The 72,089-nt window shown below is 45.6% G+C and overlaps 1 long non-coding RNA gene across 1 annotated transcript; it reads left to right on the plus strand.

The window, feature by feature from the left end:
• The first annotated feature begins 30,409 nt into the window (after nucleotides 1-30,409).
• Nucleotides 30,410-37,648, plus strand: LOC142578032 (uncharacterized). Its single transcript, XR_012827140.1, has 3 exons — nucleotides 30,410-30,693; nucleotides 32,196-32,332; nucleotides 37,447-37,648. It is a non-coding gene; the product is annotated as an uncharacterized LOC142578032 (long non-coding RNA).
• The last annotated feature ends 34,441 nt before the right edge of the window (nucleotides 37,649-72,089 follow it).

The following is a 72,089-nucleotide window of genomic DNA, read 5'->3' on the forward strand; positions in this document are numbered from 1 at the left end:
CAGACCACCGCCTACTCTGCCACTACTGCGGAGAAGCGGGTCACGTCTACCGCTGGTGCCTATACCGTGTCTTGGCACTGCGAGGCTTCCACGGCTTGGCCGCATTCGCCAAGCCGCATCCACGGCTTCGCGAACGGCCTTGGTATATCGCCGACTACATCGCCGCAACACAGTGGAGACCCCGACGTTCTTCGTGTTCACCGTCACGAGAACGCTATCTTTCGCCGCAGCGCCGACCGTACGCAGGACCAGTTCGTGGCTGGTACGTAAGCCCATACGCAGAAAACTAAAAGCAGCAACGATGGACGTGTGGTTGTTGTGCGTTGAAATACCGAAGCTCCTCCGCCACGGAACACGACGCTTCAAGATATATCTCGATGACGTAGAAGCGACCGGCCGTCATCCCAAAGAAGTCTCGAAGCCAAGGATATGCCGACAAAAGAAGACCTGACGGCGTGACGCACCTACTAAAGAACAACGGGATGCAGCCGTGATGGGACAACACGACCTAATTGCAATGCAAGACGAAGCACCACAGACCTCGACGTGCTTCTCGGCGGCCACAGCGCCACCGCTCCAGTAGAAACAGGAGGCAATAATGCGTGATAAGTGCACCCTTCGCCGCCAAGCTGAAGAAAGTCAGGACTACATGGGTCGGCATTCATATCAGGACAGCTGGAGGACGCCTTATAACGCCCACTGGTGTCTGCGCAGCAGAAGTTACAGTGCATAGCCGGACTTAGTGTGACCTTCGTTATCCTACAAGAGTGCTCACGCGACCTCATTCACGGCATGAACTTTCTGAATGAACACGGCGCTGTCCACAGGCCAAACGATATCGCCGGAAAGAACTTCCAGTCAGCGTCCGTTAGGAGTACTTGAAAACCAAGTCAGCATCCCGCCTCGTTCCAGCATTGCCATTTCCGTTGGCACCGAAGCATCTAGAGATGTAGAAGGCGTCATCGCGGGCAATCAGCGTCTACTGCTCGACTATAAAATTTGCGTCGCAAGATGGATCACTCGACCGCACAGAGTAAAAACGGAAGTGATGCTGGCGAACCTCAGCAGGGACTTCAAGCACACCAACAAGAGAACGGCGATCGCATACAGTGAAGAGATTGCGTGAGTCAGCAATGCATTTGTCCTATCCGATTCTGACGAATATACCTCGACGACCATAATTCCCAAACCAGACACTTCGACATAAACCCAAGTCTCCCCATGAGTAAACAGCAATATCTTATAAGTCTTCTACGACGATATAGAGAGTGCTTTTCGACTTGATCTAAGCTTAAACAAAGACCAGTTGCAAAGCATCGCGTACTAACCGAAGCATATGGAGTTTTTCTCTACACGTACCCACTAGCGCCGCAAACGGCCATGGCACGTAGCTAGCGCGTTTTCATTAGAGCAAGCGGAGTTTTCGCAAACAATTAAAGCTGCAAGTCGACTATCGAAAAAGGCAGGAGACAGGCATCTTCTAGAAAACAATCCAGTGACGAATGCGGTGATCAAATGCAGTGCAAATGCAGTGACACAAATGCAGTGATCAAGCTGTGGAAAGAAGAGCTAGGATTTTGTTCCCATAGCGGTTAAGGATTCAGCAATGGAAGCCTATGGAAACGACGAAAATTTGCACTAGATTTTTTAGACAAAATTGGCAGCTGTTATAAAACTGCGGCAGCTGTCGTAATATCCGCAGCCGCATATGCAGCCCGGAGACTCGTCTTTCAATTGATGCCTATCTCGACTCTCTCCGCATGGGGTAACACTGTTTCAAAAAGCGATAATTGAAACACAATTAACCGTGAAAAGTCACGCGGTATCTGTAAAAACCCGAGCTTATCAGTTGCAGAATCGCGGAAAGCCATATTGGCCGAGTCGTTTAATCCCAGGGGTGCATCTCCGCATGACTGCCATTGGCTGTTTTAGAGCAGACGCTCTTTCCACGCTAGCGCCAAGGTCCCCTACAGTTACGGCCCTAGCATGAGGGCGATACTTTGACAAAATCTCAGCGCGCACCACTGTTTACGTCATGGAGGAAGGAAACTCAGGAGAGGTCCTGACGTCACTCTTTGTGAAGCTAAAGTGAAGACGGAAGTTGGCGTTGCTTCGCCTATCGGGCCAACTCTCCTCTCTTGTTTACATTTCTCGCGAAACTACGCCCCGCTGTGCGCAAAGGGGCTGCTCGGACGCACGCGCTCCGCAGCAATACTAAACAATCACGATGTCTCATAGCATTACCTTTGCCGAAGTCGTGTTCAAAGAAGTTCACAGTAAACTTCACAATTTGTCCCCGACGTCGAATCGGACGCTTTTACCGGCTTTTATTAAAATAATCATGCCCTATAAGGCTTGTCAACTGAACTGTTTTCCTGAACCGCAGGTACCGGCCGCTGCTCAGTTCTAGCGTGTTTTTAAAAGACGGTCACCTTTATTGCTGCCTTTTACTTGCTTTTCTCTGCTTGGGCTTCCTGGGGCTCTCAGACGGACTTGCGAGCTAGACGTCTGGCGATGTGCAAAAAATGTACGCATTCTCACTGCACTGCAAGAACGCACTGGAGACACGTACGATACACCGACCCATTTGGGATCCATTTGGAGTTTATGATCACAAACACATTCTCGCTTGAGGAATCGTCGTGCTTTATTGAACAAAATTCGGGTGGCCGCGCATCACTACGACAGCCAGCCGGCGAGGACGCAGAATGTCGTTTCTGACTACGCGTTAATTAAATTTAGATAGACTGACTGCGGCCTGAGGTGCCTTCTTACCACGGTAATTGAAGCATCACGGGACCAAAGTTTTTCGATAGCGGGTGCACGGTGCAGAACAGTACGTGCGTAGAACCGGCCTACATGCGACCATGGAACAGCCGTTTGATGTGTTCGCAGGCGTAAGTTCTGTGGAGCCTTGCTCACTCTTGCAGCGCATCCGCTAACCTTCACTTCCCTGCGCTGCTCGCGTGCACATATAAGATACGCCTGCGGTAGGGAGGATTCGTTCCTCAAGTCAAAGGAGCCGCGTCTTTCCTATCTTCCAGGACGAAGCGTCGGCTGGAAGGCGCACGGTGCCGAGGGCAGCAAAATGCATATATTCTGCGTAACGCTCTATCAGCACGTGTATTGAGGTACACCTGTGCAGGTATGCATGAACCTCGAACGCGCTCTGCTTAAAAGAACTCGTGCTCTTGCGAGTGTTGCAAGGCACAAGCAAAAGTTAAGCAAGGTGTGTTTTAATATGCACAAAAGGAAGTTGTTACTGAACACAAAATATGAATTGAAACTATGCACTCTATGCGCTGTCAAAAGCAGGAATCACTGACCTGCAAGGCGTTCATTGTACAGATTCTGAAACGCATGTGCGGCGGCACATTAGCATGATTCCGCCAAAGAGGGCAAAATTTCCCGCGGATATTCCTTCGTCCGTTGCAATTGCCGTGGCGAAGTACACTGCGTACAGCATTGCATGCGCGTTCATTTCACGAACTTTAGTTCCTCCTGTCCCACATGGCGACAGCAACATCCGGGAGAGCACGGTCCAGAAAACACACCGCAACAAAATAGGCAGACCAACGCGCAAAGGCAGAGTTCGGACTGGTGTGGTTTAAGTCTGTTGCCAGCTTTGCGGGTCAATGTTGCCAGACTGCCTGCCAAATTTGACGGGGAGAAACACCGTCAAATGTAGCGAATACAACGACGCCGTTTCCGAAGCGGACGGAGTTGCCAGATCAGACGCGTGTAGGCTCCCAGCTCCCGACAGTACCGGAAAGTTGCTGCATAACCTGCGCACTTTCGAATCGCTTGCTTGTTGTGGGCCCTGTTCTCCGACGGTACGAAGCGCTTTCTTCACTGCACACGCTGTGGCTGGTCCGCGCGGGACGAGGCTTTCGCTTGATCTGAAACTGAGACGCGTCGCATAACACACGGGGCGCGATGCTCTCGCTACAACGGTAGAAAAGGGTTGCATCGCCTTGCTTTGCACAGTCTCCTGAAGATTACGCTGCTCGCAATACACTTTTCCGAAACTGACACGCGTCGCATAACACTCAGGGCGCTTTATATCGATGCGCTCTCTCGCTACAACGTTAGAAAAGGGTTGCATCGCCTTGCTTTTCACAGACAGTCTCCTGAGGATTACGCTGCTCGCAATACACTTTTCCGAAGCTGACACGCGTCGCATAACACTCGGGGCGCTTTATATCGATGCGCTCTCTCGCTACAACGTTAGAAAAGGGTTGGATCACCTTGATTTGCACAGGCAGTCTCCTGGGGCTTGCGCTGCTCGCAATACACATTTCGGACACTGAGACGCGTCGCATAACCCTCGGGCCGCGATATATGGCTGCGCTCTGTCACTGCAGCGGTAGAAAATGGTCGCATTGCCTTGATTTGCACAGGCAGTCTCCTGGGGATTACGCCGCTCGCTATCATACACTTTTCTGAAACTGAGATGCGTCACATAACACTCGGGGCGCTTTAATTCGCTGCGCGCGATCGCTGCAATGGGGCAAAGTGTTTGCTTTGCTTATATCTGCGTAAAGAATTTTTCTGACACGCGACGAGCTCTAAACGCGCCTCGTGCAGGCGTCTCGTGCAGGCGTCTCGTGCAGGCGTACGTGATAAGCCGCATAACGTATGTTGCCCCCTACCTTAAGTGGATAGGGTGTGAAAAAAACAAGGTCGAATGCATGATACGAAACGGTTTTAAGAGGGCGGTCGCCGTTCTACTCAACGCGTGCACCGAAAAGTTTCTGGATCTCGGGCTTCACAACTCACTTGACGAGTTAATCGAGGCGCATGCCATTGCGCCAATACGAACGATTATCTAATTCAAAGACAGGTCGATGCAGCCTCGCATCACTCGGCGTAGCGTACAACACTCAGCATAGAGAAAAGATGGCGGTTCAGGCCTCGGACCGCGAACGCCTGATCTTCCCGCCGCTTCCCCGAAACATGCATCCGACGCACCACCCCGCGAGACGCAACAAACGAGCAAGACCCTGAGAAGAAGTTTGTCAACAGCAGCGAGGCGGTGTACGCAGACGCTACGCTATATGAAGGAGAGAGAAGCGCACACGCGATCGCGGTTGTAGACCGCAGGGATAAGTGCCTCGCAAATAACGATGTCATCACCACTCACTGGCCGCACAGCCATTGTCTAAGAATGCCAATTCCTTTAGTGATAAGGCAAGGGACGGCGTACGTATGCATTGGCATAGTTGGCGTGCCATGCTAGCCGATTCAGCGATGATGCGCGTTCGATCGACCGACCAGTGAGCGGTGATGGCATCTTTATTTTTAATCTTTATTTTTTATGCCCTATTTAATTTTCATGTCATTTTCCTTCTGTTATTTTTTCCTATATAACAACTCGTATCAGACAATAAAATTTCAATTGGCTGTAAGCCCTTGTCGTGGGGTTTTCTCCTACGCCCCGTGTCCCGCTTCTCGCTGCACCACAGTCTCGTGCACATTCCCTTTCTACACAAGAATCTCTCCACTTGCTTTCAGTTTAACTCATTATAAAATTCTTCATTCTCGTACATAAGACGTCTTTAAGTAAATCACGGACACAACGTCAGCATTATCGTCATATCTTTGAGGACATTGTTAGGAAATTAATATTTCGCATGCTTTTCGCACTAAGCGATATCTGGCTCATTTTATGGGAATGGTCTTTGTTGTAAACATCAGCATGGTGTCCATTTTCAAATGTACCTGATTCTGAAATTTTCCTGCTTAGGAATATTATCACAGTTATGAGATTTATTGTCATTCAGCATCAAGTGCGTCATTGCATTTTCGTTGCGCGCATAATTCGTTATATCAGCTGATTGTCCAATTTAGCAAAGCAACCACGTAAAAATTTACCACTCCTTTATGTAGGCGGTATTATGGAAGGCGTACAGCGTATTAGCGGCTCTGCGGGGACAAGTTACGTTGAATGCTTGTTTTTATTTTGGTACGTCATAATAGGTGGAAGGGTTGGTGCTTCTGATTTAGCGCTCCATTGCATCGCAGTCTACAACAAAAGTCTTTGCGTTGAGCTCAGGAATATTTTGACCACATGGGGTACATCCACCTGAACCTCGACATGAGTACACATGCGTCTCGTGCATTCCGCTGCTATCGGAGCACTAACCTTTTTAACACCTGTTGCCCAAAAAGCGTCTGCATTTTGTGAGCAAAGAGCTCGCGTCGAGAGGCAATCTTTCGTTTTGTCGTAAAAGCATTTGTAAGTGACTTATGGCCACCATGCCTTATATAAAGACCTCACCATATAATAATTACTGACGCTCCTCCTGAAAACCAGCTATCTGATGAAAATTTCTTTTAGCAAATCAACATTCTCATCGGGAAGTTCTTTACACGTTAACGGATGTCATAAAAAAACCCGCGTATTTGTATTTTACTCCGAACTACTCACACATAGAGAAGTTTCAACCAAACGTTGATGCGAAAGAATACAAAGACGATACACGTGCTCGCGCAATGAGTTCGATTATTACAAGATACGGCTCCATTCTGTCTCTTTCTCAGGTTTATTAGTAACTTATCTTGCATCCCATTCGTATGGCATATGACGTGCCAATAAGTTGTCCCCCATCTGGTCCTCATAGCAGTCTTGCAAAGCATTGCATTCTTCAGAAGTTGCGCCAGCTACGCATCTGTGTTGGTCGACTCTGTTCGACTACGTGACCTCGTCACGCTGTTCAGATTCCCGCTTCTCCAGGCGGGCGTGGGACAAGTCACCAACTTCGGCGAGACTTGGCATAGGGAGCTTTGGCCGTCTCAGCATTGTGGGAAACTCCGTGGTCTTGGCTTACACGGCACCTGCTGTGGCGGTCACGAGCTTGCAGCCCTCACCCGCGCTTGAGAGACAACGCCGCTACACGGCCTCTAGAACAGCGTCAATGCCGGTGCGCCGCTTTCCATTCCAAGCATGCGCAAGGACTGCATTGCAGATGCACACTTATTAGACGCTCTTCTCCGACGCTGCTCTCGCGAGTGCCGCGGTACCAGAACAATGAGCTACCTCTACGCGTGCGCCCTCCCACCACGCGCCGTGGCGTGAGCTCATCGTGGCCCCCTGACGAACTCGGGCACACCGCACCAGCTGGTGGAGGGCGCGCCGTAAACATGATGGCGGAACGGCAAAGGACGACATTGATCGAGGCCCATATGCCACCCCGCTTACAGCTAATTACACTCCTCTATGTTGCGATAGCAATTACATGGACACTCGTGGAGGATTTCCCCCATCGTCTTCGCCGTCGCCGCGGTACTCCCTGTAAAGTGCGATAACGTCGCATTTGGACTTAGATGCGAGCGAAGGCGTGCAAAGGTGGTCGGAGAGGGGTGGGGGTGCGATCTCGCGCGTGCAAGGGTTGAAGGCGAGGGGTGAGAGCGCCCTGTGAAAGCACGTGAAAATGCTTAGCTAGATTTCAATGTTTCTGACAATCTTACAATAAATTGCAATCAATCTTACAGTAAAGATCCACTATCTCTGCAAGCACCTTTTTAACAAACTCCGTTTTCATATATTGAAGGTAAAATATTACTAGACCACCAATGCGTTTCATGACACTTATTCGGAAGGCATTTCTTGAAACACGTGTCAACGGCAGAAGTCGATCAAAGTGCATAAGACATTGAATGTTGCCGGTTACAACTCGTAAATTGCAGTAGGTGCGGTAAACTAATTCATTTAAGAGGTAAATTTAAAGGAAATCGTTTTACTTAGTCAGATATTTATTGTAATTTTTGGCGTAAATATTGTTCGCCGTCGAAAGTAATCCAGCTCGTGAAATAGAATTGTGCTATATGTCATGACTGATACTACAAAAATTCTGGTAATGATAAAAAAACGCCGTAAATTAGGTATGAGGGTAGGCTTGCCGGAACGACGCTACTAACACGCAGTTCTAGCATTGCGTGCTGGGTTAACTTTAGCAGAGTTCTCTAGCAGAGAACAGCATACGTGCTACCGACCGCACTGGGAGGTCACCTGGAGGGTAGGGATTCAATCGCGTCCGCAGTGTCCGCATTTCAAGGGGGGGCGGAGGACAATATGCGAAACTCCCGTCTGCTGTGCATTCAGTCCACTTTAGAGAGCCCACGTGGTCAAAATTATTTCAGGGGCCCCCACTGCGGCGTATCTCAATAGGGTATGGTGGTTTTTGCACGTGAAACCGCAGGATTTAACCATTTGAAGTATGAGGTCGCCTAATGTTTCGTTATTTTCAGTCGGCGAAATATAGCAGATTTAGATTGCTGACTTTTCTGTACGAAGGGCGATGCGAATAAACGTAGTCTAACAACGTTAAAGGCCAACTGCTACGTCCTGGAGCTCATTCGAGCTGAATTGGCTATAAGGATTAGCATATGCTAGCAATGTCATCTTAGCAAAGCCGCCGTGCTGGTGACTGTCTAATTTTCTATCAGCGTTTACATAGGGCCTAAGAAGGCTATGCGTGAACATGTCTGGAAACAACAGTGATTCGGTCGCAGTGAAAATCGCGGGACCGTAGACGACTGCCGACCTCTACGTTGCGCCTCAGTGTTCAGGTGCATCGCTCGCTCAACATTTGCAAGTTGATGGGCGTGTCTCTCGGCGGGCATTTTTTTGCACATATTATTTGTGTAGTTGCTAGGATTAGACATTTGCACGGGCCCGGGCCGTCCGGAGAGTTTTGTGGGGGCTTGGGCCGAGCTCGGGCTTGAAGCCACGGGCTCGCGCCGGACTCGGGCCCGCTCAATAAAGGGCCTAGGTTGAGCCTTAGAGCAAACGCCAGCGTTATGCATTAAATCGTCCAAGGCATTCTCTGCCAAGCTGAAGGGACACGTGCAAGGAGCTGGCTCTTAGCATACCTTAGCAACGAAAATAGAAAAACTGATGTTCTAATTTATTTCCTTTCCTCGAAAAGTAAGATTCTTTCCACCTACGTAAAAATCAACTATCCTAAACCTGCTCTTTGAGCCATTTCCCTGTTACCGCTTTTGCAGTTCTGCACTGAGAACTCTGCACGAGCATTGCAAAACTGCCATTTTCCTATAAACCTTGATGCAGATCGGTCCACCAGTCGAAACAGTTATAATACCTGTTCTGTTTACCTTGTAGCATCGCACAAGTTCTTTACATTTGAAAGGTAGCCTGAAAAATTTATCTTTAGCTATAAGGTAGCTGACGTTATAGGACTTAATCCTGTGTTCAATGCAAATGCATATGCACCAACGGAAAAATAACATTATACCTAGGCAATAGGCCAGAGCACTTATGTTCCCATTCCAGGAACAAACAGTTCGGTCTGCATTGCTTATACATTGCAGCTCATTGATAAGGCCCAGGGAAGATGAGGCGATATATATATATATATATATGTGTGTGTGTTGTGCGAGTGACGGCTTGAGTGATGGCAGGCGTAAGAACTTATGAGGCGACGACATAGGTTAGCGCTCAATATGGAAACTTGGGCTCCAGTATCACTAATGGCCGCCAACGGAACACCATCTACGTCTACTTCAATTAGGTTCGTGTTGGTGAGGAGCGTCAACGGCAGATTTGGACAGGTCGAACGTGGTGCAGCACTACTTCCAAGAGCCGCATGGCGTAGTTTTCCGTCCGTCGGGTTGGCGAGCAAAATCTGCGAGGTTGGGGTGACGGGGAGTGACGGCGTTGTGGCGACGGCAATCGCAAGGAGGAACGGCTGTGAGGGGCATCAGAAGTAGGCTACAGACGGTGAAGTGAATAACGGCGATCTTCGGCGCATGGGCGAGGAGCAGTGAATGAGCTTCTCTACGGCGGTATATAGGTTGTCCGGCAGTGGCGGGCTACATGACTAACGTGGTGGCAGCGGAAACAGATCGGTTTGTCATCTGGGGTTCGCCATGGAGCAGGATGCGTTGTCTGGGCGCGAAAAAAATGGTCATTACAGGTTGCGGCCATGGGAATACGTGCCCAATCAGGTCGGGAGACACAGCTGGTGGTAGGGATGCCAAGGTTTGCAATTTCTTGCCGAAGAACTGCTTTAATAAGGGAAGCAGTGGGGGGCCGCTGGGTGGAAGGTACCGTCAAGGGGTCATGGATGAAGGGGGGCCGGACTCGCCGCTTCAAAAATCACAGCGAACGATACGTGTGACGTTCTCTTGAAATGGTCGTGTGGCGGTAAAAGCCGAACAAGAGGACGTGGCAGGGGCGTTTGGAAGCCAGGAAAACTGTGGGGCAACGTGCCGCCTTTTGGCTACTTCGAAGCGGCGGCATTCTTTGACGATGGCGTCAACGGTAGAAACGTCGTTATAGACCAGCAAGTTGAAGGCGTGGTCGGTGATGCCTTTTAGGGTATGGCCCACCTTGTCAACCTCGGTCATGTGCTCTTCGAGTTTCCGGCAGAGCGCGAGGACTTCCGGTATGTAGGAGACATACGATTCGGTCGACAACCGGACGCGGGCGGCAAGCTCTTTTCGCGCTGCCTGTTGGCGACCTGACGGGTTGCCAAATAGGTCGCGAATCATCTCTTTGAAAATGTCCCAGCTGGAGAGTTCGACCTTATGGGTGTGAAACCAGACACGCGGTATCCAGTCCAGATAAAAAAAATAACGCTGGCAAGCATGATGGCAAGATCTAAGTCGTGGCTTTGGCTAACACGGGCCCATACATGCTGAGCCAGTCGTCGACGTCAACGCCATTTTGGGCGGAGAATGTCCCAGGATCACGGAGGCTAGGAACCGTAGCATGTTGCCGCGGCGACTGTAGGTTGCGAGGGAGGCAGTGATGTCAGTAGCCTTTCATATGTATACAAACGGGCATAGCAAATGATTTCACTGTTGTTCTAGCACCAGTTTGGGCAGGCAACACATGGGGCTCCGGAGGGCCAGCGTTTATACCTGAACCGGCTAAGGGAAAACGCGATCCATGGTTGCATGCTGCCGCTGGTCATATTGCGATGGAATTGCAGCCCAGGGGAAGTCAGAACATCAACAATCTCCTGTGGCTGAATAACGCGCTGCAGGAGGAATTCAGCAATAAGGCATTGCATTTCTGAAGCAATGCAATGCTTCAATGCAGTTCAACCCAATGCATTGCAATGAAGCAAGCTTAGATGTTGTAGAGGTGGTTTTCAGCAGCTAGGCTGGAAATGCATTTTCGCACGGCTGTAAGGGCTAGTATCTTTTTTTTTCATTCTGAATGCGCGCTCAGTGCGTATGCGTGGAAATATACTCGCGACTTTGAAATAAAATTTTGTTGAATGTTTGTGCTTCTCCGATTCTGTGCATTGTTGTGTTCGTTTGTTATTTGCGCAGTATCTTTTCCTAGGGAAAGATTCCGTACCTTTATTATATTGAATGTCGATCGTATCTCTTCTGGCGTTACATCTTCCCTTTATTTCTGCAGAATATTTCACCTGACACTGCGCGAAGGATGCAACCCTTCCTCGGATATGTCTGTCCTGTTGGCTGGTGTAGCGGCAGCACCTGCTTGCCAAATGGCCTGTCTTTGGAATGTTGGAATGTGAACTCTAATAGTTCACGTCGCAATAACTAACGTGCAATGACCTGCAAAGTCAAGCAGTTCGCGCTTAAAAACAGCATTGTTACCTAGTTGGCAATTTTCGTAAATATATTTATTTATTTATTTATTTATTAGATACTGCCAACTGCCTCTTGGCAGTCCAGGCAGGAGTGAGTGTATACAAAGTCGGCACTATAATTCAAAATAACAAAAACATGGGTTACAAGTAACCATAAAAAAAATGCCTAAATATACAGACTATTGCATCGGGAAAGGCAGCATGTACAAAATTTACATAAATAGGAAAATGGTGATTCTAAAACGAACACGCTTCATTGCAAAGATTGTACGGCAGACACAAATGATTCAACCGAGGACATACAAGCGACTTCTTGCGGTAGAGCATTCCACTCTGCTATAGTTCGAGGAAAAAACGAGAAGCGATAAGCAGTAGTTTTAGTCGGTGGCATCACAATCGTTTTGCTGTGCTTGCGTCTGGTTTCTCTTGTTTTATTAAAATTGATGTATATGTCGGGATCCATTTTTGTTTGTTTATTAACGATATTAAACAAAGTTTGTAGGCGATGCAGTCTACGCCGAAATTCTAGCGATGGGAGGCCAGACCGTGTTCTGAGATCAGTGATCGAGACTCGTCTATTATAAATATTATAAATAAATCTAAGGGCTTTCTTTTGCACACTTTCAATGTTGTTGACACCGGTCTTTGTGTGGGGATCCCAGACAGCATCGGCATATTCAAGCAGTGGTCTAATGAGTGTCGTGTAGGCAGCGAGTTTAGTCCTACTAGTGCAATGTTTGAGCCGGTGTTTAATTAGCCATAGCTTCCTTAGCGACGCTGAAACTACGTATTGGACATGAGCGTTCCAGGTTAACTTCGAGTCAATAACTACACCTAGATACTTAAATTTGTCAACCGTCCTAATTGCTACATTATTGATATTATATGTACAAATTGATGGTGCTTTCTTTCTTGTAATCATCATTTGAGTGCATTTTGAGGCATTTAAGTTCATACGCCAGGATTGACACCAATTATCGATTGCATTAAGGTAATCCTGTATAGCAGTCTGATCATGGGGTGATTGAATGTTGTGGTACACAATACAATCATCAGCGAAGAACCGGCATCGTACCGGGGAATCAAAGGACAAGTCATTCAGATAAATCAAAAAGAGAAGAGGTCCAAGTACTGAACCTTGCGGTACACCGGAAAGTACGGGAGCAGGTGAAAGAAAATGAATATGTACCTTCCATTTGCGGGCATTTGTTTAAAAGTATACTACAACTAACACTGCCTTTCCTATTACAGAAAATTGGCAATTCTTTGTGCCACAAGTTAGCTAAATATTAGTGACAGAAAATTTGCCTTCCGCGTTCCAGCTTTGCTTCATAGCCTTTTGTCGCGCTTGAATTAGAGACACAACCATTAGAGGAGCACGGGGTCCAGAACACCCCGAATAAACAAAATATAAGAAGCGCATATCAAGCACGCACAGGGTAACGAAGAAGGCACTGAGTCATCACCGCACCCCAGCACGCACATGACGGACAGCGTGTCAAAGACTACACACAAGCTCTACACACAAGCATTTTTTGGGCAAGCGCACTCGCTTACTTGAACAGGTATATATAATGCGTACCTTTTTGGACAAGATGACGGAGGTTTCAGGTTTGCGCTGTCCACCCAAGTGTCGGGAATAGTGGGGGATTAGGTACATTTACAACCGTTTATTGCGCGACTTTACCCCTGGGCACGACCCATCGCTGCTCCTTTCCGGAGACCGGATTCAAGTCCCTATTTTCGCTCCACTTCGTAGGCCTCAGTAAAATTCCTCCACGACAACATGATACCCGACAAAATTTATTTATGTGTTATACCTCAAAAGTCTCTGAACAGGACATTACATGAGGACATTACAAGTATTTCTCTGACCCTTCCCATGTTTGCTGTAATTATGCATCAGTGCTTAGTGGTTTATTATAAATAAACCATAACTTTTATTTGCCTGTCTATTCTCTCGCACTAATATTGTTGTCCAGACTCAGCTGTGCTACTTGCCCAACGGGTAACTTGTGCAAAATACATGAAAAAATTTGGAAAGAGATTCAGGACAGAGCGCTCTCCTGCTTCTATATAGTATCGTAGAACAGAGATAACGTATTTCTGCTACTTGTCCACATGGCAATCATTCCTCATAGATTCTTTATAGCACGAACCGCTTTTGGCGAGGATCTTTTATATGTCTGCTATGGTCATAAAATATCGTTTCAATTTCATATAGGTCGGCGACTGCTGTTTGGCGAGCCTTATTGAGCGAGAAGGCATCTAGCGTCAGCGGCTGCCTGAGGCAGTCATTCCGTTTTTTGTCGTTCTGGCGGTCTCCGCTACGTTGCACTCAAAAGTTCCTGCCCCTCTTGCTTCAGTTTGATGCAATACTGTCGTAACAGTTTATATGCCAACTTGAATATTAATGCGTGCCTTCTACTTAAGACACGCTGCTGGAAAGAAATGAATAATGACTGCCGGATTTTTCCGTCAACAGACGCTGTGCGTAATGCCTATCACTGCGAAACCTTTTCTTACTTAAAGAGCCTTTCCTAAGACTTGCAAGACGAGTTACACGCTGTGCGCTGTAAACGGAATGAAACATCAGCGGCGTAAACACTAATGAGGAATAATCGTCAGACACTGATATTTTCCGGAGTCTTCGATTCCTCTACAGTCCTTGAAGCAATGAAGCACTCTAATCGCATGTAGCCGAGACTTTCCTAGAGCGTCAATTTTCCCTTGCTGTTTTCAGCCGAGAAGGGGAACATTGACAGGTAGCAGTAATAAATTATGTGATTTTGCAGACTTGGAAAAACTGTAACTCCGACATTTTCTGCGTATGGCCTGAATTATTCGGCTCTGTGAGGCCATTTTTCCACTTGCCATTTTTCTTTCGAGCGCGCGCGAGAGAGAAGACATAAGAGAAAGGTAGGGAGGCTAAGTAGGATGAGCCTGGTGGGCTACTCGGTTATTCGGAAAGGGGACTTAAATATGATAACGAGGATAAAAGTTCGCACTTTGAATTGTTACGACGACAATTGAGGACTCATCGCTGAGTTCATGAGAAGCGGGCATATAGGCAGATGCTTTTCAAGAAACCTAGCAGTGCTTTGCGACTTCCTACATAGCAGACCCGCGAGGACATAGTCTCAAGGTCTTCTGTTCTGTTAAAGGACTGCCATCTAAGTGTCTTAAGGCAGTCTGAGGGATAATCCTCTCATCCATGTATGTTCGGCAATCGCACAAGTGATGTTTGATTCTTTCTCCTACACCACTTGTGCCGCAGTAACAACTTCGTCATTCCATTTAGTAATAAGTCGGTGAACGTGAAAGAAACTCGAAGTCGCAGGCGGCAAGGTAATATACAGTTTTAGTAACGCGTACGTACACAATAAACATTTTAAAACCCTTAAGGTCGTAAATCAGTTTGTCGCCAGACGAACACCCTAAGGGTGCTGTTGTCTACACCCTACAGTTGGGGTGCAAATATAGCGCCCTGGAGGAAGGGCTGCCAGCAAAATAAATTTAGGGTGTAAGAGTGCTAGTCCACATTACCTCCCATCTATGTGGGTGTGGGAAGGGTGTACACCCTTTTATTTCTGGTGTGCATGGAAGGCAGGTTCGGCAGTACACGCCTTCATTTACTACTATGTAAAGCGATCTACGCGTAACCCTTGCGTGTGCAGAAGTTTCAAGTTCGGCTACCAAACGCATCGTCCAACAGCCGGCCTTGAAGCGTCGATGGGCATACACAACACTTATACGTGTGGATCACATTACATATTAGTAATTCATGGTGTATATAGGAAAACCTGTCTTCGCTGCACAAGTACAACCTAGCAATTTGACCTATCCACCTAGCAACTTTTGAGCATGTATATCAACACCAACGGTTATCACGATTTCCAGATCCACATAACATGCAACATAGACTGGTAAGATATATGCTGCATTTTGAAGAAAAATGTAAATATATTGATTGCATGCTACAATACAGAGTACAAGATATACAGAAATCACATGATATCTTAGCATGCACAATCACCAAGCACATCGGTAAATACAAGAACATGTACATTACCCACAAAGGTATCTAAAATAAATGTACTGATAAAATATCTTCTTATTAGAGCAGAAACTAGCTATAGCGGCACTCAAAAAGCCTGAGTTGCCTCGCAGTGTTTTGGGCAACACACAGGAATATATTTTCAGTAATATGCTCCAATGAACCAAAATTCAAGTTTTTGTGCCTTGAAAAAAAAAGGCGGGGGGGATATTGCAAAGGTGAATTAGGGAAGTAAATGAAATGCAGAGCAAACGCACAAGAAGGACACCTGTTATTTTGTACACTAATGTATACGCCAAGCATTATGAAAAGTTGGCAAATTCCAGTCGGTGTAAAGCATAACTAGCCAACATTTTTCAGACTGAAACAATACTTTCCAAGCATAAACGTGCTTTAAGTAAGGTTTAAGCCAGTAACATTATTGCTAATTTTGTCTTTCCAATAACATTACTTGAGCACGAAAAATATATAATTTTTTAGTGCCTACATAGTTTTTCCTCTTTTGTGAAACGAGAGTTCTCTGGGCTAAAGGTGCTGTGTAGCAGATTTTCTAACTACAATTCCAGTTCCTATATATTGTTGTTTTGTAACCCAAAGGGTTACAAAACAAAAATTGGTCTTTTATACAACATGTGGTTTGAAAATAGATTTTTATAATTCAAAAGACTGAATATTCCACAATTACTACTGTTTGAGTGACAAGTGCAGGAGGAGGCCTAATAAAAACAAACCACTGTTGATTAAAAGATTTTGCTGAGCACAAAAGGTGGACAGTGTTTTAAAATACATACTAAATTACAAAATTATTTTCACTTAGATGTGGTAATACAAGATTAGGGCTTGCTGTAGCATGTGAGTAGGCAAATTAGCAAATATGGTTTGTTAAATTGGCCATAATCTGGTTATAAGCATACTGAACAAGGGTGGTTTCTTGGGAGAGTTGGCAATTCATGATAAAAAGTGACGTAAAGCGCGAAGGACAAGGACTGCGAGAGACGACAGACCCTGCGCTGACTTCCAACAATATTTTATTGCGTAGCCGCATCGTGTATATATATATATATATATATATATATATATATATATATATATATATATATATATATATATATATATATATATATATATATATATATATATATATATATATATATATATATATATATATATATATCCACAAGAGCGGGCATGCTCAGTAAATGAAACGGAGTCACAGGGGTTGTCTAGCAGCAAGTCATTGTACTAAGAACACGGTCACTTGAAAAAAAAGAACATGATTTCTATCTGTTGAGATACAAGACTTCACTAGGGGTCAGCGCAATAGAGGGAGCACTAACACACACACTACCCAGTTTTCTGGTGAAATCAGCTTCTATAATTTCCCGGATGAACTGTATCTCGCTAAAACTTCCCTGTCTTCAAAGAGGGACACGCTGCCACAGTCCCGGCAATGGATGCCCAAGTGGCCTTGAACAGTGTTATGGACGTTGTTATAGTGCTCTCTTAAACGATCGTTTAGGCACCTGCCTGTCTGTCCAACATATTTACTGCCGCAAAGCGGGGGAATTTGGTAAACCACATTGTTTGCTCACGTCGCAAATCATTTTTTGTGCCCGACCGAGCAACAACTCGGATGAGATTTAGGCGCGTTTACGCGCTTACACAGCCTTGCCTGCTTTTCCGTGGTTGAGACAACGACTGTGATTCGTGCATGTTTCCCAATCTTTTTCAGCCTATGGGAGACATGCGCACTGAGCGGGCTCATCACGTTTTGTTCACCTCAGAAGCTGTTCCGCTATGGCTGGAATTATGGCCAAAGAGTAGCCAGCCAAAGAACGGCGATCAACCTGTGCAGCAAGACTATGTTGCCTCTCATGTGAGCAAGATTCATTGATGCTGTTGACGGGGCAACACTTTACAATACCTCATTTAACGAGCTTTGAATGTACAGAGAGAAATGGCAAGAGTGACTTCTTACTTCTCGGTTCGAAGTACTAGCAGACATGTTTGTTTGCAAGGCACAGCCTGATATCTAGAAAGCACAAGGTATTATCAAAGGGACCTCATGTGTTAGTTCTAGAGGCGGCATCTATTTCTTAAAGACCTCCAAGATTCCCGAAGCCGCAGGCTCAAAAGCGTGATCAGTGCAATCAATAAATACCAGGTAGTCATCTACAAACCTGTACATTTTGACAACAGGAGACGCATCTGGGTGACGAATATTGCAATCATGAGATAGATAAATATCAGTTAAAGTCCTAAGTTTCCTAGGATTGTGTTCCTATTTTCGGCGATTTTTCATGAACTTCTCCGAAATCGCTCCTCCTCTCACATACTCCTTTAAAAGGACACCACTTTTTGTAGGGAACCGATCAGGCTGCACCAATTTCAACGCTTATCAGTCGCCTTATCAATCCCACCATGTTTGGTCAATTTGATCTGCATGCCTACACATAAATGTCCACTGATGCCAGCGACCACGGCATTGGCGCTATCTTGTCCCAATGACACCGCAACACCAATCGCGTGATCGCGTTTGCTAGCCTCTTCTCTCAGAAACAGAGCCCCAACTAGTCCGTAACAGAACGGGAATGCTTGGCCCTTGTTTGGCCCACTGCTATGTTCCGCCCTTAGTTGTTAGATCGCCATTTCGCCGACGAGACAAATCATCATGCCTTATGTTGGCTATCCTCACTCAGAGACCCTGCAGGCCGTCTTGGCTGCTGGGCTTTACGCCTTTAAGTATACCTTTACCATGTCCTGCAAATCTGGGCGGCTACATAAGGACGCCGACTGCCTCTCCCGCTATGCTGTGGACCCTCCCGCTAGCACCGATATTGATACAGATGCCACAGATACCTTCATTTTGTCGAGCTCCGACTTCTCACGCATCGCCAACCAGCAGTGTTGTCACCCACATTCGCAATCCATCGTCGAACACGTTAGCTCGGAGCAACAGGACGTTTCTTTCCGTATGTTTGTTCTCCAGGACGGGATCTTATACCGATGCAATATGAATCCACATAGTGCTGAGCTACTTCTCGTCGTTCCCCATCATCTGCGCTCGACAGTCCTCTCGCAGTTACACGATGTGCCACCGCTGGCCATTTGGGTGTCTGCTGTACTACAACCGTGTGCGCAGGCGATTTTCATGGCCTGAGCTACCTCGCTCTTTTCGACGTTACGTCGCTGCCTGCGAACTTTGCCAATGCCGTGAGAAGCCTACATTGTCTCCCGCCTATAGATATACCCTGTGAGCCATTTTACCGAGGCGGCCTGGAGCTCCTTGGCCCGTTTCCAACTTCATTTTCGGGCAGCAGGTGGGTGACCGTTACGACGGACTATACCACGCGTTATGCCATAACGTGGGCGCTCCCTACGAGCTGCGCAACTGATGTGGCTGATTTTCTCCTTCATGAAGGGATCCTACGCCATGGTGCCGCACGTCAGCTACTCACTTATAGAGGCCGCTGTTTTCTTTCTAAGGCTGTTCACGACCTTCTTCGCTCTTGTTCCACGTCCAACAAGTTTACGATGGCTTACCCCGCACAGACAAACGGACTAACCGAGCGTCTGAACTGTACACTCAGGGACAGGCTCTCCATGTACGTTTGTGACGATCACCGGGTTTGGGACTGCACCTTACGCTTCGTGACGTTTGCATACTATTTGTCGCGTGACGATATTACTGGATATTCTCCGTTCTATCTGTTACATGGCCGTGAGCCGCTCCTGCCTCTTGACTCGCTGCTCCCTTCGGATGCCGCAACTACCACATTCTATGCTCACGACGCCATTGTTTGCACGGGCACAGCACGTCGCATTGACCGTGACAACCTTGTGGCGCATCAGACTATCCAAAAATACCGTTACGACAGCCGTCGTCGGGTCTTTCATTTCAGCCCTGGGTCACTTGACCTGCTGTCAAGGGCCCCAGAGTTGAACTACTGCCGCGATACGTCGGGGCATACCAAGTTCTTCGGCAAGTCACCAGGCTCACATATCAGATATCACCAATGCCTTCGACGTCTCCTAATGCACCAAGAACTGATATAATGCACGTTTCCCGAGTAAAGCCCTATAACGGATTTATAGATTTCATCAGACCCTCACACAGGCACCCATGCTAACATTCAAGTGGAACACGCTTAATATATATGTATATATATATATATATATATATATATATATATATATATATATATATATATATATATATATATATATGTATATATATATATATATATATATATATATATATATATATATATATATAGCTTCTAAAGGAGGCTTATTACCTGACGGATCGGGCGTACTCCTGGGTAGCGTATCATACTGCTGCCGAGTTGTAGCGACGCCTGCCTATCGAAGCTCTACCGACGTTACTATTAGGTAGCGTGGCGTTGTCGGAGGGCTGCAGGCATCCGGTAGACCATGGCGGCCGGGCAAGGACGAGGCGATTTCTAGTGCGAAACTTGCGCGGTTTATTCAAAGGTTGATGAAACATGATGACAAGAGAATGAAGTGATCAAAAGTACATTTCATCATCATCAGCAGCAGCAGCAGCGGCAGCCTGGTTACGCCCACTGCAGGGCAAAGGCCTCTCCCATACTTCTCCAACAACCCCGGTCACGTACTAACTGTGACCATGTCGTCCCTGCAAACTTCTTAATCTCATACGCCCAACTAATTTTCTGCCGCCCCCTGCTATGCTTCCCTTCTCTTGGAATCCAGTCAGTAACCCTTAATGACCATCGGTTATCTTCCCTCCTCATTACATGTCCTGCCCATGCCCATTTGTTTTTTTTTATTTCAAGTAAGATGTCATTAACTCGCGTTTCTTCCCTCACCCAATCTGCTCTTTGCTTATCCCTTAACGTTACACCCATCATTCTTCTTTCCATAGCTCGTTGCGTCGTCCTCAATTTAAGTAGAACCCCTTTCGTAAGCCTCCAGGTTTCTGCCAAGTAGGTGAGAACTGGTAAGACGCAGCTATTACGCACTTTTCTCTTGAGGGATACTGGCAACCTGCTGTTCATGATCTGAGAATGCCTGCCAAACGCACCCCAGCTCATTCTTATTCTGATTATTTCCGTCGCATGATCCGGATCCGCTGTCACTACCTGCCCTAAGTAAATCTATTCCCTTACCATTTCCAGTGCCTCCCTATCTATCGTAAACTGCTGTTCTCTTCAGACTGTTAAGCATTACTTTAGTTTTCTGCAGATTACTTTTTAGACCCACTCTTCCGCTTTGCCTCTCCAGGTAGGTGGATTGCAGAATGGATTGCAATTGGTCCCCTGAGTTACTAAGCAATGCAATATCATCAGCGAATCGCAAGTTACTAAGGTATTCTCCATTAACTTTTATCCCCAATTCTTCCCAATCAGGGTCTCTGAATACCTCCTGTAATCACGCTGTGAATAGCATTGGAGAGATCGTATCGCCCTGCCTGACGCCTTTCTTTATTGGGATTTTGTTGCTTTCTTAATGGAGGACTACGGTGGCTGTGGAGCCGCTATATGTAACTTTCAGTATTTTTACACACGGCTCGTCTAAACCCTGATTCCGTAATGCCTCTATGACTGCTGACGTTTCGACGGAATCAAACGCTTTCTCGTAATGAATGAAAGCTATCTATAAGGGTTCGTTATATTCCGCATATTTCTCTATCACCTGATTGATAGTGTGATTATGGTCTATTGTTGAGTAGCCTTTACGGAATCCTGCCTGATCCTTTGGTTGACAGAAGTCTAAGGTGTTCCTGATTCTATTTGCGATTACCTTAGTAAATACTTTGTAGGCAACTGACAGTAAGCTGATCGGTCTATAATTTTTGAAGTCTTTGGCGTCGTCTTTCTTATGGATTAGAATCATGTTAGCGTTCTTCCAAGATTCCGGTACGCTCGAGGTCATGAGGCATTGCGTATACAGAGTGGCCAGTTTCTCTAGAACAATTTGCCCACCATCGTTCAACAAATCTGCTGTTATCTGATCCTCCCCAGCTGCCTTCCCCTTTGCATAGCTCCCATGGCTTTCTTTACTTCTTCCGGCGTTTCCTGTGGGATTCGTCACCTGTGGGGTTTATGGATTTTGTATAGAGCCCCTTCAATAGGCTCTCTACAATCCTGGGAGCGATCTTGCTTCCGTCGATGTTATGTGACCGGCACAGAGTCGGATTGGCGGAAAGAGTGCCCCGCCTCAGATTATACCACGCCTCTGGTGGTACCGAGCCTCCTGGAATTGGAGACGCTGGTCCGTCTCTTTTGCGCGTTGCTGGTTCGAGGAAGTACTCGTGTAGAGTTTGACCGTTAGAGGAAAGGGTCCCTCTAAAGTCGCACACACACACACACACACACACACACACACACACACACACACACACACACACACACACACACACACACACACACACACACACACACACACACACACACACACACACACACACACACACACACACACACACACACACACACAAAAGAGGCCTGTAGACACTGCGAGCCTTCCGCCAGACCGGCAGACACTCGAAATGGTCATGGAGAATTAGGAAGTCACGCTTCATTTCCACGAGGCATGGTGGGTGAAGTCCGGGTGAGAGAAAGTCCTTTCTGCACGAGGTGCTGGATGCCAACCATAGCAGAAGTCACGCCTCATTTCGGCGAGGCATGGTGAGAGAAGGTCTGGTAAAATTCCTTTCTGTACGTGGTGCCAGACGCCAACCGTAACACGGGCCAATGACGGGTAGAGCGCCTGACTGATCGCAGTCTCTGAGCTCGACCGTCTGCGGCAGCCGACGCTGTTGGCAATCCTGCTGCCTACGTCCAGGCGTTATTTATTACAATGTCCCCATCGGAAAAAGGCGCAATACTGGCGATTTAGTCTCAAGCTGAGGCCGCAGAGTCATGTTAGGAATCAGGCCGCTGGAAGTGGACGACTTCGTGGTTAGGACGATGTATGTCATATGGCTCTATGTCAATGGCTCGATGAGATAATGGACCGGAGAAGTTCGCTACAGAAATCGGTATGGTCGATCGCACTTAGGAAGAAGTTTTCAAGAGAACGCTCGTGTTCGGGTCGTACGGACACTCAAGGGACGATTTCCCGAGGAAACGTTAGAGTCGAGTTGTGAGCATCGCGTTTTCATTTTTGGCAATTTTGATAGTCAGAAGTGAAGCGATGGGCCAATTGACGGCATCTTCAGCTTGACTAGCGGCATCCAAAATTGGCAAGCATTCTGACGGGTCTGTGTAGTAGGGCTGAAAGGTATCGTTTGTTTAAGAACGATGATGACCACAAAAAAGCTAGAATGGGGAGAGACTCGTAGAGGCTTGCGTTGCGTCATTGTAAGTGGAGGTGATGAATTGAAGAACTAGGTTCCACTTGGAGTGGTCGGATGCTATGTACAATGCGAGCATGTCCCCAAGGGGGCGATTAAAGCGTTCCATGGCACCATTGGTTTGCGCGTTATAGGCGGTGAATGTGCGATGAACAATAGAGTATTCATCAAGCAATTACTGAGTGACTTCAGACAGGAAGGCGCGGCCTCGCTCGCTGAGATCATGAGTGCCTACATGACGAAGGACCAATCGGTGCAGTATAAAACTGGCGATTTCCTGCGCAGTAGCAGCTGGCAGGGCAGCAGTTGTATAGTTGTCGAAGACAACTATAATCTACCGCTTGCGCACGTATTAAAGGAAAGTGGGCCATATAGATTGGCACCGACATGATCAAAAGGTTGAGGTGGCCATGGCAGGTAATGGAATGCACCGGCTAGGAGATGAGGCGGATATTTGCATTGCTGACGTTCCTGGCAAGAGTGGACGAAGTTCCGAATGAAGGTGTACATCCCCCACCAATAGTAGCAGTGCCGAAGGCTCTCACACGTCTTGAAAACGCCAGCGTGATCACACTGTGGGTCGGGATGGAACGAGGATGATATTTCTGATTTCAAGGCTCTCGGTATGACAGACAATCACGTACGTCCCTCTGATGCATACTGGCGTCAGTACAGAAGCTTATTACGGATCGCAGAATGAGGAACTCTGCGCAGAAGTGCTCAAAAGGCCGCAACTGTTGAGGTATCCGAGAGAAGGTCGAGAAGGGATGATATTCAGGGGTCATTGTATTGTTCGATAGCAATAGTGTCAAAGTAAAGAGACGACAACTTGCGCTCACAGGGCGACAGTGGCATCTAGCGAGAGTGACGAGCGGGAAAGTGTGTCAGCATCAAAATGCTTCCACCCGCAACGATACACTATGTTTGTCCCGTACTCCTGGATTCCCAGGGCGCAGCGCGTGAGGCGCACAGAGGGTCTTCTAACTTCGAAAGCGAATACAACGCATGGTGGTAGGTCACTAGATCAAAAGAGCGGCCACATAAAAAAGGGCGAAACTTGTGAAGCGGCGAGACGATGACCAAGCACGCCTTTTGCGTGACGCTGTAGTTGCCCTGCGCCTTGGTCAGCGTGCGGCTCGCATATGGCACGATGAATTCTGCCTGACCAGGATGATGCTCTGCGCGGGCGGCACCTAGGGCTACACCACTTGCGTCGGTATGTACTTCAGTAGGAGCTTGAGGGGCAAAATGACGAATAGGTGGTGTGGTGAGAAGACAGCGCAAGGTAGCGAAAGCAAGGTGGTGGTCGCAGGCACGGGACCAAGATGAGAGGTCTTTCGCACCACGAAGCAGTTCCGCGAGGGGTGATAGTATCAGCGCAAATTTTCGAACGAAACGCCGGAAATAAGCGAAGTGCTGCCGTCTACATTTCAATGTGCACTGCTCATTTGCCCTTCGTAGGTTTGCGGTGAATAAGAAATGTTTCCAACCTAGAAAAGGTACACAAGAACTATCCCGTGGGGTCATCTTGTGCAACGCCGAAGTGTTGAAGACAGCTTGTGGGGCATTAAAAAAATAATTGGGAAAGCGCTCGGGTTCTCTAAGCTAGTGCTGTCTTTTGTACGTTCTCAAGTGTTTACGTTTATTTCTGCACAGCAACGTTAACCTGTGCAGCGTCGAGAAACAAGAATACATATGCCATGTGCCTTTTTTTGTTCCGGCGTCACGCCATGTTAAACTCGGCCCGGCTGATAAACAGTGCAGGCTCGGCTTCCACGTGGCAGACACACGAATGAAATTCGTCCACTTTAGATACAGTAAAAAGAAGCTGAAAGAAATGATCTATATAATTTTCAGGCCTAATTACGGATTTAAAACATTGTGCATCTATATTCTTAACATACATAATTTCTAGAATAAATCGGCTGTTTGAGATTAAATAAGCTGACATCTTAGAGCCAGTACACATTGCCTTTTTATTTCAGATACAAGAAATGTAGTAAAAATGAGCTTTTATGCGTTTCACTTGCATTTTAATAGAGAAAGCAGGCTTGCCACCTTAATAAAGTTCTACGTTACGGAACCTCCGTCAAGGAACTTTATTTATTTATTTATTTTGAGAAGTTCCTAAGGCCCTTACAACGAGGGTATAGCTTAAAAAATTCAAACAAGTGCTAAATATAACACATGGAGCTATTTAATTCTCGGAACATCCCCTGCTTGCTAGCACAAAGATTACTTCCCAGCAAGCTTTGCTGGTGCAGGAAACTTCTATAGTATACAAAAATTGAGAGGAATATTGCTTGCATGTTTGCAGGGTGTCTCAGGGGTACGAAGTGTCGTGTTAATTTTGGGATGTATAATTTGAAATGTATTTGCTCCAAAATTTTCACTATAACGTTTTTTACCTTTATACATACTGCAGCGCAAGAAAGCACATCTCGATCGTCAAATACAATGCAGTTCCACAGGCAAGTCCACATTTCTACTTCGCCTCGAAATTTGAAGAATATGGTCTGTGGGGGTGAGGGAAGTTTATTTTTGAGGCTGAATGGGATACAAATCGCATAAGCCAATCCAATCGAATATCGAATAATCTGTAATTGGGGTCGAGTAGTGAGGAGCTGTTTTCTCACTTGCGTGAACACATCTCCTATGCTAGTATATTCAAAACGTTAGCAGTTTCCTTCATTAGATTACACGTTACGAAGCGTTGTTTATGGACATGTGCAGAGGGAGCATTAGGAGCAAACAATGACTTTATTTGCACACTCACCGATAATTGTTGTTTGCGAATGCTGGCGGTTTAGCTGTAAAAGACTAATCAAAGGTAATTGGACAGATTGACCTAGCTAGCACGCATCACTGCGTAATTTCTGTGTTATCTTCAGTGATTTTATTTCAAATTGATAGTTTCTCGTTTTTTACGTGTATTGTGGCCACCGAGATTAAATTTGTCACAATTTCGCTGAAGTTTTATGCTTCATCACACACAGCACGCTCATTGACAAACCAGAAACTGTGCAAACATGGGTCCTATAACGTGAAACTATTCCAATCTGTTTTTATTCCAATCTTCTTACCTCAAATTTACGTAATCACCAACGCAAGCTTCGGTCGGTAACCCACAGCCTTGTTTAAAAAGCCTAATCGAACGCACTCTACATTTATAGGAGGCCACTTTTTCCTTTCAGCGCGAATAGCAGACTACATTTAGGAATTGTTTTATCTGATTGGCTGACAAGAGGTGAGGGCCACGCTCAATTGTGGAGGGCTTAGATGGGGCCGAGTCAGCACAGCGATAATAGATAATGGGTGGTGCTGACTTCTTCGATTGGTCCTCTTCCCCTTAGCATGCGATGTCTGGTCAAAAATCACGGCGGCATGCAATGGAAGGTTAAAAATTGCGCCAGAATGGATCCTCAGCAAAGAGTTGGGAAAGGGATCTCGTATATGTGCCGACAGGGCTCGGCAAAGTCATACTCACAAGGAACAATATTGATTATGCGCAAATAATTCATGATCTCCGACACCTCCCCGGCGCGAGTGACACGGAGCTATCTTCTAATTCTTTCGTAAAGGGGCAGTCTAGAACTACTAAAAAATTAGTTTGACAAAATTATATGTCTTTAGCCTGTACACGTCACTATGCCGCGATGACTTCGCGCTATTTTGGGACGTCCCGTTACAGAAGGCGAAGTTGGCGCAGCCCGAAAGCATTGGACCTATAGCAGAGCGCTAACGTCGAAGAAAGGCATCGAATCAGAAATAAATATTTTTCCTTCGTTCGGTCTAATCATACATAATGAGCGTGCAAATATTATATCAGATGGGGTGCTCTCGCTGTTTTCATGATGTCGCGTGACAAACAGGAGAAGGGGAGAGGAGGGTAGCCCGAAATTCTTTTGACCAATTGTGGGTCTTTACGTTATCGCGCTTCAATATTCAATCGCTATCAAGCGCTATCGCGCTTCAATAGGAATAAAGACTAATCAATTCTAAAACACAATTGAATAGCGCAACAATCGATTCTTTATTTGAAAGCTGGGAGAAATTCACACCCTGGGAATGTACTTTCATAACTCGTGTATTTGAGAAGAGATGCTTTCTGGGACACTACTGCACACGTGAGACAATTAAGATATTTATGCAATAATTACTGAGTTGTAGCTAGCTCACTATATATACCATCGCAATAGCGTCTGTAATAACTAATCAATTTTTTTCTCTGCGTAGAGTTACTTGTATTGTGTGATGCAGTTGGGCAGTACGCTCAAGGTGGGAACAACAAACCACAATGTCCACCAATGTTTGTCACTCCTTTGAAATGAAAGAGATGGAAGCAGCTTGAGCTTAAACCCCAACTCACTAGTCTTCGGAGCGGTTGTTATTGTTGGTATTGACGTAGTCATCCTTTTTGGAGTAGACGTTGTAGTGCGGCTGGTACACTCTTAAAATTTTCACACCCTTATGGGTGTAATGCGGGTGTATTCATCTTTTCACCCTTGTAAACACCCCTGAAACGCCCTTTCTTAACGGAAAAGGGTGTTCAACAAGAAAACACCCGTGGAACACCCCAGTCTTTCTAATTTACACCCTAATTATAAGGGAGTAAGTGAACAAGCTTACAGTATATGATAAATGAACATTGCCAGTTAAGGCGTTGATATTGGCTATACATGAAACGCGCGCTACCTGCGCTTGAATCAGGTAGCTGGAATGATTAGATCGGGGCATCTAGGCAGCAGCGCACTGGCTCCGAACAGTGGTCAAAAATGAAGTTTCCCACGAATGTTGATATCGAACGGATGACACTAACGCGCAGACTTTGCATAGCCAGATATCTGCAAAAGGCTTCATATGATCAATGGCAAAATATTTACAATGCTATTACTGAATACTTAAAGGTGTGCAACCAGTTAGACTGGGAATGGTTAGGAGTGAGGGCTAACGGTAAATAGCTCACCAACATACGGTTTGTAGATGACATTGGCATACTCAGCAACGCTGCAGACTATTTGCAACAAACGTTTGAGGACCTTGTCGAAGAAAGTGTAAGAGTCTGATTGAGAGTTAGTATGCACAAGAGAAAAGTAATGTTCCGCAGCCTGGCTAGAGAACGAATGTCATGGTCGGCAGTCAGCCTCTAGAACCTGCGCAGAAATACGTTTATTGAGGTTAATTACTCGCAGGGGCCTCTGATCAAGGAAATTAACAAAAATAAAAAAATAGCTGGAGAGCTTACGGCAGGCATTACTAAATCATGACCAGGGAGCTTACTGCTAACCATTGTTTTCTACCGTTACTAACGTATGGGGTCGAAACTTGGAAGTTACCAAAGAAGCTTGGGAAGACGTTGAGGACCGCGCAACGAGCGATGGAATAAAAATTATTAGGCATCACGTTAATAGACTGGAAGACAGCGATGTGGATTAGAGAGCGAACGGGGATAGCTGATATTCTGGTTGACATTAAGAGGAAGAAGTCGTGCTGGGCAGACATTGCAATGCGTAAGGGAGAGAACTGCTGGTCTATTGGAGTTGCAGAATGGGTGCTAAGGGAAGGGAAGCACAGTCGAGGACGGCAGAGAATAATGTGGACGTGATGGAATTGGGAAACTTGACGACACGTGGAACCAGTTAGCACAAGACAGGGGTATTGGAGATCGCTGGAGAAGCTTTCGTCCTGCGATGGACGTCAAAATAAGCTGATGATGATGATGTGACGACATCCATGCTAGCTTCGCGGCATGTCATTTATGTTATGTCATGCATGCGTGTCATGTACGTTCTGATAGCTCGATTTGCGTCGATTGCGGGGAGGGGGGGGGGGGGGCTAGTAGCGGCGTAGCCAAGTGGGGCACGCCGGGCACTTGTACCGCTCACTAACAGTAAAATTTTTGCTGCTATGGCGATGGCCCCGCTGGGGGGGGGGGGGGGTCAATTGGGACCCCCCCCCCGTCTCACCAAAAAATTTGCTGGTTACGCCACTGTGGGGAGGGGGGTGTAAGATTGCTCTAGACCCCTCCCCCTAACTTGTCAACGGAAACGGGGGACGGGAGGGCAGCTGCCGCCGGGCCGCAAACCTTAGGCAGCCCAATTACCGGCTGCATTTCCCTTTGGACGTGAATACTGCTCTAATGCCATTGCACTGTAGGATTGTGGCGGTTCGAGGGCATGCGACAATAAAACAAAACACATACAGCCATCAGCAAGTCTTAGCATGAGCAGGTCTTTGGGAGCTGGGCAACTCTCTCCCAAAAAAAAAGAAAAAAGCTTGGCACCCCTCTTACAGGCATTGTCAACTCTGGGTCCCACCGCTCACTGCACATTTCCGGTAAAAAAAAACCACACAGGAACTCCTCTCGGATTTGTCTAAGTGTGCGTAAGCATTGTGACTCTTCCTCATCTACACACAGTCCATGTCGTTATCAATGTTATGAGACTTGATCCGACAAGTATAAGCGACAGCGCTGCGGCGACACGAACTGCTCTGGTCGGCGGCGCAAGCAAAGTACTACAGGTGGCGGGGCCAGGCGCGCTGGTGACGTTCCGTTCCTTTTGAGCCGTTATCGCTCTTTAGCCGTTCTCATCCGCGACGAACCATTATCAACCGTTCTCCGGCGGCGGCTGCTTGTGGCACGGCCGCGCGAACCGTATCTTGAAAGCGAACTGCATTGTGGACAGAGTGTGCCCACTGCTGAAAACTTCACGCGCTGTGTTCTCACCGTTTACTTCGCTTTGAAAACAGACGCGCGTACACCTATCTTGAAAGTGATCTGCGAAAAGCGCATAGTGTGGCATAAGCTGAAAGCTTCGTGAGCGCAGTGTTCTCGCCGCTTCGGTCGCGTTGAAGCGAGAGCTAGCACGAAGGTGAATTCACTCGCTGCTGCGGGTTCTATTTTAAAAGATATCGTGCGGTACGGACTGACGGACGGATGGTTTTTCTTGTTGGGGAAATATAGAAATGCTTACGTTATACAAAAAAAAAATCGCAGGGTTCGCGAATTTCGCGATAAGAACCAACACCAACCTTGTCCCCCGCCCCCCGCTTAGCGATGCCGTCTTGATCGCCCCCTCCCAACCCCGGGAAAAGGGACACTACCTCTCTATCTCAGTTGAAGAAAGGATGATGAAACGTTAACAACGACAATAACGGCATTTACTAACGAGCTGTCTTATGGCCTCTGAGATTTCCGCGCGAACCTGAGAGGCCATAATTGGCCGCTTAATAGCATAAAAAGACAAAGATAATGCCAAACGACACAGTTAAATATTCAAACAAAGAACTGATCTTAGCTATACTGTTTGGGGAAAAGAAATAAAAAAATTAGACAGCCGCAACGCACGCCACTAAAGCCACCACCGCCGGCATAACGCGGAACCAACAGTTGGCAACATTTATTCGCGCGTCATTGCTTCGTCCGCTTCGTCTCCGCAACGAGAGCCGCCATCTTCTCGCGCCTAACGTTTTGTATGGTTTTGTTCTCTGCAATCCGCGCACACAGCTCATCGGTGGCTCACATCTGCTCGGTGTCGCAATGCGGCCTGCGTCATTTTGTGGTGTTCGCGCAATCGGTGTGAAACATGTCGCATGTGAAATGTTTGATAGAAGTGCCTCACGTCCAAGTCTAGCCGCCGTACGGGTGTATGGCTGTGCGCCCCGTTCTCGGAAGCGTCGACGGGTTTCCGGCATGCGGATTTCAGGTACGTGCAAATGCGTTTCGCCCTCCTATTGAGCTCCGGAGCAAAGCGTACAATATTTCATGTGAAAGATGCAGTGCCCGTCATCATGGTGTGAATTTCGAGCGGCAAACGAGAACTTTGGCACTTAGAGCACACCGCGGCTGCTAAGTCAGCGTGGAAATTGTTTTACGTTACCGTAATATGTTGCTGTCAGTCTAATCTGCTGCTTGTGGACAGCTAGCCCATTGACTTTTGCTTGTGGCAGCGATAGGTATATAAATGGAAGCGGTAATAATTTTCGAGAGCAGAGAGTTGTTTCGCTCGATGTTTAGTCGTGTTCATGGCGTTATGAAAGCTAGAAAACTAACTGGCTTAATCGTGCTTAGTTCCAACTCCAAGGGGCGTAACGTTGGCGCTGTATATGTTTATTTTCGGTGTCACGAGTACCACTTTCATGCTTTTGTTGCATGAGTGGTAGCTGCTGCATGCCGTCTGGGCAGAACACAATAAAAGCAATTTCCTCACTCATACGTATGCAATGTGACGTAACAAAATTTCCAGCGTTTTATTCGGAGCGTAAATATCTAGTATAGTTTAATAAGAAACTCAATTTCTGTCTTAGCTTAGTAGGCGTGAAACAAGTGAAACTCTCATTCCTTTTTGAATTGTTCGCCCAAGCCGCACCGCCCGCAGATGCGTCATCGGGTAATTGACAGTAGCTTCGCTACGTGAGTTGTTTTATGCGCCAATATTACCCGGTTAAGTATCCTGTTAATTTATGCCGACGCTCGTTCATCTTGATTTTAAGCGGTTACTATCCCCGAGTACCGGACGATGCCAAACTTGTGAGGTGTAGCAAACTCGGGAAATTCGAAGTGGCGTGGCTGCAAGTTCCTGTTTTTACGTTTCTTGCATTCAAAGCCAACAGACACAGTATCACTCATTTATTTTCCATTTCTGCTGTACTTGATCAATCTAATGTGACAACTGCATTTGCTCTTTAATGTTCTCCATTTACTGTGTATTCAGCTTGGCTGCCGTCCTCTCTTCAGAGGATGCCGCTGTGATAGCTCTTTCGTATAGCACATGCCTCTAGGCCCTTGTGTTTCAAGGGCTCTGGCGAGGCAGCAGTGCTCCAAGTAATTTTACCATCCTATATATCTTATATTTTGCATCATTCTTCCACGATGGATTTTAATGTTCATAGTATTCGTCATTAGTCATCGCCATAATCTTATAGCACGTAGATTTTACGCACTCTACAGCGACAATTTTAGGCCAGTTTACAGCCAAGTCGCATCTTCCATAATACATCGTCAACATTACCACTTGTCATGGCGCTCTCTGGCCAAACCTGGCCCTTGCGCCGTAAAACACCACACATCATCATCATCAGCTTGGTTGCCAGAAAACGCTTGAATTTTTTTCAGTATCCAAGTGACGAAATATTTCACTGACGGCCGTGTGTGAAACACGCAAGATGACAAAACTGATAGCAAAATGATGAGATATTTCTTTTATAGCGTTTGGACTCGACTTTTCGTGAGGATGTCGATCGACCTTGGGCCTGGTGACAGTGCACCCGACATCGCCAAAGTGCAGCCTATCAGTTGAGTGCCCCCGAATGGACCATCAACATCGGAAAATGAAGCAGAGCCAGGTAGGGGCAATTTTTACTTTGGAACAGAGTACTGACAGCTGCCTCTTTTTTTAACTAAATAACATATTTACAAACCAACCCTTTCTGTTTGTGCAGCCTACATAGAATCGTTTTTTGCTTGTTATACAGACCTTCAGAAAGCAGTTCTTCTGAACCCTTTTTGCATGCACAAAAAATAAGTAAAGAGGAGTGCACTTTCTGAAGAAATTGATGCACTGAAATGTGCGTTCGACACATAGTGAGATGCAAAATAACGAACAACTTTAAAGCGGTAAAAAAAGTTTGAAACATGTTCTAACATCATAACCCGCCTTAGCATACGGATCTAAATATAACAGCAACAGAGGTGCATGCGGAGAAGTGTTTGTAAATGTTTGCAAAATATGTACATTGCCTAAGAAATTGTTTTTATTTACTTGGAGCTTCTTGGTGCCATGGCAGTGCAGTAAAAGCTCAAAATGATGCCCCTGCTCCTAATAAAGCACCTTTAGCTTTTAAAATTAAATTATGGGCTTTTACATTCCGAAACCTGAAGTTTTGGGAACCTGGCCTTCTTTAATGTACACCTGAATCTAAGTGCATAAGCGTTATTGCATTCTACCCTCATCGGAGGGCAGCTGCCTTGGTCTAGATTGAAGCTGGGACCAGCATGACTGAGCAGCATGGCATCATTGTAAGTGGGCTATAACACCAGGTCAAAATGAGAAATACTGCTTAGAACTACCAACTTCTTGGCTCACAAGCACTTTGCACTAAGTTAAAGGAGTAAGAAGTACTGACAGCGACCGTTTATGTACCAATTTCTTTTTAGGCTGACTCCATTATTAGGGTGCAAAGCTTCAATTAGTCAAAACCAGCCTAAATTACAGAACCAGCTCAAAACACACACCATGTATAGCTGGATTTGGACATGAAAATGGAGTCAATTCGTGTCGCCGAAAATGGAAGTGGCAGTCACACTATTTCATGCATTTTGCCTAAAACATAGTCAACAATAATTAATCAATTTCTAAAATATTCTTTTCAAAAAGTTTTTTTCAAGCATGAAAGGAGGAGCCAAATGGTGTTCAGGTGCACGAGCGGTTAGTTGCACGGCACTTCTTGCATGTGTTCACTGGCTTCTTTCAAGCTTGAAAAAAAAAATTTGTTGCATCTATTGAGCAGTAGAAAGCTGGATTGGGAATTTTTCAGGATGCTCTACAATTTTGGCACTGACACTTTTGCTTTAAATAAAATATTTGAGCAGTTAAATAATAGTTAATAACTAATTACCTAATTAGGAAAAATGCAAGAATTGGCTTCACTTCCTCAAAACGATGGCAAACGACATTACCTTGGTGCTGTCCAGCTACGTGGCACTTGTACATATTTAAAGCTTGAACATGTCATACAGATCACCTGGTAATTACAAGGCATATATAGAAGTGGCTAAGTTGTGTGAGCCAGCCATGTGTAGCGAATCATGAGAAACAGCCATGTTTCTTTGACTTAAGGGCATGATAAGATTTACATGCTCGACACCTTGTATCAGTGTGTTCTAGGCCTGTTCGTAGTTTAGCTGCTACATAAACAATATTTCTCCACGTGTAAGCTCATATGCATCTTTCAAGTATGTTGCCTCGTGTGTCCAAAATAAACCATCCTCGCGCTTCCTTCATTATGTATTCATCTGTTGCTGTGCTAAATTTTTAACATGCAACTGCACAAATTTTCATCTAGTTTTCATATTTCCTCGTTGTTTGGTGGCTTTATTTCTGAACAAGTTGTTTTCGTTAAACCCTGTTGCACACAGCAGTACACAGCATTTCTGCCTAGAGTGGGAATTTTTTTTTTCAGATTGACATTAATACACCTTGCCTGGGCAATGTAAGGCATTCTACATAACATGACCCTGCAATGATGTTTTATCTTGCATTCCAGCATCATGCAAAACTGTTTACTTACCAGATTAGAATATGTATAAGTGTTGGAAGTAACAGAACTGGAAGAAGCCAGCAGATAATGAGGCCAAGGAAAGCATACAGGAACATGTTTTAAGTTTTTTATATGAAGTATAGAAATGATAAATTCTAGGTAAGTGAAAGTGGATTAAAAGATATCCACCTGTGGGTGGGGAACGGACCCATAACCTTCACATTACGCATGTGATATACTAACCACTGTGGTACTACGGCCGTGTTCGAGCTTCGACAATCTGAGGGGCCATAGTGGACGGTTGAATGCTGCCTCGGTGGCATAGTGGTTAGTGCATCGCATGCCTAATGCAAAGGCTGTAGGCTCGTTCTCCCCCCATGCCTGGTTTTTTTTTTACCATTCTCATTTCCCTTTATCATTTCTACATTTAAATAAAAAATTACAAATAAGTTTCCACGTGCCTTCCCTGGCATCTTCCAGCTGTGATTCAGAAAAATTTTGACCCTCAGTATCCTTTCTTCTCGTTTGGAAGAACAGGAACTTCATTTTAAAAATAATGAATTCACTTTGTTCAGCATCTCAATGTGGTCTCAAATCTTATCACAGCATGTGTATTACTAAGTGAAGTTTTTGTTAAGATGACGATATAGCATGGGACCTAATTAGTAGCCTTTGTGTACAGATATAGGACTAGTCTAATAAATAGGAGGCTATTAAGAAGCACTTCTAACATGGTCTGAGCATGTGTTTAAAAAAACTAATCTAGCATGATTTCAGGCATAACTGTGGCCCCTGAAAAATATTTGGATCATCTGCATTGGAATTCTTTTTAGAGAGCACCAATACTGCTTTGATAGAAGTAGCCTCGTGGAACATGAAGCATCGCTTCTTGCTGAGTCAAGGAAATATCTGCATATCTGAGGTGCATGTGTCATATGCTCGAATGCTTTTTAAAGGCTGCTAATAAGAAAATTTATTCACTTGCCTTCCAGGGATTGCTTCAGTAGTCTATGCTACTCGATCATAAACAATTTACCAGAGTGAACATTCATCACAGTTGGCTTTGCAATGTTTATGCAAAATACCACAATTGCCTACTAGACATGTGACTGCACTAAAACTTGGAATTAATGACCAGTAAGATTTATGGGACCAGCAAAACTTAGTTTATTACTCCAGAACAAAATGCGAGGCACTTCGGTTATTTCTGCCATAGAGTTTCTTACAGTAATTACTAGAGGGAACTGTGGCGCTGCATTCGTACCACCATGGGAATGATGGGAAGCACATGGATTTGTCTGATATTCGTGCTTGTGAATTCAGACGTTCTTGTGGCTTCGTATATTATACGCTATATAAATCTTATTGTCGTAAATTTCAGCGCAATCTATGTCTATACTCTTCGAAGTGCAGAAGACGGCGCCAACACGCACAATTGATATTAATTGCAACGATTGAGCTTGTCAAGGTGGCCAAATCGAAAGGCGCCAAGCGTTTCAAGGCACTGGTATGCCCGCGATAAATTTATCAAGGCGTTGCACTCGCTTGTCGTTACATGCCTCCGTGGCTTAATGGTTTCAATATCAGACTTCTGTTCTAGAGTTCCTGTGTCTGAATCCTGTCGTCGGACGATTTTAATGTTTATTTATTTATTAAACAGTATATTGTTGAAAATGACTAGTTTACAAAGTCACAAAGCCGTTTGAGGCCAAACAGACAAAGTTTAGGCAAATCCATGTACTTCCCATAATTTCCATGCTGGTACAGCCGTTCTTGTTTGATCTCCTGTGGACACTAACGTCAGAGTTCCCTCTAGTAATTATTGTATGAAACTGATTTCTGCACCTCGCTCGTGCAGAAGCGGCACCACACCTGCTGCGTAAACATGCACTACCTTTCGGCCATGTGCAGGGAATGCTGTGAACTCGCCCTGTACAAAGCCTGCACTAAGCAAAACAAATCACAACGTGCAGTTGCTGCCACGTTGAACTGGTGGAATGAGTAGTGAAATGCAGCACCTCCTGAACTAGTTCAGAAAGTGCAGGTTAATCAAGTGGAGATTATATAGTAACAGAAGTTGAGTGATTCTGCATTACATTCACGAAATATACTTCATGATACTTTTCCATTTATTTCCTCAGTTATTAAGAATCCCTTTTGCATTGTTGGACAAAACTACAGAATGCCAACATATTTTCTAGCATTCACTGGTAGCAAACATGTCAAAACTTGTTCTAGTTACTGGATTGCCGCTTTAGCCGTTAACCCTCAAGTTAATTTCGGAAAAATGTACCAAATTTTTTACGTACTCAATTTTTCGGTGTCATTCTCATTCTAAAAATATATTACTTCATTGGTCTCAGGTTAGAAATAACATAAAAATAAGAGCTGCTCTTGAGGGCAGCTTTCCCTCAATGCCGACTGTAACTCATCTTTGACAATAAGAGCAGCATAACATCGGTCAGAAAGAGTGCGACTCGTCATTGGTGATATTGGTACTACCTCCAGTCACTAGTACAGCTTGGGATCAATGGTTAAAGGTTGCGACTTTGTTGCTGCCCAATTTTAATTCTGCAGCTGTTACACTTGGGTGTAGCGTGTGTATGTACGTGTGCATGCATTAAAATGACTTCACTCTAGAGCAAAGGAACTGTAGAGCAGAGAGGCATTAGTCATCTTTATATATTTGCTTTGTAAAGATGCGCTAAGTTTATCTTTTGCAGTATAGACTTGGCGCTCATTGGCCAGAGATGCCCTTGTGCTACTAAAACCTATCAATTCGCTTTTTGCAGTAGTAGGTGCTTATTCCTTTTTCAGGATCCGTCTGACAGTTTTAATTTGTTTTTCTTGAACTGTGCAATTCCCACTCACAGGACTGCATGTCATCTGAGGTGTTCCTTTTTCAATCAAGAATGTTGAGGTTGTGTTTGTGAAACTCGATTTCTGACCTCAAACGAGCTTGTACAAACTGACCAAGCTGATAATTCCACCTGCTTATATAATAAATATATTGCGGTTATGAACCCTCATAATGAATGAAACACAGTATAAAAATTTTATCTAATAAAACAATTTAATGAAATTTTTCATGTTTTGCGCGTTCGTGTTCACTTCTCTACTCTCGTGTCCTGTCTGCATGCCTCACCTCTTTTTTTGCATATTAAATATCGTAGAAACTTAACCATGCTTTTTTACCACAGTGCAGGGGGAAAAGGTTCCGGTAACACCATGCATTCAGTATGGTGGCCCAGATGTGTATGCAAGCAACCTCCTTCATGTGGACCAAGAACTACTCTGCAGTGTCTCGCAGACTTCCATGCGAAGCCCTCAACATTCTCGTCTGAGTGGAATGGCTGCTCATCTATCTGCGTGTCCATCACCAAGACGGCCAGTAGTAAAGCTCCTGTACCGTTTAACAAAGCTTAATGATTTTTTTATTTAGTTTTCACGGTTGGCCGTAGAATCTTAATATTTTTGATGTTTCTTACATTTTTACCTGGCACAAAGTGGTGCAATAACTTTAAACCAGTGTAATGTATTTAAGTGATGCTCACTCTAATGCTTATCTGGTTTTGTTTGTGTTTAAGAAATTTGAATGTCTGATGAGGTAACGGCATTTGAATTTGTCATCGTGGCTCGTTTCAATGAGCTGCTAGGAAATAAGACGCAAAACTTATCACACGCCAGTTGTAGCATTTTTGTTTTCATGACTAAAGTATACACGTTTCAAAAGATGGAAAGTGGGGAAAAAAGCCTCAAGAACATAATCATCCTAGGATTGTCATGTCCTTACAACTCTGCAATGACTAATGCCGCAAACATCTTGGGAGCACGTTGGTCGCAATGCCTACAGGTATACTTGATAAGAGAATAGCTTGCACTCAGATTTGCCACGCAGTTGATGGCTGATGGCTTTTGTTTGTCGTCTTCATGTTACTACTCTGTATGCAATATTCGTTTAGATGTGCTGCGGTTTTTTGCAGTCACCTATATATATATAATATATATATATATATATATATATATATATATATATATATATATATATATATATATATATATATATATATATATAATCTTCGTTTCAATAAAAATTTAGTTGAGAGTTAGTGCTCATCCTGTCTGCTTCTAGTCTGTGTCCGTGTCACTTCGCGCTACAATCCAAGATCATGTTACTTTACCAACTCGCCCAACTTTCTATCCTTGTGTTGAAGACACACTCTGACTTGTTCTTACTTATGTGACCGGTTATTTTTGTGCTTTATAATAAGATGCAGTGCTTTTCAAATGAAAACATGTAATAGTTCGTAGTCAGGTTATTTTAAAAAACTGTTCTGCTTAAAATTTAATTGAGCAAGCCTGTGCCATTATTCGGTGCTTATGTCTTTGTATTGGTATGGTTTTACTCCTTATCTTCCTTGTTACTTTTAAAATGGGCAAACATTATTATGTAACAATTTCTCTTTAATTAAATAAATACTTTTCTTCTGACATTTCGTCACAAATTTTACAATGATTTTGTTCAATTAGGTAACCTTAGACTAGCTGATTGTTGTTCTGGTAGCTTTACTTACAATGCCTGTGGAATATTCAATGCAAGCACATAGTGAAAAATAAACTAAATTATTGGGTATAAGCAGGTCACTGGCAGTAAATGGAGCATACATATATTTCAGGAAATAGTGCATGCTTATGTATTGAACAGCATGCACAGCTACACATGCTGTTTTGTTCGTAAATGCTGAAACATTATTCGACGTGGAAGCACTTTGTTCTTTGGCTTTCAGTGCTACCTTTAAGTCGTATGTGTGAAAGTACTAGTAGAAGCATCCCGTGGAGATAAATGACAACTTTGATGAATAGAGGTATAAAATGTGTGCTTAAAACGGCAAAAAACTGCTTGACAGGCAAACGTATGCTTCTGTAGTACTTCACTTGTTACCGTCGCCAATCCATGCATTGCTTGCGCTCTATTGCATTCAATATGAGCTAAAACAACGAGCTGTGGTGTCTTTCCCTCCTGGTCGAGCTGGTGTTGCGAATATTTTTGACCAAGAAAAGTGGAGGTTTTTAATTATTTCTGGAATGCATGTAAGCATGCTTTTGGCTGTGTGCTGTTTCCACGGGGTTATAAGTACTGGTGCACCAAGGTGCGGGAGATCCTGTGTCCTTAGTGCAGCGCGCATTGTTATTGCGCTCTGCATCCTGCCGGCAGTGTACTATCACTGCAGAGGAAGATTACGAAAAGCATGGCGTGTGTGTCTTGCTGCAATGGCGAAACCTTAAATTGTTTGCCTGAAAGGGTCGCACGTTATGCTACCACATGACGGACCAGAAGCGCAATATGACGACGCCTCACAGATTCTGGCTCATACTGAACAAGGTAGTACCATAGCTAAGGCTAGGCAGCATTCACAACAGCTAGTCTGCCCATTAACTACATGGCTGTAGTGAACGCTAAAATACTTGCAGGGATAACACCCTTTTGGAAGGGTTTTGTCCATGCTACACCCATATTGAAAGGGTGGTGTCTGTGTTACACCCCATATAGAAAGGGTGTTGTTTGTTTTACACCCATAGGCGAGGTGACGTCATATTAACACCCCTTCTTTTGTGGGGTGTTAATTTGCATCCCGTTGCTTGGGGTGTAGCAATACACCCAAAAAGGGTGTCACCCATGGGACAAGTCATTTACACCCTTAAGGGTGTTAATATTTTTAGAGTGTAGGCGGGCTTGCAGGTTTGCTTGTTAATATTCCAGTGACATTTGGGGGCAGGGCAGTTACTGGTACCCCATGGACGGCTGGTGGTCGAGTACCTGCCGGTACCCGAGGGTCTGACGGTACTCCAGATCCAACCGGTAGTCCAGCGCCTGCGGGGACTCGAAGGCCTGTCGGTACTCCAGGGCGTGCCTGTCCTCGTGGAACTGTCCTCCCCTGGTCCCCTGTATGTGTCAAAAACAAGCAAAAAAAGGAACTTTGAATGCGATTCAGTCTTTATTTGCCGACCATCGAATACAATGTCATGCTGAGCGTTTTGGGAGTGAGAAAGGGATGTATAAACCTCAAAATGTTTTACGAGAGCTGGACCGATGACCCAAATTGATACATCATTCTGTGCATACGGCGGAGGGCTAGCTATGGAATTTGCGGTCTTTTCCTCTACTGTGACCTCTTAGTGATATTTGCGTAGCTCCTGAAAAATCATATGATTCTGTATTTGCCAATTCTCACTGTAACCGCTGATAGAAATAGTGCTGGTACAGCTGTGCATGGTAAATTTTGAGGACATCAATAGACACCTGCAGAGAGCAATACACGAAAATGATTACCACACTGCTTAAAACTTACGCATCGGTTCCAATACGTTATACATATATAATTATCAGTTTTAGATATAGCAACTACTATATAAACGAATGTTCCCAGTAAGGAGGGTACGAAAAGTTTACGTAGCTACTTCAATAAAATTGCAGCACTCAACCATAAGCCGCGTAATTCGAATCAGTAATTCCTCGGCGACCAAAAAAAATCTCAGCGGTACTTCTTGCTGGTACGACCGAACCATTTGCTGTAATCTGCGACCGTTAGACTCAATGCTTCGACACAAGAAGTGAGGCTCTCATTGATAATGTCGCGCCGCATTTCAGCATATCTCATGCGGGACTTACCACGAAGAGAGATTTATCGTGTAAGCTATTTGACATGTTTAACTTGTTTAGACGTCGGGCTACATGCCAGAGAATTGCAATAAATATGTGCGCTTCTTGTTAAGTAGCGGCTTCGGACATATGTTGAGCTTCGTAAAGATTTTACATGCATATACGAGCGTACGGCTCAACCATGTTTTAGTGGTTGGATTGGTATTCTTGTCTTGTGGCAAGCTTCGTGCAAAATGAAAAAGAAAAAAAGACTGATACGCAGAAGAAAAAGGCACACACACCGGTGACTATAAACTAAACTCGGTCGCATAAATCGCTTAAATGCGCGTACATTCGGAAATATACAAGTGTATAAATATTATATATAAACATAGGAGAATTATCAACTGATTCTTTCAAGCTGTACGCGATTTTTTACTATTGTACTCTTGTAAATCCCTCTGCTTATTTCCCCGAAAAGGGGATTGCTAGTGATAAAAAATAAATAACGAATGCAGTTGTGATTTAGCGCTAAATGCCAAAGAACGGCATTAGTATTACGTTGCCCGTTTCAGAGGTCGCAGATCCATGATTGAAATTGTGTTTACCGTGCCGCAAAGTTTCGTTAAGGAGCTCACTCGACGCACGTACTGCGTTTTCAAATAGCGAAGCGCAAATGCTACTAATCAAGCGCAAACCACTGCCACTTTCAATGTAGAGGGTCTTTTTAGCTTGACTGCACATTTTTTATTGAAAAAGTTACCGCCCAAGCACTACGCGCATTTGGTAAACCGGCTAAGCTGAAACGTGCGGTGCTGGGTCACTACTCGACGTCACTACTAGCGCAGCTAATTCAGAAGTGCCTAGATAGCGCAAGGCCTTTTCACTCCGATCCACCAAGCCAGGTTACCTGGCCCGACTGCCATAGAATGTAATGGGGATGCTCCCGATTGGGAAACAATGATTGTGACATCACCGCTTTCATCACGCCAGCCTTATCAATGGAAATTGCGGGTCAGGTAGCATGGCGTCACGGATCGGAGTAAACAGGTCTTGGGCAATCTAGGAGGTGTTGGCTATTCGCACGCATCTCGTTCTCTTTTTTCCGCGCATGGGGTTGCGCAGGAAGAGTTTTCGGCATACAGGTGACCGACGGAAGGACGGACAGACGGACGGATCGGCTGGCCATATACAGCTTTACCATAAAACATAAGTGCAACGAAAGAGACATTTTACAGGCGATTTCCCAGGGGAGGCGGGCATAATTTGACGAACATAACCTGAGCTTCGGGAGACCATTAAATAGAATGCAATAAATGTATCTTTGTATGTGCCTTAGTGGCAGTTGTACAAATATAGAAAGTGAAAGGCGCCACGTTTTCATGAAGCATCATTTTTAAAAAGAAATTTTCGCACCTGATTCAAGATATTTGTCATCGACTTCCAAGAGTAAATGCAGACGATATCGAAACCGACAACCGCAAGAGCGCATAAAAGGGGGCCCCTGCTATCATATCGGACGTAAACACCCCGTGGCAATTAGCACGAGGAAAGTTTGAAACTGCACGTCTCGGACACTTGCGGCAGCTACTGATGCGACACGCTTCACTCGCATGCGTGTGTAGTGTGTCGGCTCAGGAGTTGCTGCGACGTGCTGCCACTAAATGTTCGCCCCACGCTTATTTTCCGGCGTGTTGCCATCTAACGCGCAGGGGGATGCGCTCAGTCTAAGAGACCGTTTTAGTTGGGCGTCCGAGACCACCCGCGTACGCAGCGCGCGACGTCGTGCGTACATAGCGAAACGCGCGCACGAAGCGGCAGTTGTTGGTCAGAGGCCAAATTTGAGGAGTGGATTGCTGACTTGCATGCGCAGGAGCTGGTAGTGTGCTACTCTGCGCCGCCATATGATAGCTTCTGAAACTCTGTCTCCAATATCAGCCGCCACGAACTCAAATCTAAATGACAAGCCGGCGCCATTTCTTCCGCAAGAGCCGTATAAAAAATGCGCTCTGCTGTACACGCGAAGAACGTCTCCCAAATCCCGCGGAGGACGGCGCTACGCAGCGTTTCAAAAGCTGCGGCCAGGCGCACGCAAGGGACCGTGCGTGCTCCTGCCTACAGCGCATGCGCACTGTTGTCGCCACGGGTTTCCTGCGCGCGCAGAGCTGTTGTGGAAGCCCAACTTAAACCGTCTATTGCCTCAATTCAGCTTTCGAGTTTTATTGTGAATATTTCAAACTGGGCGCGGTATTCAAGATTTTTAAAAGATAGGGGTACATGAAAATGTCGCTGTCCTCAAATTCGTCAGTATGACGACTGCCCCTAAGGCATAATAAAAATGGTAATTAATACGTTTCTGTGAATTATTCTTCTGAAGCTCGTGTTATCAGAGGCAAAGTGTGTCCGCCTGGCGTAGGAACTCGTCTGCACAAAAGCCATGTTCGCAGCGCTCATTGTATTTTGTAAAAAATCCATATCGTTTAAGAAACACTTCCTGTGGCATGTGTTTGCCCGAACTGTATCAAAATTTTTTCAAGTTTACCGTTAGCAGATAGCACAATTCTAATGTATAAACTGGTCTACTCGAAGGGGTGGGCATTAATGGCACAATAAATTGAAATGCATACTCGACTAATTAACAAGAAAGCACTCATTATTTTAACTAATTGTCTCATGGCACCAATTAACAATCATCTCATGAATATTGTTGCTGGCGAGTTCGCAACGCGGATCCACTTGGAAAGAATACTCAGGATGACCACAGTTTCGAGATATTAATTTTCTAACTTAGTGGAAAAATACATTGGCGTTCCGCTTACTTTTCCGCTTTAAAGCATAAAACGACGTCTTGTTAAAAAACTAAGTCGCAAAAGAGTGCGTTTTCAGGGCTGCTTTGAAGGCGCATATCCATTAAATGGTGTCACCACACAATTCATTCAAAGCGGATATGCCGTGCAGTCTCCCCCGCTAGAAGGTGTAAGTTGCAATATGTGCCTTAGAAATAGAATTAGGGCTTTGTAGTTAATTATTCGATTGTGTATTTCAATTTTGCATTGCTTATATGGTGTCCCGTCCAGGGCGCTCTTACTTCCTTAAGAGGAAGCTTTAACTCGGGTCCTTCGATCTAAATACATGTAAAAGGAAAATTCGTATTTCTAGGCAACCAATGCACCGAATTTGACGACGTTTGTTGCACTTAAAAGAGAAGCTTCAAATCTTGTGACTGCTGGTTTTGAATGTTTTAGTTAGGTTGTCACCTTTTTATTAAAAATTGGCAAAATCTAAAATTTTCGAAAAACGAAACTGTCAAGTTTACGACTATGTAACTCATCAATGAAAATGATATCACAATGATGTTAATTTCCATCTATCAGTAAATGTAAAGCGGACAAGATTTATATGTTAACGTGAATCTAAAAGATTTTGTCATATGGAAATACAGCTTTTGCAGAACCTCTGTACACACCATAACAAATTCACGTAGTATATAAACTAACGTACAGAATTTGTGCGCATTGAATAATCTAACGGATGACGTTTACGGTACTCCGATATCTGTTCTTAATTTACAGCTATTAATTTGTAAACTTCGTGTTTCTTATTTTTTCGAACTTTCGAATTTCTGAAATTTTTTAAAGAATTTTCAGGTCCCAGAGAGCAATTCTGCTTCATCAATCACTAGAATTTACCTTTCGCTCTCAAATGCAACATATTTCATTAAAATCGGTCAAGGGGTTATTTGAGAGAAGTGTTTTTGCATTTTACATGCATTTGAATGGGCCACGTTGGAGCTGGACGCGAGCTAAAGCTTCCTCCTAAGGCGAGCACCTAGACCTTGATTCGTTATAGAATAATCGACACCGGTGTCGACTAATGTTGTCACTCACTGTCCGTCAACGGAAACAATAAGATTTGCGCTCACAATTTCGTCAGTATCAGGGTTTCTCGGTTTCGCGACGTCCTGCAGTGGGGTTTTTCGGCGTTTTTAATCGCCTTGTTGTCGGCCCGCAATATTACCCCCAGATGTCGCTGCTTTTGCTTTCCCGGCGTGGGCTGGGCAATCTTCTCCCCTGAAGGTCAGCAGAAGGACGTTCATTCGGTGACGATGAATGAGCAGTGGACGGACCGCGTGACCATAGGTCGAAATCGGTCTGGTGATTAGGCAGAGAGGCCTCGTTTAGAGTGCGCGCTATGGCCGGGCCTTCCAAAGCAGTATGGTCACGTCGTAGCATGTTGTCATGGCTGCGTCGACCGTCAGGTCGGAATTGACGAGGTCGGAAAGAGGTGTCGCGGTGCCAGTAAAAGGCGGGCAATAGGCCGAAGCCTCCGCAGTTGTCGCCAGTCTATCCGTAGCCTATCGAAAGCGTGCCATACGTCCGTTTTTCGAATTTGCGGAGGCCTCAAAGCTTGGTCGTGTAGTGGTGAGTAGAACGCAGGTGACGCCTGCTGGCGCCAGGACGGAATCGGAACAACGGACGGACGTCTCAAAGTTTTTTTCTGGTGGTGATGACCAAGGTGAGGCTCTCAGTGACTGATGGTGCGACCGCATGGGCGAAACAGAGGGTTGACGTCGGAGAGCGTTGGCGTAACTTATGGGACGCTGCTAGTGACTAAGATCGCCTGCCGAGAACGCTTGCCTAATTTCATTACGGACGACTTCAGTGACTAACGCCACGGTTGTGCTCCCTGCCGGTGTCCAGAGCTTCTGAAGTTCTTCTGAAGACGTCACCAAGAATCTCCCGAATTAGGTCACGGACGGAGTTGTGATTGCTAATGGTCATTGCGGCGACGTTGATGGGAGTGCTGGTGTGCAAGAGATCGTAGTGCCTGCACTTTAGATGGAGTGCGCGTTGAATACCAGGGCCTTCCTTTATAAAATCAACCACGGTACTCGGTGATTGCGTAGACGTCCGGCGAGTAGTTCTTCTTTGCTGCCACACATAAGGTATCGCAACTTCTTTCCCTCAGGCATGTGAGCGTCAGCTCTACGCCAGAGGAGGGTCATGTCTTCGGCAAACATTGCTAGGGTTTCGTTCGGTGTCTGCGTGCCTAACTCAATTTCTCACTGGGCACGATCGCATCGATCGACATCGACAGTCGCGAAGGTTTCACTGAGTTCACGATAGAAATCATTCTATTTAGTGATGTTGTTCTCGCGGTTTTCAAGCCACGTGCGAGCACTACGGTCAAGGGCTAAATACACGTGGGAGAGCTCCTGTTGAGCTGTCCATCTATTACAGTTGGCAACACCTTCGTACTACTCCAGCCAGTCTTCAATGTCTTCATTTGCACGGCCATGTAATCGATCGGAAACCAGTCGTTGCAGAAGGGTTACCTGGTACGGACTGTGTGTAGAGCTGTCTTGTAGAACTCGTGGAACCTGTGCCGGGCTAGCAGCCACCATTGGCAGAGGTACACAGTGCCGATTCGAACGTTCCTATAGGGGGTCTTCACCCCCTACAGTAAGGGCTAGTAAGAGCCGACCGAAGCGATGCGCAGGAGTTGTAATTGGAGACGGGCTGGATGAACGGCGCCCAGGAGGAGTACGGAGCATCAGGCAGGGTTATGTAGCCCGGACCTCAATCAGTGTCGCGGTTCAACGCGAACACGAGACAATAATACGATAAGCGTGACGGCAGAACAGCCTATTTCGCAACTACCAAAACAAAGACGTCGTCGTCTCTGCATTTCCCCAGTCTCACTACACGGAATCCGTTAAAGCACTATCCTCATCGTCGTCTGCATGTCTACGTGGAGCAGGCGTCAATATGCACCATGCCTTTGGTTCGGGTTTTATCCATCGTATGACCCTTTCGTTAATGAAGACCAAGCTGTTCTTACAATTTGGTGTGCATTAGTCGCTCAGAAGTATGGCGAAGATTTTCTTCATGCGTTGCATTCATCACATCTGCATGGATGTATTTAGGCAGGAGAAAGCCATCGGATTCCTTACTACATACCAATAGCCCGAATGTATAACTGAAGAGGGGGCTTCATAAATCGCGGTGCATTCAAAATGTTTTGTAGCAAAGCTGTTCTGCTCTTGGAAAGTCATGGCCTGAGCCTTCGTCCAGCGTGGAGTTGAGCTGAAACTCTCTGTCCTGAATTTTCTCCGCAAACTTCCATATTCAACAGCATTACCCACGCCTGACATGCTGGCATTTTACCCTATTTGGATCTAATGGGTGCCACTTTCAAACATGTTTGTCCCCTTGACGGGAAGGAAATTGTGCTGCAGTCGTCCGGTAGCACAAGAGGCGCCTGCATGATTTGGGAACCTAAGCGTATGTCATCGTTCATTCTGTCCGTTGTGTGTGTCCTGGCAGAACCATGTATTATCAGATTGCATGCACGACACTAATTGCGTAGTAGTTTCTGGAAAACACGCGGGCACAGTGATTACACTAGAACCTTCGACGAGGGGTGCATAAAGGCCAAAGCGCTTGACCCTCTAATCAGATTCGGACGATCGACGATTGTGTTCGCAGGTTTTGCTGTGTTTTCAATGCAGCCTTTTGTTATTTTGCGGGCACAATTTTGCCCAATGAAAACTCGGTTTCCTCAATCATAGTTTGGCTGCGGTGTTCTTCCTTGTCACTACTACTTGACGTATAGTGGAGGTGCTAGTGTGTTCATCTACTGAATGCACCTGCAAAGCCTCGATCCTAGTACGAAACCAGAGGGCAACATCGATGTCGCCAAGCACCAGCGAGGCTGCACCATAGGCAGCAATGACTACTACCGGAATACAGACCTACTTCAGAGGACACCACAGGGATCAAGGCCAAATCAACGACACTAATGGCAGCTTCAGTATCGCCCATCCTGCAGCTACATCCTCGCTGTCCACGGACCTTCCGTGAATCTTCAGCTGAAGACGCTGAAACATGGCTGCAGACATACGAACGGACCGCGACATTCAACAGCTGGAGCCACGACGAGAAACTGCGCCATGTCTGTTTCTTTGGGTGACACAGCTAGGGCCTCGTGTGACAAGGGAGAGACCACCACGGATATGTTGGATCTATTTCTTGAGAACTTCATGAAGATCTTCACGAGTGTCGTACGAAAACAAAAACCGAAGTTCTGTTTTAATTAAGAGTGTAACTACCAAACGGGAACATCGCGATCTTAACGAGGAGATGACTCGGCTCCTCCCCCACGCTTACCGCGAGATGTAGGAATAAAAGAAATTTCGCTTCCTTTTGTCAGGTATGAAAGAACAAGTATTCGTCTGACTGAAGAGCAACCCTGCCTAGGTTGTCGCAGAATTTGTTTCCGTTGCCACAGCGATCAAGAAGACGCCTGAAATATGTGCCAAGTAATACAACTGCTGTGCGCAAACAACTTATGCACAAGCTCTAGCACCAGATGCTCAGTACCTGCGTGAGACGATCAGAAGGGTCGTACGGGAAGAGCTGGAGAACTGTCCAGTGCCGCAGCCACTGGTGACATGGATCGCTGACATAGTTAAAGAGCTTCAGCGGTCACTGAAAGTACCAGAAGTTCCGGCATTGCCGCAACTCCTGCCGCAAGCAATGACGTAGACCGTCACCGCCCGCCGTCAAGGTACTGCTCCGCGACCTCGCCAGGGCCCCATAATGCCACATATCCGACGTCTAGTGCCGCCAGCGCGAGCACACCAGCGCGTCGCGAAGCGCAGTCACACAAAGAAAACGGACATTTGGCGTGCTCCGACCGGCCGGCCGCTCTACTGTCAGTGTGGTGAGGCCGTACATGTCTACCGACGATGTCACTACCCCAACTAGGGACTGCTAGGGTTCGCCGTCAATGCATCGTGCCCAGTGCAGGGTAAACGGCCACGCCATGTCGCTGACTAGCTGGCCGCCCCTCACTGGAGCCCTCGATGACTGTGTCGTTCGCCATCACCAGACATCTACCTGTGGCAGGAGTGACGAACATACACTGGCCCCGCGCGGGGCCTGTCCGTCAGCCCATATTCAGAAAACTAATAAAAGCAACCAATGAATGTGCGGTTGCTGTTCGTAGAAATGACAAAGATCCTCCGTCGCCGACGAACACACCGATAAGGCTATCTCAATGACTCTTCAACGAGACGCAGAAGTCCCTACGAAGCCAGGAAGCAAAGAATACGCCGATAAAAGAAGGCCTGACGGTGAGACGTTCAACCTACAGGTCAATACGACGCAGTCATCACCCAAAGCCAAGAGCAAACTGCAAAGCCAGACAAACAACCACTGACATCCAAGTGTTTGTCGACGGCCACGCACTGGCCGCTCTAATGAACAAAGGAGCCGACAAATCCAACTTGAGTGGACGCATCGCCGCCCAGTTGAAAAAGGTAAAGCTGCATGGGAACACCCTCAAATTCGAACCGCTGGAAGACACCTGATGACGAAGACGCGTATTTGCACGGTGAGAATTACCGTTCATGACCAGACCTACTCTGCCACTTTCGTTAGCGTCCCACAGTGTTCACGAGACGTGATTCTCAACATGGACTTCCTGAAGCAACACCCCGCAATCATCGGCTTGAAGTCGAAATTGATAACGCTGTCCAAAGATCAAGCGATACCGCGGGAGAGCTCATGCACTCACCATGCCTTGACTGGGCTCGAAGATGAAGTCTACAACATAGCGCCCACAGACGCAGAAAGCGTCATAGAGGGCGACCAACATCTGTTCTACCATGAAATTTGTTCCGCAAGAGAGATCGCTCGACTGCCCGGAGAATGGTGCCGGTGGGAGAATTTATGCTGACAAACTTCTGCGAGGTTCAAGCACATTAACAAAGGCACGACGATTGCATACATGAAGGGAATTCCGGAAATCAACCGTGCGCTTGTCCTCCCGCTTTCTGCCGTATCAACCTCTACTAACATAGTTCCCGAACCAGACTTTGACATAAATCGAAGTCTACCCATGAGTAAGCAGCAACAACTCAAAGATATTTTTCGACGATCCAAAGACTGTTTTTCGACGTCGACAAAGATCCGACAAACACCAGTTGCAAAGCATTGCATATAATCGCAGAGAGCACTAGACCACCCCGGCAGGGCCCTCACTGAGTTTTGACACGAGAACGCGAAGCTATAACACAACAAGCCTAAAACATTTGGCGCGAGGACGTCATCCACCCGACGATAAGCCCGTGGGTATGTTCTGTAGTCATGGTGAACAAAAAAGCGGAACAATACGTTTCTGCTTCAATTATTGTCGACTGAAGAAGATCACAAGGAAGGATGTATGTCCCCTTCAACGGATAGACGGCGCCTTGGACCGGCTCTGCAATGCTAAATCCTTGTTGCCTATGGATCTCAAAACTGGCTAGGTGGCAAATAATAATTCATGAGAGGGATCGTGAGAATTGAGGCCATAGAATATGGCAGGCACTTCAAAGTGTTAAGCGACCACAACGCCTTGTGTTGGCTGGCAAACTTAAAGTATTATTCAGGTCGCCTAGCCCGACAGTCTCTCAGACTCCAGACATTCGACATCACCGTTGTATTTAAGTCCGGAAGGAAGCATTCTGATGCAGACTGCTTGTTGCGCATCCCCACAGACGCGCCACCGCATGGCGAACTGGATAACGACGCCTTCCTAGGAACAATAAGCGTAGACTACACTGCCGAGCAGCAGCAAGCGGGCCCTGAGCTCACAAGCGTCGCTGACTACTTGCAAGGCAAAACTGACCTTGTTACGAGGGTATTTAGGCGCGCATTGCTGTTCTTTAGCTTGCGAAACGACGCCTTCGTGAATAACTTTTCCCAAGCCCGTGCAAACTACCTCCACGTTGTGCCCGCAACATATAGTTCAGAAGTCCTTCCCGCCCCGCACAACGATCAGATAGCCGGGCAACCCGGGCTTTTCCGTGCACTCGCAAGAATAAGAGTATTATTGGCCGCGGATGACCGCCACCATCGCCAGTTACGTCATGCCGTGATTGCTAATGACGCAAGACACCGCCGACAAAGCCTGCGGATTTACTACAGCAGATCGAGCCTCCTTGCCAAACGTTTCAGCAGGTCGGGATCGATTTGCTTTGACCTTGTCCGACGCCAACCTCCGGAAATATGTGGATTGTCGTGGCGACGGACTACCTGAAGAAAACTCTGCCGAAAGGTAGTGCAGCTGAAGTGGCGAAATTATTCATCGAGAACCTCCTCCAAAGTATTGGTGCCCCAGAAATCCTCATCACCGACAGAAGAACGGCCTTAACAGCAGAGCTCGCGCAAGCCATCCTGCAATACATCTAGAAAAGCCACAGGATGACAGATGCATTGACCGTAAATGAATTGTGTTACGCGGTGGCTGAGCAAGACCCTCGCCGACGTGCTTCCAGTGTTTGTCGATGGCAAACCACAAGACTTGGGATGCGGTCCTGCCGTAAGTAACCTTCGCTTACAACTATGCTCTGCAAGAAGGAACGGAGATGGCGCCGTTCAAGCTTGTTTACGGTAGAAACCTGGCGACGACTCTCGTCACAATGCTAACACACGTCACTGACGAAGAGAATCTCGGCGTCGCCGCCCATCTCCAACGCGCCGGGGAAGCCCGACAGCTCCTCGGTATGCGCATTAGAAACCAGGGGAAGACCGACAGCTGGCACTTCAATTTTCGACGACGTTACTTGGAATGCCATCTCTGCTACCTCCGTTTGGGTAAAAGAAACCGTAACAACCCTATTTCGGACCTTACGAGATCATCTGGCGTACTGGCACACTGTACTTTGATGTCGTGCCAGACAGCCTTTCGCAATCACAGCAGCACCACTCAAGACCCGAAATCGTCCACGTGGTGCTTCTTAAGCCTTTTTACGCCTGCCAACGAACTTAAGGACTTTGTTTTCTGTTTCAATTCTTTCTTTCTTATTATTCGTGGTTTTTCTTCAGCTTTCGTGTTTTGTTTCCAGCATAGGGACGTTACTTATGAAGCGGGAGCATATACAAGTTTCGTTGCTTATCTTCCTCTGGTGACCGTTTTTACCGGCTAACAAATGGTGAACGCTATCCGTTAGCGCAAGAGGCACCTGCATAATTTGTAACTTAGGCCAATTTTATCGTTATTTCTACCTGTTTTGCACGGCCTCGCCGAACTTTTATTATCAGACTGCATGCACGCAATGAATTGTGTAGTAGTTTGTTGAAACCACTCGTGCACTAGCGATTACGCCAGTACCTTTGACGAGTGGTGTATAAAATTCGGCGCGCTTGACGCGCTGATCAGATTTAGACAATCGCCGACTAAGTTCGTCGCTGTCGTTGTGCTTTTAGTGTAACCTGCTTTTTTTGAGCACAGTTTCGCCCAATAAAAACTTCGTTTTCTCAATCATAGCTTTGCCCCTGTGTTCTTCACTGTGGCTACTACGTGACATTAGTACATTACTCCAGTCACAGGATATATATGAAAGAAGATTGGCCGAATTACAGCGAAGCTACGCCGTCTACACTTAAATGTGCACAGCTTATTACCGCTTCATAGGCTTTCTGCATAATGGAATGTGTTGGACTTGAAAAGTGTGTAAAAGAAATATCGGGTGGGGCCGTGTGACGTAAAGCCATAAGATGGAGAACAGCTTGCTGGTGCATTACGCACGCAAGACTGATTAGGAAAGCGGTCGGGTTAATTAAGCTTGTGCGGACTTTTCGCGACGTTCTCGAGTATTGACGTATATTTTTGTAAAGCACTGCTTAGCTACGCAGCGTCACAAAACTTGACTAATTTTACCATGTACCACATTACGTATCAGCGTCACGTCATGATGAACTCGCCTCGGCCCACACACGATGGTGGCTCGACTTCCGTGTAACAGATACACATCAAACTTGTCCACATTATATCCAGTACACAGGCCGCCAACGCAACTGCTTTCTATAATTTTGAGGCAGAGTTATGGATTTAAAAACTGCTTGCATCGACCATTTTAGCATAGCCATCTCTTTGAATTCATAATAAAATATTTAGCGCGCACAATTGACAAGGACAGAGTGAAGAGGGACACATCACCACTCGTGTGTCCCCCTTCACTCTGTCCTTGTCATTTGTGCGCGCTAAATATTTTACTATGAATTCGAACCAACTCCCCCAACTGTCAGCTCTGCTGCGTCTCTTTGAAATTTCAATTACAAATTAACCGTTTTCAATAAAATAAAGCGGCTTCCAAACGCTGCTATCATTATTTATTTTTTCATTCAAATACAACAAATTTTGTAAGGATCACATTTTTCCATGTTTTACTAAGGTGTTTTATATTCAAGAGTTTTAGCTGAAGTTAATTTTCTTGAAAGTTTTAGGTATGACTTTTTCATGTTTCTGCGGATTGCAGTACAGGAACACACGTCTCGACTGCCCAACGTACTCTGATTCCACATTGAAGTGAACATTTCTACCTTGCCTCGAAAGGAATCAACAGGGGTGCGCAAGGAGTAATTTGAGACTAAATCCCATACATATTGAATAGGCCGATTCAATCAAATATGGAACAATACGCGCCGATAAGTCAGCACCGTTTTCGCATTTACATGAACACGTTTTGTGATGGTAGTATATTTACAAAGTTACCAGTTTTGTAACTGAATTACACGTTCTGAAGTGTCATTAACAAACAGGCACACATAGAGCATCAGGTGCAAATAAAGACTATTCTCACAATCAAGGCTTATTGTTGAGTAGGAATGAAGGTCGTCTAGGAGTACAAGTCCAATTAAAAGTGAATATGCAGAGTGACATAGCACACGCCAGTATGTACCTTCTGTGCTGTCTCCAGAGCGGTAATCTTCAATATATACCTTGTCGTGTTCTATGTGTAATGTGGACGCCGGGAGCAAAGTTGCCATGTTTTTGCTCAAATCTTATGCTTGATCACATAGCGAACGCACAATGACAACTTGAAGAGCTATGCGAACAATATTCGTATTCAGGAATAACGACAAATAGATTCTAACACTGAATCGAATTGTGCAATACTCGATTCCTGATTTGGGCGGTTCGAATACACTAAGGAGGTTGATTGTTGTATTCATATAGGAGGACAGGCCGCCATTGGAACCTGAACCTGGCAATGTTTAACGTTAGAACGTTATCTAGTGAGGCGAGTCTACCAGTGTTATTGGAGGAATTAGAGGGTAGTAAATGGGATATAATAGGGCTAAGTGAGATTAGGAGGACAAAAGAAGCATAAGCAGTGCTAAACAGTGGCCACGTACTGTGCTACCGGGGCTTAGCGGAAAGACTAGAACTAGGAGTCGGATTCCTGATTAATAAGGATATAGCTGGTATCATACAGGAATTCTATAGCATTAACGAGAGGGTGGCATGTCTTGTTGCGAAACTTAATAAGAGGTACAAATTGAAAGTAGTACAGGTCTACGCCCCTACATCCAGTCATGATGACCAGGAAGACGAAAGCTCTTATGAAGACGTGGAATCGGCGATGGGTGAAGTCAGAACAACATACACTATACTGATGGGCGAATTCAATGCCAAGGTAGGCAAGAAGCAGGCGGGAGACAAGTCAGTAGGGGAATATGGCATAGGCTCTAGGAATAGAGGAAGAGAGTTATTATTAGAATTTGCAGAACAGAATAATATGCGGATAATGAATACTTTTTTCCGCAAGCGGGTTAGCCGAAAGTGGACGTGAAGGAGCCCAAATGGCGAGACTAGAAATGAAATAGAATTCATACTCTGCGCAAACCCTGGCATCATAAAAGATGTGGACGTGCTCGGCAAGCTGCGCTGCAGTGACCATAAGATGGTAAGAGCTCGAATAAGCCTAGACTTGAGGAAGGTATGGTAGAATCTGGTACATAAGAAGCCAATCAATGAGTTAGCGGTAAGAGGGAAACTAAAGGAATTGCGGATCGAGCTACAGAACAGGCGTTCGGCTTTAACTCAGGAAGATGACCTTAGTGTTGAAGCAATGAACGACAATCTTAGGGGCATCATTAAGGAGTGTGTAATAGAAGTCGGCGCTAACTCCGTTAGACAGTATACCAGTAAGCTATCGCAGGTGACGAAAGATCTGATCAAGAAACGCCAATGTATGAAAGCCTCTAAACCTACAGCTAGAATACAACTCGCAGAACTTTCTAAGTTAATCAACCAACGTAAGACAGCTGACATAAGGAACTATAGTATGGATAGAAATGAACATGCTCTCAGGAACGGAAGAAGTCTAAAAGTAAAAAAAAACTAGGAATAGGCAAGAATCAGATGTATGCGCCAAGAGACAAAGCCGGCAATATCGTTACTAATATGGATGAGAGAGTTCAAGTGGCTGAGGAGTTCTGTAGAGATTTGTACAGTACCAGTAGCTCCCACGATGATAATGTGAGAGAGAATCGTCTAGAGGAATTTCAAAACGCCGGAAGAAGTAAAGAACGCCTTGAGAGCTATTCAAATGGGGTAGGCAGCTGGGGAGGGTCAGGTAACAGCACATTTGTTGAAGGATGGTGGGAACATTGTTCTAGAAAGACTGGCCACCCTATATACACAATGCCTCATGACCTCGAGCGTACCGGAATATTGGAAGAACGCTAACATAATCCTAATCCATAAGAAAAAGGACGCCAAAGACTTGAAAATTATATACCGATCAGCTTACTGTCTGTTGCCTACAAAATATTTACTAAGGTAATCGCAAATAGAATCAGGAACGCCTTAGACTTCTGTCAACCAAAGCACCAGGCAAGATTCCATAAAGGCTACTCAACAACAGACCATATTCACACTATCAGTTAGGTGATAGACAAATGTGCGGAATATAACCAACCCTTATATATAGCTTTGATTGATTACGAAAAAAGGTTTGATTCAGTCAAAACCTCAGCAGACATGGCATGGATGCATTACGGAATGGGGGTGTAGATGAGCCATATGTAAAAATAGTGAAAGATATCTATAGCGGCTCTACAGCCACCGCAGTCCTCCATAAAGAAAGCAACAAAATCCCAATAAAGAACGGCGTCAGACAGGGAGATACGATCTCTGCAATGCTATTCACAGCGTGTTTACAGGAGGTATTGAGATACTTGCAGTTGAAAGAATTGGGAATAAAAGTTGATGGGCAATACCTTAGCAACTTGCGATTGATATTGCCTTGCTTAGTAAATCAGGAGACCAATTGCAACGCATGCTCACTGACCTGGAGAGGCAAGGCAGAAGCGTGGGTCTGAAAATTAATCTGCAGAAAACTAAAGTAATGTTTAACAGTCTCGGAAGGGAACAGCTGTTTACGATAGGTAGGGAGGCACTGGAAGTGGTAAGGGAATACATCTACTTATGGCAGGTAAGGACCACGGATCCGGATCATGAGACAGAAATAACCAGAAGAATAAGAATCGGCTGGGGTGCATTTCATCAACAGCATGTTGCCACAATCTCCCAAGAGAAAAGTTTACAACAGCTATGTCTTACCAGTACTCATGTATGGGGCAGAAACCTGGAGGCTGACTAAAAAGTTTCTGCTTAAATTGAGGACGACGCAACGAGCTATAGAAAGAAGAATGATGCGCGTAACGTTAAGGGATAAGAAAAGAGCAGATTGGGTGAAGGAACAAACGCAGGTTAATGATATCTTAGTTGAAATCAAGAAAAAGAAATGGGCATGGGCAGGGCATTTAATGAGGAGGGAAGATAACGGATGGTCATTAAGAGTTACGGACTGGATTACAAGGGAACGGAAGCGTAGCAGGGGGCGGCAGAAAGTTACGTGGGCGGATGACAATAAGAAGTTTGCAGGGACAACATGGCCCCAATTGGCACCGGATCGCGTAAACCGCACCGCTATGTTAGAACACTGGACCCAACCAGATCGACGACACAAGGGATTACACAAATGGGACCAAGAAATGAAATTTCGCATGCCTCACAAGCTCAGAACAAGCCACACGAGCATGGTGCACCAGATTCGCCTTGGTGTCGCATCCACCAACCGTTATAGACATATAATAGGTGCCAGTGGTACCAGCCCAAACTGTGAATGCTGTGAGGTGCCCGAAACACTTGAACATACATTTTGCGTGTGTCTCGCCTACGCGAAAGAACGACAGCAACTTGTCTCTTCTATTGCAAAGATCCATGATAGACCGCTATCGGACCAGTTTTCTTTAGGTCCTTGGCCTAATGCAAATAGCACAGGCCTGGTAACAAGAGCCGCTATAGCTTTTCTCCAAGCCACTGGGCTGGACACACGGCTTTAGAGATGCCAAAACTCTATGAATTTGTATATACGCATCTCTTCCTTATACCACCATCATTCATCAGCCCTTTCCCTCTTCGTCCCTCTTCCCCAGTGTAGAGTAGGAGGCCAGAGCAAGTTATAGCTCAGGCCGACATCTCTGACTTTCTGTAAATAAATTTCTTTCTCTGTCTCTCTGTCTGGGACACCGATGCACGAATGAGCCGACCAAGGTATTATAGCAACATTTACCACTGTACAGCAAGTGAGATTTAGGTATTGTTTTGTGATGGTATACAAAATTAATGGTTTTTCTCCTCTTGAAATTGCTTGCAATGTGATGCCATTCGGCGGTACACTCAGGTTGCAATGCTCCACTCTGTGCAGCATTCTTTTCTACTGCGCTGTATTGAAAGGTACGCAAGTAGGTTAAGTTGAAACCACAACTCACTAGTGTTCGGATCAATTCTCGTTATTGGTATTGACTTGGTCGCAGGGGCTGAAGTAGAACTCGCAGTCGGAGTGGTAGGCTGTGTTACAGTGAAGGTTAACGTAAATCCATCACCTGTTGACACACTACGACCTGTCGGTACATACGGGCCTGCCGGTACAGCCGGACCTATCGGTAAGCCAGGACCAGCCAGGACTCCCGGACATGCTGGTACTCCAAGACCTGCCGGTAACCTAGGAATTGCAGGTACACCAGGACTTGCCGGTACACCAGGACTTGGAGGTATGCCAGGGCTTCCTGGTATACCAGGGCCTGTCGGTACAACAGAGCCTCCTGGTACTCCAGGGCCTGTCGGTGCTACAGGACTTGCTGGTATTCCACTGCCTGCCGGCGCTCGAGGACCTGCTGGTACTTCAGCATCAACAGGTGCACCAGGGCTTGCCTGTCCTCCTGGGACTGTCCTGCCTCGATTACCTGTTGGTGTGAAAAATAAAGAAAACTAGAAAACTTTGTAGTGTGATTCAGCTGTTATTTATCATTAATGGAACACAATGCATTCCTTAGCGTGTTGAGAGTGAGAATTTGGTGTATAACCGATAAAATTTATTATGAGGCCGGCAGTGCCTGCAGCGATAGCGTCTTCGGGACCACAGTTGCAGCATGTCGCACCACCGTGCAGTGGTACTGCGTGATGCTAACGTGGATACTAATACTACAGGTACTCCTGGCACCAATACCACCGGGAGTACCTGTATAAGAACTATCTCCAGGATTGGCGCAAACATATACACTGCAATATCTGCGGGATCGGCCCTCGAAAGAGGCTTTAAACGTACCCAATACGGAAACGAAGCATTTTCTATAAATTTGTTATTTAAGCAGATAGTAGTATACAAACATCAACGCATGTGCTTGAGTGGGCTGTTCGAGCGACAAGCGTTGCTGCGTTGAAAATGTGCATTTTGTTATTCAATCATTTCGTAGCACAATACATCGCTGTGGCACTTCAGCAAATAACGTGTGAAAGTATGCGACTAAACCTGAAATTTTGCCCTGGGAAAGTGTTTATAGGGCGTTCTTGAGCTGCTGCGAGGAATTATCACAAATATTTCAGGAGGCTGATATTTATTTACACGGAATGCGAAAAATTATCTTAGTCTGCCCAAGGAACGGCAAACGACTTTGCCTTGGTTCTCTCCAGCTATGTGGCATTTTCATATCTTTAAATCTTAGTGCATGACAATTGGAACACCTGTCGTAGTGCAAATGAAGTTGGTGTGCTCCGGACAAACGTCAGTTGCACTTCGATCCTCTAATAGGTGGGCCGTGTATTGAGCGAGCTCTTGAACGCCCTGTAATGTACTAAACGTGATTTACGTCAAGGATGCTCGAGCTCAAGGAATGTACGACGTAATCCTAACGAATTTCTTTTGAATTGATAGGTAAATCCCCACAGATCTTTTTCATTCGCTACTCTACCTTCCTTAGTAAACCTGCTAATGCACCTGCTAGGTCAGCTCTGCCATTACATATCTGACTAATTAGAGAGCCAAGCGCCAGCGACTGCCTTTTGCGTGGTGCTGAATTCTAAGATGTATCACATATTGTCCCGAGCACTTTGTACAATGTGGAGATTGCAGTTAAAAACAAAAGCTGTTGTTGCGCCCATTTTAAAACTCAATAATTTGTGATTTATTCTTGTTTGTATATACATTTTGACAACCCAGTGGGGGAAACGAAGTAGGTGCGTACATACTTGGCTTTCGCGACGAGCGAATTACCACATCAGCCAAATAGATTGATGGGATAGTGAATGCTATAGGGAAAATTCGCGATGTTCACATCTTAAATACGCTAACATCCTCTAATCGATTAAGTTTATCGGCACGTGATCAAAATGTAGATGTGAAAAGTCAGATTTTGAAATCTCTTCGGGCTAGGAACACCGCTGTGGCAGCCTCCGGGTAAACGAAATACAAGCAAGAGCGTTCCCGTTTCAATTCGCGGTTTGCCTGCTGTTGCGCAAATGAGTCTTTACAAGTCGCCCTTGTAAACTTCGTAGCACGGCGGGGATCTCATAAAGAGTGCTTACAGTCGAACGCCTTTATAACAAAAAGCTCAGGACTTCCGAAATTCTTAGAGACAGGGCTCCGCGCCATTTAAAATAAAGCATTCTAAGCATGTTGAACAAGCTATGCTCTTTATTTATCTTGTATTCAAGAAAGTTAATGAAAGAAGTCATTAATATTTTTTTCGTGCACACTTCGTCTGATGGCGTGTGAGATTCTTACCTGATTGCGAAGAAGTTCGGGACACGCTCTGTGGCGAAATTTGGGAGCTATGTGTAAATGTAAAACTTGAGATAGTTGAAGGACGCTAGCGCCTCTCTTGCAGGCAAAGTTAATAATATGATTACCGGCTCCTAATTTCTGCCGCCTTCGTTGACATTCCCGTGCTTTCTGCCCTATAGCTGACTTCGAAGACGTCGTTCGTGATGTGTTTAGATAACATGACCACGTCGCCATCAAGTGCGCAATACTCACCAGCCTTCGCATCCGCTGTTGTGTTACAAGTAACGTACCAGTTGAGCAGCGCAGCGTGAAATCATCACGCAATTCAACTGCGAAGCTGGCGGTTCCGTTGGTGCTAGCCCAACGCGTAGCTCAGCGGCATATACGGAGGGCCGTTGGGGCACCCCTACGTGGGGTTCATTATAAAACAGTGCAGCCATGGGGGACTCGTAAATTCTTCCGTTTCACAGGTAAATGTTTGGTACTGGTTGTCGTTGTAGAGGCGCTCGCCATCCATAGTGAAGGTAGGAATTCCGCTTGGACCTAATAAAGTGTTTCGTCAAACAGATCAATCCGTTATAGAGGCCTTCGTGGTAGAGGTGTGACTGCGTTGGCATTACACGCACCTGTTGTGCGAGGCGTCAAATATACAGCGGGTGGTCCTCGGCTTGAAGTACTTTTAGTGCTCCCACCGCCGCCACCGCCGCTGCCAGAGATCTCCTCGGTATCGACCATTTCATCGTCACTAATAACGGCAATGTCCATAGTAGAAGAATGAGATTACAAAGGCACGCTGGAAGAGTATAAAGCATCGCAGAGCAACCAAACAAAATACACACGTCTCATACGTTACATGTATCATACTGGTCAATTGCACTCTAAATCAAACGTATGGCATTACACGTGAGATCTGACGTGACTACATTAGACAACTTTGTATAAGTGTAAAGGGGAATATATTTCGCATTGCATGGTCTAACATGTCATCTAGAACATTAAGTGCGTCTGTTAGGCTAGATCACGTAGGAAAGCTGCATTTCACTAACGATTAGGCACACTGCTATGGTCGCGCTGCGTTATATGTATATTGGGCTATAACAGTACAGGAACTACTATAGTGAAGCTCTGCAACGTAAGCAAGATATTACGCTGACCTACTGCAGAATTTATAAAAGGATATTTGTAGAATGGGTACACGCGCGTGAAGAAAGCACAGTTGAGATGTACAGAGCACTAGCTTTTTTCAGTATTGTTTTTCAGGACACACTTGTTTACAGTCGTCAGTGACACCAGGAGACAAGCATGCTTGCATCCCTATTGTAAAACGTCCACGTTTGTATTCGTCTTAACCCAAAACAGACACTCACAGAATCTGACTCAACTCTTAAATTGCTACCAGCCTTAGTTCGTCCATGAGTTTCTAGTTGTGCTTACTCACGGCAGAACATCCATTAAAAATGCATGCAACATGCAATGGACAAGGATAGCATGATCTAAAGTTATGTGTGAGCCTGTTTCTTCTCGCACAAGATTTCGCGGTACATCTGGTTATTAATTAACAAAACATACCATGCTTACAATGCGCAGAAGAGACCACGATTGCTTTATATCAATGAGCTTTTCCTTTTTGAGTCGTAGGAAATATTGTGTAGTAGAGGAATAACTGCAGTCTCGAATACTGAGGAGTGCTGAACCGTACATCCCAAGGAACGCAATTTTCCAAACAACGACTCCGAAAGTGACGTATGAATGCTTATTAGATAATGGGCTTCTGACTGAGTCTCAGACTAATCTTGTGCCGGAAGTCTCGTTTGAAGCACCACCGCCATAAGAGGCCAATCGTATCCCGGCCTCTGCGGCCGCATTTCGATAGGGGCGAAATGCGAAAACACCCGTTTACTTAGATTTAGGTTCACGGTACAAAACCCTGTATATCTAAATTAAGGAAGTCCCCCAGTAAGATGTGCCTCCTAATCAGACGATGGTTTTGGAACGTAAAACCCTATCATTTAATTAATTTAACAAGCCGAGAAGAACCGGAATAGCCAGTTTGTTGGCCTAGAAGGCATTCCGAGAACATGACATACAAGAAGCACACTAAGTACATCCAACTATGGACACGCCGCAAGTAGACTCTTAGCTCCTAAGCTTTGGGATACCAGAAGAGCACTACTGTAGCGGTGGGAAAACACGAAGCCTAACTGCGAACTGAAAAACGTATCATCCACAAACACTTGACCAGAACAATATGATTAGTAACTCAGCCGTCAGAACTGGCATAAGCTGGGCGACGTTAAGGCAAGCTCAGCACAAAGATCTGGCGTATACTCGGAGCACTTCTAGTTACCACGAAAACCAAGACCCAGCAAAGACATGACATCAAGAATATCATTCAGTCCCATTCAGGAACTGAGAAAAAAGTTTTGAAGAAGTCAAGCGTTATCTTGTCGGAGACGACGCTCCCAAGGTCACCGACTCTCGACCATACAAAGGCGAATCAAACCCGACCCCCGACCGCACTTTCGCAGATCATGAACTCAAAGCCACCCTTACCAAATTCAGCTATAACACATTAGCAGGAAATGGCAAAGTGGCCAACAGGATCCTAGGGAACCTCGCAGACAAGGCCATAAAAAGAATCATCGTGTACGTGAGTAGCTGCTATAAAAAGGCGAGTTACCGGCAGAATGGTAGCGCATACAGGTCCTTATGATAGGAACACCGAAGAAGCAACTACAAATAAGCAACCTACGGCCCATCGCCTTACTTACTGCGCCGAAACGCCCCTCAGGGTCGCCTCACTCTATACCTCAAAGACTCAGGAATAATGCTTGAGACAATGTTCGGCTTCTGACAGCTCCTCACAGCACAAGATATACTCCTACAGCTCAAGGAAGGCCTCTAAGCCTACGTGGAGCGCCACAAGAAGTTCTTTATTTCAGCAATAGATGTAAAAGGAGCCTTCAGTAATGTGAAGCTTGAAGCAGTCCCCGAGAATCTCGACGGCGTAAACTGCGGGATCCGCACCTGCCAATACGTACAGGATTTTAGGCAAGATGGCATGGCCACGGTGAGTATTGAGAACCTCTGAAGTCACAAATACAAAATGCCAAACTAAAGCACTCAACAAGTATGAATCATTTCATCTTTGCTGCTTAATCTCGCCATTATTAGGCTCCCATACTCATTCGATGACATCAACCCTTAAACTATGCAATATACGCCGACGATGTAATGTTGTTGACAAAAGCATCCACAACCGGTCAACTGCAAGCTACCTTCGAAGATGCAATTGATTGGTTAGAATAGTACCTCTCAAAATGCTGTCTCTATTGCGCCCCAGAAAAATCACCGCTGCTTATTCTCATAGCAAGGACGTGGGGAGCACCACGGGCCCACGTTACTGCAGATCCCAACGTTGTACTCAATGGAGTCGATATCCCTCCAGTTGGCGTTCTCCGCGTCCTTGGCCTCAGAATACATAATGACGGTTCTGCTGCAGCTACACTTTCGAAGCTTCAGAAGACCTTAACACAAGTCGCTCATCTCATTAGGCGTATAACCACCAAAAGAAGAGGACTTAAAAAGCAAGAAACGATACAAATAATCCAAGCCCTTCTGATAGGCCGGATAACATATGACACCCCGTATCTACTCCTCAAGAAAGTTGAAATTCAGAAAGTCAACGTAATTATTATAAAAGGAATGAAGAGTGTACTAAGACTACCCAGTACGACCTAACATAACCACAACATTGTTAAAATTTGGCTTCCATAACGCCTTGGAAGAAATTAGTGAAGCACACATGGCGAGCAAGCCGGAACGCCTTAAGCTGACTCAAACAGGCTATCATTACTTCACAAACTCGCACACAGAGGCGAGCTCCCGGCAGCATGGAAGCACGCCGAAGTCATTATGATAACAAAACCCAACAACCTTCTAAAATTTAGTAACCTATGGACCATCGCCCTATTTTCTGCACCGGAAAGCTTCTCACTCTCCCCTCACACTGGACTCGGGCGCGAAAGCCTGATTACCGCCACTTCTCCGAGACCCTGTATCAGTCGCTTCAGTAGCTCGCCACATGCATACAATACACACAAAGAGAGATGACGAGCAAGAGCTCGAGCGCTGTGGAAAGAATAATCAAAGAACCGCAACGTCACATACACAAAGGCGGTAAAGTACTCAGGCAGACGAGAATACGTGATTAGCGTGACCAACAACCACATGAATCAGCTAGTCGCTGCCATCATACCAGCCAGAAATACAGAAACATCGGAAGAAGTGGCCATCGTCCTCGTCGGGTTCACCACATGCAAGCACACATCAATCATCTTGAGCGGCTCACAAACCGCGTGTAGAAATCAACAAAAAGGCTGAATGTCTGTAGCAGCAGTAAAAAGTCTTCAATAATTTGCAACATGCCGACAGCTCCCCGAATCCTACGTCTCATGGCCCCCAGGCCACGAACACCTCACAGGAAACGAAGCAGTACACGATTCCGCGCGAGAGCGTAATAACCGGGATTTCCTGCCGCATGGGCGCCAGAAAGCAACGCGGGTGGAGGGAATTCCCATCAACTACGCCCTAATATTGCAACTGGAAAGAAGCCGATATCTGCTACCACATCCAAAATTAAGCAAGCAATAAGCCACCGCCCTCGACAGACTACAAAGGAATACACACATCTATGGAACTATCATAGACCAGATGCACCCCGCGAAATTTTCAAACCTATGCCAAATTCGTGATGTACGAGACACCCTTCAAGACGTAGTATTAGTGTGCCCACACCGGGAGAAGTACTATCAAGCTGAAGCTTCAGAATTACTACAAGCCATCAAAGATACGTAGGAGGCAATTTTAGCGGCATGGAGCCTGGTGGTTCAGTGAAGTCTGGCGCATCAGACCCGAGCGGCAGCATTAGCCAACGGCTTTCTTTACAGCGACCCGCCCACCATGGGCTCAGAAAGAACACTTTCTCGCTGTTTAACACAATAAAGGTTTATTCCTCATCCTCTTCAGAGAAAAGTTGCTGAGAAGGGAGCAGAGACACAGGAGTATAAATTCACATGTGTCGCCCCAGACAATGAACTTGTGAGCTTGGAAGGCCCGAACATAAGATAGAGGCGATGCTGGCGGGTGTCACATCAAGCTGGTGCATGAGGCATTTGGTGGGCTAGGTTGTTAAACCATGCCCACCCTGAATGTGCCCCTGAATCTAATGCTGAAGTGGAACTAAGTGTGAACTCGGGTATTTGTTGGCAGGTGTGGGCGGCCTTAGCAAGTTAGGGCTTTCAATGCACGGAATGAGTCGTCTTACATGCTAGGCTCTTTAATTTTTGTAACACACTGTATTTTTTTCTCACGCTCTTTAATTTTTGTAACACACTGTATTTTTTCTCATGCTTTTATTTTTGTCACGCTCTTCTTTCTGTCTTTCTTCCCCTTTCCCTTCCCCTAGTGCAGGGTAGGAAACCGGAGGTTTTAACTCTGGTTAACCTGCCTACCTTTCTCTCATTTGCATCTCTCTCTCTCTCTGTAACACACGGGCAGACTCGCTGATATTATCTCTGATTTCCATTTCGAGTAGCAAGGAATCCGAAGTCTCATTGACTTCGTCCATATTTACCTTATTCTGAGATGAGTAGAGCTTACGAAGGACATTCGCCCTTCTTGCAGAATGATCGACCACTCCTCGCTTGTACACCAAATGACAGTCGGCAATCAGACTGTATGAGCTTGCTAGCTAGGTCGGTGACAATGTATTCCTTTGTTGTAAAATGCGTGTGCTACAAAGAATCTGTAGCTACCCTCCGTCAGTTCTTTCTCCCCGCCGTGGGGGCCATTGCCCCTTGCTTCGGAAATCCAGTTTGCACCACCGTAAGGGTCACTGACCCCTGCTTGAACAAAGCGGCTGTCCGATAGGGGCATCACCACTGCCACTCGGACAACCTGCTTTTGTTCTTGGATAAAGCCTGTCGACTCTCCGTTCTCAACGTTTAAAAACGCCCATTTTTTCCTCCGCTAATCTGAGCTCCCAAAAAGTGGTGACCCAGGATATTTACGCTTTCTTTGAACACTAGCCATTGAGGACACTACTCCTACTTCTGCTGACAGAGACGACGCCACTATTACGTCTTCTGTCATGCCACAGAGCTTCAGCTTCCCAGCTTTTGGCGAAGAATCCTGCAGTTTTCGAATGAAATCCAAAATCAACAGTGGGGCTGACACACTGAGTAGGCCATAGTGGTATAAAGTCTATAAACAGGGATACGGTGCTTCCGAAAGGCTTGCCAACGTTTGGACAGGACGACCTATCTTCGTCGAACGCAGCTCTATGATACTCGGCAGGTTAGTATTAATCATAGTTTCCTTCAATATAGTAGAGGGAACTCTGCAGCTGCAATCGTTTTGGTTTTCAAGTACTTGGATTTGTTTTATCTTTGCGCTGGTGGATCGACACGTTCTTGTGGATTAGTTTGTGACACTTTCTGCACCTTCGTTGTTGTAACTTTCAAAGCACTATATACACTTATAAGTGAAGAAGGCACTGCAAACATGCACAGTCGCTACTCATTACAACGGTTTAGCGTGTAGAGGTGGCCAAACAGAAATACCCCAATGGTCTCACAGCACTGACTTCCCCGCGATAAATTAATAAGGCCGTTATATGTTGCTTGTCGATGATTGCGTCCGCTGCATACTGGCTTCAATGTTGGGCATCCGTGTTAGAGGTCCTGTATTCGAATCCTGCCGTCGGATAATTTTATTAATGTTTGCTTAAGTACCTATTACTAAGTACAATGTTGAAAAGGACGATCTTACAAAATTACGAAGCCGTCTGAACCGAGAAGGACGACGTTTAAGCAATACCCTGTACTTCGCATAATTCTCATGCTGGTTCAACCGCTCCTATTGCAGCTACTGTACACACTAGTGCCAGTGTTCCCTCCAGTCATTGTATGAAACTCCATGGTATTACGGGCTCCTTCAGTGACGTCACGTGCGCTCGTTGTCGCTGACTGTAAAGCGAGAGACTGAAAAGAAAATGAGCGCAGTCACCTGACGTCTCTCTGCGTGGCCTCTAAGACGAGGCCACGCTTAGGGACGGGTCTCTCCTCCTAAGACGAGGGGACTGCAGCGGGAGAGTGCGACCACAGCAAAAAAAAGGGGGGGGAAGCAAGAAAGAAGCGAGAAAATGAGAAAGAAGAACACAGGGTGGTGTTGCTGGAGCAGGAGGCTAGGAAGGCGGGTTGTCCTTTTTGGCTTGCGCTTGTGGCCTTAGAGGAACCGGCCAGCCGGTCAGTGCGCAATTTACAATAGGATATTAGTTGAAAGAATGACTTGAGCAGCGTAGCAGCTATACGTTGGTTAACCTTGAAGGTGATGAGATGGCGACACAGAGTCGGGGGGGTAATGGAGAGGGTAGTTGAATAGTGGAATGGTCTTTCAAGGGACGTTAGCACCAGTTGTTCGGCGTTGGCCTCTTCACGGCGATATACAGAAGTGGTGTGACCATGTGTGGTCGAGGCACCGAAATAAGTTTACTGGCGTCTTGGGCCTTGGATTGTTTTGTTGAGGGTGATTAAAATTCTTAAAAATGAAATGACAAAAAGGAAGGAAAAAACGGAAGGACGAACAGCGGCGTGTCTGGCGAGAAAACTGGAGTGGGCAAATGTATACAAGAAAAGGGATCGTATTGTTTGTATATGCGTATAACCCTGAAATAGAATAGTAAATTGCGTGGTAGTGAGAGGCAGAAAAATGTGGAAATGGAGGAATAAGTGAAGGTAAGAATCGAGGCTAAGTGATAGCATAACGTGCTTTGTATTAATTGTTTGAGAAATCCAGGTTCAAGTTCCATTCTTTAGTCATTCTAAGTTACCACGCACCAAATTATTTCCTGTTGGTGTAGGCATTTAAAATTGTCCATGAGGTATGATTCTGTATACATGCGCTCGCGAGAACGAAATTTGTTTCTAATATTCAGCGTGCCCCACATGACTTGAGCCAAACATTAAAAGTATACAACGAAGGTAATTCTGCTCGCCGGCGCATGGAAACACTCAGATTAATCTTCACATTCACCCTAATCAGACGACCTAATTATTCAAATTCTCTAATATTTTAATTAGATGAAAAGTGTTAATGAGAAAATTGTAGAGCAGCATAAAAAAAACTGCGATACAGCTTTCTGTTGCTCGATACGTGTTAGATAAAAGTGGTTTTCTGAGCGCGAAAAAAAGCCCGCAAATGCGCGCAAAATGCCTCGAGTGGGCTGTGATGGGGCAATTTTCCTTATTTTAGTGTTACCTATCCACATTACCTGTCAATATTACCTGTCCAGCTGCGTGGCATTTGCATATCTTCAATGCTTGGTTTAAGCTACGCGGGACACCCTGTAAAGCGCCTTGCATTGTCGAATATATGGTCACGGCCATTCAAAATTCATTGGTTTAAAGTTCAGTTCAATACTACTTTCGACAAGAATGCAAAGGCACTATCTTACTGCATGCTAAACTCTATGCTAAATTATAACTTTTTTCATATACCGATCAAGATAGGCGTTGCGACTGACGCTTCTCAAAGTGAACAGTGGGGACTTTGAATATCTCCCCCTATTCTTGATAGGTCATTTTCTCTTCGCCTTCAAGACATCACACCCATCTTTCTAGCAGAATCTTCAGCTGTAACTATATCCCTCCGCAAACTAAATACATCAACTCGTTCCACAGTGGTTGTGATGGATTCTTTGTCGCTGTGCTCGTCCCTCGCTGCTTCTGATGACCCCCAGGTTTTGCGACCTATCAAATTGTTAGTGGCCCCTCCTTCAGATTTAATTCGACTGGTTTGGGTGCCTAAACATAAGAGCCTACTTACAAACTTAATGGCAGATTCGCTGACGAAAAGTTACCTTCACAGATCTGGTCAGGTTCTATGACCTCTTCTTGCGGGGAACATAAAACAATATATAATTTTCTCATTGATTGTCAACAATATCCTGAACTGCGAAAATGAACATTAGAAACTCCATTCTGCCTTCTTAGATAAGACTTATTTCAAAATGCACTATCTTTGGGGGCCTCGACCCTTAGGCACATCGACAACAAGGTTCGCGATACCACTCAAGATTTTATGGCAGGTTCAGAAAAATTCTGACTATAAAATAAAGACTTAAGGGTTTGCTATATTTCTCTAAAATTAGTTAGATTAACTGAATTTTGTTTTCATTTTTAACTTCCTTCTTTTAAAATAATAAATAAATATTGTTTACTATAGTTTATATTTGTTTTTTCTTATTCGTATATTTGCGTACCCGGTTGTTGGCGAATCCCCCAGTGGGTATGTGCCACTAAAATCTAGGCTTTACTTCCTTCTACAGCTATATTATAAACCCCCTCCTTCTTGGCTAATCCCCCGTAGTGGGTAAGACGCAGTATTTCGAGAGAAGAGAAGACGTGACAACTGCGCCTAACAACCTTCCTCAGTGCAACCATGGGTAAGCGATATCATTTTTAAAAGTCCTTCTCGTAGTCCAGCACACGATACAGGTGTGCGTAATTTAACACGTTACTTTATTAAGAGAGGTGAAGAGAGAGTTGTATAGCGCTAGCAATCGGACCGTCAGTCCTAGCGACCAGCAGCGCGGCGATGGCTCGACGCGAAGAAAGTGGATGCTGCAGCAGCTTGAATCGTTCAAATAACTTTATTGAATGCCCTGCGATTTGGGTGGGGTGGGCCTGGACCCCGCCTAACTTTCGGCCAAGGGTTGTTGGCCCTTGGCGGCTTCCTCGGCTCACTGGAATGCCCAGAGTTGCTGCTGCAGGTCCAAGCTGAGCAACGCGGACTACCAGCGCACGCGGAGACTGTCGCTATTTGAGGCTGCATCACAGTTATCCTGTAATATAGCTGTACATTTCCATAGGACATGTTCCAAGGTGGCTCTAGAGTCGCATTGTTTGCACTTGTCAGGCGTGTATAAAGCTGGGGCTATTAGGTACATGATAGCAGGACTCTTACGAAAAAGCGACGTGGACTATGTGTGTGCGAGTGGCTTTTAATTTGAAAGGTAAATAGGAAGTGCAGCGCCGCAACTGCCTCTCGTGAGAGGGCACCTTAACACCGCTGTACAGGGAAGGGGTGAGGGAGGTATAGGGAAGGGTAGAAGTGTGCGGAATCTCCCCGTTTATTAAGCTAATATCTAGAAGGCCCATCGTGTGGCACCTGCTGATTGGTTGTGACGTAAGTGGCGGGTCGGCGGGCGATGGTCAGCAAGTTTTAAAAAAACAGACACACAAGAGGACTCTGCTGTCCCATCTGGGGGCAGGGACAGATTCCTAAGCTACGGGTAGTACAGTTCAAGCATATTGCGATGGATGTGGTTTTGATTTTCACAGGTGGGAAGTTGTTTTCACGCCCACCTGTATTTCCCTTTACCTTTTCATCTCTGCCCTTCAATTAGAAAGAAACAAATGCTTCTCTCCAGCCCTTGCTTCACTCGATTATTTTTGGCTTTACTTTGTCATTGCAGCATTTCTATAGGTGATGTTAGGTGTGCGGGGTATGCAATGAAGTTCACGACAATTGGTGATAAAGCAACAGACTAGTGACTTACGGTTTTCCTAGAATGGTGTGTATTCCTGCTATAGCGTTCCGCTTTCTTGCATATCGGGTTCACGGCGAAGAAGCGTCAATAAATCCGTTTTTGCAAGCTGCCACATGCCTACGTGTATGTGTTTTGTTATGGGTGTTACCGACACTGAGCTGGCGAATATCTCTGCAGGCTTCCAACAGGCTAAAACATTCATAGGGAGAGTTTAGGCACTTAATAATTAATGCGGCGCTAGTGCTACACCCTTGAACCTCGTGAATACGGGACCCGCACTCAGCAGGATAAGGCCTAAAAAACTGCAGGCCCACGGGAGCTGAGACGAATACCTGCATACGCGGTCACATAGCAATATGACGTTCGCTGATACAGGCAACAGTTCCTCGTCTATGCGAGATCTTGTGGAAGAGCCCGCTTTTTGAAGTCGATAGCAAAGAAAATATCAGCCCTAATAGGGTCAAGAAGTTGCTTTTAGGTAGCAATATGAAAACACGTAGTAGTCCCGAATGCCGCGGTCGCGCTTCATCTGATGACACCCACTGAGTGGCTAGAGGCAGATTAGTACACAGGTGTAAGCCCGGAGGCGCCATGCAAAGAACAAGGAGGGCACTTGTGGGCTTACCATGCATACACTAGGCCGGATAAGGAAAACCTGAGAATTTTGCATGAGCCTTGTTGCTAAGGCCAGTGAAATACGCTGGAGGAATAGTGCATTTTCACTATTTACCTAGCGGGGCAAGGAGACTATATTGACAGAGCACAGCTGAAAGGACTTTCTATGTTGGCCAGAGCAGGAGAAACTGAGACGGCGTCAGGTATTGTGCTTTAACGGCGTTCAACTCTAGCTGTGGCTGCGTATGTGGCGGCTCCGCGCAGGAGCGCAGCCTAATTTTCAGAGTTATCTGCGTCGGTGGCTCGTTCCGTTGTGCATGCTATGTGTTCTTGGAATGTATTAGCATTAGTAGCCCCAGCTTTCCTTCTCCTAAGACCTGTTGGTCATTCTGTATACCGATGAGCTCTGCTGTGGCTCAGAAAAACTGCAGAACATTTTCGTAAACCTCATGTCTAACAATACTAATGTGTGGATGAAATTACACTTGCAGAACAAAGCGGATTCAGTTCTATGGACGGTAGGTGAATGGGTTTGTTTCATTCATCCAACATTTGCTGTTGTATTTAATCATTCACTCATGCATACTTTTTTTCATTTCTTCGGTCATTGATTTTGCCTTCAATAACATTTCGGTTATTGCATCAGACGACGAGTGAGAATTTAACCCACCCAGCAGAAATAATTGTACAGGAACTGCGCAAAGGAACACTTCGACAAAGTACAAAGAAATGATGCCAAAACACAAGGCGCCGAGGCCTCCGTACTTCCCTGTTCTTGACTGCTGTATCTTTGTGTCCACCTGTAACTGATCTGAATTATCACAAACGGTTATATCACACATTTTCTTTTTCGTTCCCTTAACTGATATCTACGAGCGCACACACGCAGCAGTGATGTAAGCGAGGTCAATAAATATGTCAGTGATGAAAGTATGCGACTTGCAATTGCACACTTCAACAGTCCTGGTAAGTCGTTCAATTAAAGAACACTACACTCACATTGGTGGAATTGTCATAGTATTCTACGTCGAAGTTATGTAACAAAACTCACTGACAGACATTGTTGAATCAG

The sequence above is a fragment of the Dermacentor variabilis genome, chromosome 4, assembly GCF_050947875.1.
Source record: "Dermacentor variabilis isolate Ectoservices chromosome 4, ASM5094787v1, whole genome shotgun sequence".
Classification (NCBI taxonomy): Eukaryota; Metazoa; Arthropoda; class Arachnida; order Ixodida; family Ixodidae; genus Dermacentor; species Dermacentor variabilis.